The following is a 72089-nucleotide window of genomic DNA, read 5'->3' as shown; positions in this document are numbered from 1 at the left end:
AATCAAATTGCCGATACAACTTTGGCTCTGATGCGGCCGTTTCTCTGGCTGCAGTCACCACTCTGTGTACTCGAGCAATGTCCCGCCCACAGCGCTATCTGATAGGCTATTACTGAAGATTTTCCGGGCGGGAGCCAGCCAGAGAGGCGGGACCTTCTCAGATTACAGGCAGGTGCGAAAGAACGCAGACACAGACTGAAGCAAGCAGCAGCGCTGAGCGGCAGAGCCATACATGTGTTTAACCGAAGTTCAATAAACATCCCTATCCCCTATGCTGAAGTTGCAAAAACACCACGATCTTATGATCCAATTCTATCAGGGGGGGGGGCTGCGAGTGGAGCCTTGCAGTTTTTCAGGTTGATATGTGAAGCTCATTAGCTAGCCAACATGTATCTAGCAAATGTTTAGCAAAATATTAGAAGTGAGGCTACTAGACTAACGTTAGGTCTACTGTAATAGCCTCACTTTTAATAGTTTGCAAAACATTAGCTAGCACTAGTGTTTTGCAGTTGCAAGCAGTTTATTGGGATTTTATGCTAGATAGACAGATATAATAAATTAAGCATTATTGTTAGTTAAGCATGTCAGCCTGCAGCCCCACTTCTGGTCTCTCTCTCTAACTCATTGCAGATGACTGCACTAAAGAAAAGGGCACAGAGAGGAAACCAGTTGTAAGATGTTTAAAAGTTAATTAAACATAATATATGCTTAAATGCATTTCAAATAAGTTGTGTTGAGTTGTGTTGGAGTTTGTGTTATTCTACATTTTGACACCAAGATTTTCTGATTTTACTGAAAATGTATATCGGTTCCAAATATCGGTTATCGGTCTCCTTGATTACTAATAATCGGTATCGGCCTTCAAAAAGCCATATCGGTCGATCCCTAAGCGATACACAGTAAGGGGGCGGGGCGAGTGTCTGAGGATTTAATCGGAGGATGGTCTGATGGTTCCTCGGTTATCGCTCCTCCATTATCGATCCTCGGTCCTCCGGCAAAAATAAGGCCATTGGGACGCTACTCAAGATGGCGCCGACAAATCAACTTCCGGTGAGACCGAGACCGAGGAGTGAGGAAATGAAAAATAAGAGAAGTGAGAAGGGCCCTTATATATCTATGGTGACACCCATCACTAAAAAGGACTTCCTGAAACTTAAGGAAGTGGTCATAGCCACAAAGGAAGTGCCATCTCTTTCAAAGTACATTTCAAAATAAAAGCTGCCTTCTAACTGCTAATACATTCTTATTTGTGTTCCATGACAAAGTGTGTGTATTACGGCATTTAACATGCCTAACATTTTTATTTCAAAAATGTTCCATTGCCTGCTATATATTAAGCTGTCTGAATAGAAATCTGCATTCAAAATGTTTACTCTTTTCTAACTTTTCAGAAGATGATGTGAATAGAATTGTTATGTTCCTTGTCTGCACTTCTGTGTTTGCCTAATTCTGTGGCAACGAAATCATACGGTGCATCCGGAAGTCGAAGGAAAAGGAGCAGAACATTTGTTTCACTGCCTCTCTGCAGAGTAAATAGGCTTCATGCTGTGAATGCTGTGCTGTTGTCATTATGACTCATGCATGATTAGTAAAGATACATGGTTAGTGCACACTCACAGCATGCAAAATCTGAATAAATGTAACATTTGCTTAATTGTGTGAATTCAACTTAATACTGAATGTCTGCTGCTGGCAAAAACAAACAGTCGAGGAACATAGGAAAGTTAATCCAACAAGTATTACATTTCATTTTTTAAATAATTCTGCACTTGAAATTGATACAATATCACACAGACAGCAGGATTTGCTTTCTCCTTGTGCTGTATTGCTTTCAGAAAAACCCTTCCAGAGTGAAAAACCAATTACCACAGCTTCATGTCTATTCCCAGAAAAAGCATTAAGATTTCCCAATCGTAGACCATGTGTCACGGTTTGTGTAGGAAACAGGACCCAAATGCAGACTTTAAGTGACAAAAAGAATTCCTTTATTTCAAGGCTACAATATCTAGACACAAAACAGAACACTCACCGCAGAATTACTCAAAACACAAGACGAACCGACAAAGACAGACGGAAAAAACAGAACTTAAATACACCCAGGACTAATCAAACAAACACGAGACAGGTGAGGAGGTAGGAGAAAACACAGAGGCACCAGGTGAACACAATCGGGTAATCAGGGAGGGAAAACAGACAGAAAGCAACAGGCAGGAAACGGGGGTGAACACTTTACAAAATAAAACAGGAAACCCAAAGATAGAAAAAGACAAGACAAAACAACAACACAGACAGATCCTAACAGTACCCCCCCCCCCCTCAAGGGACGGATCCCAGACGTCCCAAAACAAAACTACAAAAGTCCAAAACCTTAAGCAGGGTGGGTGGAGGGGGTCCGGAGGAGGGACGCATCACTAAGCCACCAGGGTGGGTGGAGGGGGTCTGGAGGACGGGCTTGGGCTAACAGCCCAGGGGCACGGCAGAGGACCAGGAAGGGGTCTCGGGCGGACGGCCCGGGGGCAAGGCAGAGGACCAGGAAGGGGTCTCGGGCGGACGGCCCGGGGGCAAGGCAGAGGACCAGGAAGGGGTCTCGGGCGGACGGCCCGGGGGCAAGGCAGAGTCCAAAATGGGGACCATGGAGGGGCGAAGGCAGCGGCAGGAAGAGTCAGGGGGCCGAGCCCGAGGGCGAAGGCAACGGCAGGAAGAGTCAGTGGACCGGGCCCGAGGGCGAAGACCGCGGCTCTCAGGGGGCCGGGCTCGAGGGCGAAGACCGCGGCTCTCAGGGGGCCGGGCTCGAGGGCGAAGACCGCGGCTCTCAGAGGGCCGGGCTCGAGGGCGAAGACCGCGGCTCTCAGGGGGCCGGGCTCGAGGGTGAAGACCGCGGCTCTCAGGGGGCCGGGCTCGAGGGCGAAGACTGCGGCTCTCAGAGGACCGGGCTCGAGGGTGAAGACCAGACAGCTCCGGAGGCCGGGCAGGAAGGCGCTGACGGGACACTGCCGGAGACCGGGCAGGACCCGGTGTCGGAGCTGGTGGGAGAGGCCTCGGCAGGATCCCCCACGGAATAGGACCAGGACACGGGATTTGCAGGACCTCCGGCAGGAGAGCAGTCGGCGGGGTCTCCAACGGCACAGGACATAGGATTGGCAGGACCCCCGGCAGGAGAGTAGACGGCGGGACCTCCAACGAGACAGGACAAAGGGTTGGCAGGACCCCCGGCAGGAGAGTAGTCGGCGGGGCCTCCAACAGCACAGGACAAGGAGCTGGCAGGACCCCCGGCAGGAGAGTAGATGGCGGGACCTCCAAGGGGACAGGACAAAGGGTTGGCAGGACCCCCAGCAGGAGAGTAGTCGGCGGGGCCTCCAACGGCACAGGACAAAGGGTTGGCAGGACCCCCGGCAGGAGAGTAGACGGCGGGACCTCCAACGAGACAGGACAAAGGGTTGGCAGGACCCCCGGCAGGAGAGTAGACGGCGGGCCCTCCAACGGGACAGGACAAAGGGTTGGCAGGACCCCTGGCAGGAGAGTAGACGGCGGGACCTCCAACGGGACAGGACAAAGGGTTGGCAGGACCCCCGGCAGGAGAGTAGTCGGCGGGGCCTCCAACGGCACAGGACAAAGGGTTGGCAGGACCCCCGGCAGGAGAGTAGTCGGCGGGACCTCCAACGAGACAGGACAAAGGGTTGGCAGGACCCCCGGCAGGAGAGTAGACGGCGGGCCCTCCAACGGGACAGACATACGATTGGTAGGACCCCCGGCAGAGGAGTAGTCGACGGGGCCTCCAACGGGACAGGACATGGAGTTGGCAGGACCCCCAGCGGAACCTCCAATGGACCAGGACATTGGGTAGGGACTTGAGACGTGACTCGAGAGGGGACTCGAGAGGAGACTCGAGAGGGGAACCAACGGGGAACTCGAGATGTGACTCGAGAGGGGACTCGAGAGGAGACTCGAGAGGAGAACCAAGGGGGAACTCGAGAGGGGACTCGAGAGGGGACTCGAGAGGGGACTCGAGAGGGGAACTAGAGAGGGGTTTAGAGGAGGGACTAGAGGAGGAACTAGAAAAGGGAACTCGAGAGGGGACTCGCGAGGGAAACTAGAGAGGGGACTCGAGGAGGGACTAGAGCAGGGACTAGAGCAGGGACTAGAGCAGGGACTAGAGGAGGGACTAAAGGAGGGACTAGAGGAGGGAACTCGAGAGGGAACTCGAGAGGGGACTCGAGAGGGAACTGGAGAGGGGACTCGAGAAGGGATTTGAGAGGAGACCGGAGAGGAGACCGGAGAGGGGACCCGAGAGGGGACCCGAGAGGGAACTCGAGAGGGGACCCGAGAGGGAACTCGAGAGGGGACCCGAGAGGGAACTCGAGAGGGGACCCGAGAGGGAACTCGAGAGGGGACCCGAGAGGGAACTCGAGAGGGGACCCGAGAGGGAACTCGAGAGGGGACCCGAGAGGGAACTCGAGAGGGGACCCGAGAGGGAACACGAGAGGGGACCCGAGAGGGAACTCGAGAGGGGACTTGAGAGGGAACTCGAGAGGGGACTCGGGTAGGAACTGGAGAGGGGACTCGGGTAGGAACTGGAGAGCGGACTCGGGTAGGAACTTGAGAGGGGACTTGAGTCGGTCGGTACGCCGACAGGACACGGGGAGCTGGCGTCGTCTGGGGAGCCAGCAGGAGACGAGATTCTGGAGTCGGCCGGTACGCCGACAAGACTCGGGGAGCTGGCGTCGGCTGGGGAGCCAGCAGGAAACGAGGTGCTGGAGTCGGCCGGTACGCCGACAAGACTCGGGGAGCTGGCGTCTGCTGGGGAGCCAGCAGAATACGAGGTGCTGGAGTCGGCCGGTACGCCGACAAGACTCGGGGAGCTGGCGTCGGCTGGGGAGCCAGCCCTGTAGCCGAAACTGGAGTCGAGCCCATGGCTTCCGGGGCCGGTACTGAAGCCGGAACCATGGCTGCGGGGGTCGGAATTGAAGCCAGAATCATGGCTGTAAGGTCCGGTTCTGGAGCCGGAAACATGGCTGTAAGGTCCGGTTCTGGAGCCGGAAACATGGCTGTAAGGTCCGGTTCTGGAGCCGGAAACATGACTGAATGGGCCGGCTCTGGAGCCGGAATTGAAGCCAGAATCATGGCTGCTGGGTCCGGCGCGGAAGCCTGGACCCTGGCTGTGTAAGCCAGGTAATCCAGTATGGACGCAAAGCTGCGTGGGCCGGTACTGGAGCATGGAGGCATGGCTGCTAGCTTGGCTTTGCGCCTCCTTCTCTTAGCAGCCGCCGGAAAGCTCCGTGGACCTCCATAAGCCAGACGAGTTCCAGCATACTGGACAGGAGCAGGAACTGGGGCAGAAGCACTGGCTGACTCCAGACGGACCACACCGAAACGTTTGTAGTAGGGATGCCAGCGATTAATCAATTAATCGTTACAGTCTCCATAATCGATTATTATTTTTAAAAATCGATTATATATATATATATATTTTTTATTATTTAATTTTTTTTTTTTTTCTGGCTTAGTTTCAACCAAAATATAGACTAATGCTAATAATAGTAATAGTATTAATAATTGTAAATGGCCATTGGTCACACCACCAGTTTGTTTTACTGTAAACTTGGAAGAAGCCTGCGTGCAGAGCAGACGCTGCTGCAGCACGCGACACACCGACCCCGCCCCCCCTCTCCCTCACACGTGCGACTAAAGATGAATAAAGCGGCAGGTAAAAAGAGTTCCTCCTCGTGGAACTACTTCGAACTTACAAGTCCAAAGGAAGTTAAATGCAAGCTCTGCGAAAAGACGTTGGTCTATCACAGCTCAACCTCAACAATGCGTTCGCATTTGAGTGCGAAGCAAGCCAAAGAGGTTACAGAGAAAGACGCAGCACAGCCGGCCATTACCAACTTCACTTCAAGGCCACGTCGTTGTGATGACATGCGTGCAATGCATGTTTGTTGTTTGTACTGTTAAACATGTTCCAGTAAAGAAAACAACGGAATTTTTTTTTTTTAATGTTTTAAGGACTCGTGGATTTGGGAGTCTCAGAACTGCAGAAGACCAGGCTCTTTGTATAAAAACAAAACAAAACGTACCTTCTTATATATCGACTTTGTCCACTTCGATCAACTTTGTTCCCTCCGGCTTCAATTTCCATCACTCTTGTTTGTTCTCTCTATGTCTGGTCAGACATCAATCTGTTCCACGTAACGCGCCCCCTAGAGGCCTGGAGCACTGTGTTTTTGGGTTTGTATGTGTTTTTGACTTTGCATATCATTTTTGTATTTGCAGCGTTTTTCTGTTGCATTTATTTTCGGGGTTTGTGTGTTTTTCATTTCATTATTTGCAGCTGTTTCCTGCTTATTATGCGTTTTTGGCCGTTGTTCCGCGTTTGCACCTGCCGGTGTTCCGGATTAACTGGTTCCCCGATCAACTGGTTTACAGAGGTGGGGGGCGTGGCCTTCGACTGAAATACACATTTCGATCGCTTCTTCTGTCGTTTACATAAATCTGTGGGTATATTTGGCTCGGTAGGAAGACTTTGATGCACATTCAGTGCCAGTGTGTGAGGTTGTGGTTACGATGGAGATATCCGGACGCGAACAGCGGGGACTACAAAAAGAAAAGTTGAGTAAAGTTAGAACGATATTGGCAGATTCGGATTTTCACGGATGAACGTTATTCAGACACAAATGACGTCTCCTATGTACCGTGGTAAGGTTGACAATGAACTACAATCACATGTTGATAAAAAAAAAACAATATGCGCCGTCCTCCGAGCTGGACACATTAAATTGGTCTCTTTCAGCAGCCGGAGAAGAAACAAGTGCTCAGGGACCGTCTGCAAAGTGCAACTCCAAAAAAAGAAAATACAATAATATTCAATAACGTCACTATTATACAGTATATTTCTACCAAACTCACTACACACATCAATAGCCTCCTGGTGGTCAGACTACAGTAGAGAGTTTGGAAGAATTTGCTTTTGAATAATTTTGGTGAATATTTATAGTGTCAAATCTTCAATAAATATGTTATAATCTTCAATAGCGTCACTATTAACCAGTATATTTCTACCAAACTCACTACACACATCAATAGTCTCCTGGTGGTCGGACTACAGCAGAGAGTTTGGAAGAATGTGCTTTTGAATGATTTTGGTGAATATTTATAGTGTAAAATCTTCAATAAATATGGTATAATCTTCAATAGCGTCACTATTATACAGTATATTTCTACCAAACTCACTACACACATCAATAGTCTCCTGGTGGTCGGACTACAGCAGAGAGTTTGGAAGAATATGGTTTGGAATAATTTTGGGGAAGATTTATAATGTATTATAACATACTGTATACAATGTTACACATTGTATATACAGTATGTTATATATAAATTAAGACATGAAACAACTTTTTCATTAGCTATGAAACAGTAAAATGGTCACAATCTTATGAAGGACCCAAATGTAGCACTCGAGAAACCAAACCAAGGAGTATTGGTAATGAACTTTATTTGTAATAATACCAGAGCAGAGGGATAACAGAACAGTATCAGCCGGATGATGTGCAGGCAAACGAACCAGAGGACAGCGGGCAGAAGGTGAGTCAGGGTCGGGCAGAGGGTCAGGGAGCAGGCGAGGCGGTCAACGGAGGTACAGGCAGGGTCAGGGAGCAGGCAAGGCAGGATAGTCCAAGGACAGGCAGGATCAGGGATCAGGCAGATCGGGGACAGGCAGGGTCGGAACCGGGTAGGCAATCTAGTAACAAACGCGTGAAAGACTATGAAGGCAAAGTACGATCTGGCAACGGATGTGTGTCTGGATAATAACATAACATGATAATAACATAATAATTCAGTGTGCATCGACATGAAAATAACAAAAAAGTTCATGCTGGACTCAAACCCGAGTCCCAACAGCAAAATTCACGCAAGTCCTGCGCGTTATGAGTGCGCCACAACTCAACATGGCACCTTATGGAGAATCATACATTAAATAAGTGTGTTCAAAACACTCACGTCAATTACATTACATTCCATTTACCTGACGCTTTTATCCAAATGCCTACTATAATATGTATATTATAAGTGTAGATACATTTGCTCACATTATAAATGATGGTCGGGTTGCATCTTTGTGGAACTTTTTAACAAGGTTCATCCAAAAGATTAAAGTGTGGTGGTTTAATACTTTGTGTAGATCCGTGGCGCACCAGTAACGCGCATGGCCCGAGTTATTTTGCTGTTGGGACTCGGGTTTGAGTCCAGCATGAACTTTTTTGTTATTTTCATGTCGATGCACACTGAATTATTATGTTTGAATAGAGGATTCCTAATAATGTTTGCCGAGACCAACATTAATGACCCATCAGCATTTTAAAGTCCTGCACATGCAGCAATGACATTTCTGCTGCTATCTTTGCAAAACGAGTTAACAGTCACATCTTGAGTGCTGTAGAATACTGTTTATATAAAGGGATAAATGTGTGTGTAGTCTTTCATATTAAACATGATCGCTGGTAGATAGCCACAGAAGTTGTAACACAGTTTAAACTGAGCGGGTCCCATTTTTCCCTGGGCGGATGTTTACCTGAGACAGTTCACAGATGAAGACTTCTCCACGCTGCTTTCAAACTGTGAGTAAACAACGTGTGCTTCACTTGGAGGCTGTCTGAAGGTGTACACAGCTCTCAGATGGATTTGGTATCACATTAAGAACGATATTCAGTAATAAGTCTGGCAACAATAGCTGGTTTAAATGATTTATTGGAGCTTGCAACGTTTTGAACAGACATCCGCAGTCAACTCGTATTTCTTTTTGTAGCCCCCGCTGTTCGCGTCCGGATATCTCCATCGTAACCACAACCTCACACACTGGTACTGAATATGCATCAAAGTCTTCCTACCGAGCCAAATATACCAAAAGATGTATGTAAACGACAGAAGAAGCGATCGAAATATGTATTTCAGTCGAAGGCCACGCCCCCACCTCTGTAAACCAGTTGATCGGGGAACCAGTTAATCCGGAACACCGGCCAGGTTACAGATCAAAGGAGGAGAATATTCATTTTCTCATTGACTAATTTTTTTTCAACCGGTGGAGTCACCTCCTGCTGGCAGACTTTCACTTCCATGGTCACTTGGTTTGGCCAGAGGGTCACCGAGTTGTCTCCTCAACATGGTGCATTTCAGATACCCAGACTGACCTTTCACTGGTATCTCCAGTAACTACATTATGATAATGTAGTTATCCTCTACAGCAGATGGGGGATATATTTCTTAAGGTAAACAAAAGGGGCATGCACAGTAGTCTGCATCGGATGTGGTCTTCCTTATCAATGTCATGTTTTGAATCAATTTAGTTTATGTGCAATTGGGCATGATGTTTTCATAGTGATTTTCTGGAGATTGTCCAGTGGCCGACCGGGAACACATTTAATATGACCAGAATCAGGTCAACAGTAGGCTGTGAAGTCATAGCATTAAAGCACACGAGGCCTTGGAGTAAGTCACCCGAGCTAAATAGCCAACCTGATCTCACCAGAATGCGTGACTCCACCACGACTCCTTAACACCGCATTGCGTGGTGGAGTCACGAACTTTGTTACATTTACGTGTCTGCACCACGCAAAGAACCCCAATGTAAAGTGAATGAGGCTCTTTTGTCGTGGTGCACACACGCATTTCTACAACGTCCTGCAGTGAGCTTTTATTCTATAAAACATTTTTAAAATCTACTTTATAGCTTGTAGTAACTCACGGGAGGCTTCTTTTATTTTATTTGTATTCATAATAATTTTTATTTTTTGTCAGAATGTATTATGGTGCATTAGTTACGAATTTTTGTTCTCAAAAAACAGTGCATTGTGTGTAATACAACTGTGATTTTTATTAAATTAGTTAGTTTTTAAGGAAGGCTAGAGCTTCAGCTGTGTCCAATAGATTGTTCCCTTTTAGTTAACGTTTTTTAAAATAACATTATATTCCGATTTGATCATGTCCCCTTTATTGTATTACGGAGAGCAATGTGAGCATCCATTCCCATTGGATAACGGAGGATTTTACACACGGAAGTGAGTATTCTCCTTAATGTCGATTGATTTTACAGTGATGTCTGCTCTACTCATCAACTCAAAAACACCAGATTATCCTTGTTGATTACACAACATTGATTGGTTTAAATTGTGTACAATGCTTTTGTAATTGTCCCCTTTGATTCGGAGAAACAAATATTTGTTCAGTTTAGGATGGCCGAAGACACTACACTACCCAGAATCCTCAGCTATTGTTCCGCGTTGCCTCAAGCTCTGTGATTGGTTGACCTCCAACTGCATTCCATATGAAAAAAACGTTTCGTAAAAGATAAATCATACTTTATTCAGCAGTGCTTGCTTTACTCTTTGAAAGTCATCACATGAATGCATTGTAATATATGGTTTGGCTGCATTAAATATTACACATCTGTCGTAGTTCTTTATTTATCTACAGAGATCTGGCCTCAAAATAGACCGGAAACTATTCTTTTACCGTTCTGTTTTAACTTCACAATAAAGCTAGTAGTAATAATTTGTTTTGATATTATTGTTTTTTATTAACTACTAGACCGCTGGGTCATGTTAAGACCATCTTTTCTGTGTTGCTGTGGGGTTTTTCCATCGCTTTTGTGTTACAAATATCAAAACAATAACAGAATATATCCCTCGTAAACTAAACCGTAAACAGCAGTATATTTTATTTTGTTAACACTGTCAATTTCACAGCTTTTTAACCCATACCTCCTACTGGTTAAAGCACGTTATTACACGTTTAGAGTAATATTGAAATCTTGAAAAGGGATGTCCAAAATAGCAATTATATACAGTTTTTAATTAACTATTTGTAGAGAATAACGAGTAATGTATATACTTTATAGGGATCTGCAGATACATATTTAGTCTTCTCAAGCACCAACAATCATTACATTACATTGCATTTAGCTGACGCTTTTATCCAAAGCGACTTACAATACGTGCGTTCGACCAACAAAATACAAGCTTGAAGAAAACAGAATCATATAAGTACATCAGGTTTCATAGAGCCAAAACATTTCAAGTGCTACTCAACTGGCTTTAGATAAGCCAGTCCTCCAATCAAATATCTCTCCTCATTGTTGGCAATTGACAATCACCTTCCCTGAATTTTACTCAGGTGTAACTAAAGTCTGCTTTAAGGGTTGTTTATATTTCACATCATTAATCAGAATCTGTAAAGTAACTAAAATAAATGTAGTGGAGTAAAAATACCAGGTTAACCTTAAAGAAAGCCCTCAGGATTATAAAAGACCCCCATCACCCCAGCCAGGTGGGGGTAGGAGACGTTCGATTCTTGTTTTGAATAGTGTGCCGTCGATGGGTTTCATTCCATTTAAAAATGCTGTTTGTCGCTCAGCGTAAACTTTGCGCACTGCCACTCCAACATCCAATCACAGAGCTTGAGGACAAATCACGGGGTTTGTCAAGCAAAGCACATGGTGTAGTCCCAAACGATAGCTGAGGATTCTGGGTAGTGTAGTGTCTTCGGCCATCCTACACTGAACACATATTTGTTTCTCGGAATCGAAGGGGAAAAATACAAAAGCATTGCACACAATTTAAACCAATCAATGTTGTGTAATCAACAATAATAATCTGGTGTTTTTGAGTTGATGAGTAGTGCAGATATCACTGTAAAATCAATCGACAGTAAAGAAAATACTTACTTCCGGGTGTAAAACCCTCCGTTATCCAATGGGAATGGACGCTCACATTGCTCTCCGTAATACAATAAAGGGGACAGGATCAAATCGGAATATAATGTTCTTTTAAAAAACGTTAACTAAAAGGGAACAATCTATTGGACACAGCTGAAGCTCTAGCCTTCCTTAAAAACTAACTAATTTAATAAAAATCACAGTTGTATTACACACAATGTACTGTTTTTTGCACCATAATACATTCTGACGAAAAATAAAAATTATTATGAATACAAATAAAATAAAAGAAGCCTCCCGCGAGTTACTACAAGCTATAAAGTAGATTTTAAAAATGTTTTATAGAATAAAAGCTCACTGCGTGACGTTGTAGAAATGCGTATGTGCACCACGACAAAAGAGCCTCATTCACTTTACATTGGGGTTGTTTGCGTGGTGCCGACACGTAAATGTAACAAAGTTCGTGACTCCACCACGCAATGCGGTGTTAAGGAGTCGTGGTGAAGTCACGCATTCTGGTGAGATCAGGTTGAAATAGCCTACATATCAATACAAAACCATGGTCGCTTAACGTGTCAAATTGACTTGAATTTGTAAGATTGTTAGCATGCCTTGCCTTTGTTTCGTCAGCGTGTCACATCATGTATAAACCATCCGTTGACACTAAAGATTTTAAACTTTACCAACAGCCCAGTGCTTGTATAAAAATACAGATGGCAAAGACCAATGTATGTAAGGGTCAGCATTTGCTAATTTTATCTATAATTTCTTATTTTCTCTAAAACCTTAACTGGTGCCACCAGAATACCTTGAAAGTTGCTGTTTTTGCGCAGTTGCTTCAACATTGTGATTCATATCTGTGGTGAGGACTTGTGTGGGATAATTACGTTTACTTTCTTACTCAGCACACGAGCCAAAGTGTTTACAGCTGGGATGTTTCCTTGTGAAATGTTGCAGGTGTCAGCTGCTGACTTGCATCTCTTGTGCAATCATACAAAAACACTGCACCAACCCCCCAAATCTGATAGCAGCTAAACATATCACTGTCACTCTAGCACCCTTTATGTTCATATAATCTGTCAGACAGCATATGATTAACATCACTTAAAAGGTTTTCAGGTGAGCAGAAAAGTTAGACACATTACAAATTACATTTAGAATATCCCATTCTTTCATTAGCCGGGTCATTCTACAGAAAATGTGGAAGTACTGTCACTTACTTTTGCAGACACCAAAATACATGACGTTGATCTAATACTCACATTCATTATGTATGTTGAATAAATAGAGATTGTCTTTGCAATGGTACTAAATTAAAAAATTGAAAAAATTGTTTTATACATAAATTGCAATTTATTTAAAATGCCAAGTTCAAGGAACTGCCTTGTCACTTTGACCATACATGGAAGTGTATAGTTTATTTAAAATATATTTTTTTCAATAAATAAATCTCATTCATATTTACATAACATTACATACATTAAATATAACACTGAAATGGTAAAACAAAAAACGCAAATGATTACTAATAATATCCAATAAATGTCAGTCACCCAAAATGACGTCATTGGTGTTACTGCTACACAAAACGCTTTTATTTTTGAAATAATGTACTGTCTCTGAAATGCCTCCTGTAACAAGAGATCATTTGAGGCAGTGCAGTGGACAAAGACATAAGGAAAGTCAGATACTTCTTAAGGCCCTGACACACCAAGCAGTCACCAGAGGACTCGCCGACGCCGACGTCGGCTGTTGCGTCGTGGTGTTCTCCTGCGTCTTGGCCATGTGTCGCACGGGAACACACCGCAAAGACTTCAGTGCGTGAGTGGCAATAACTCTCCTTACCAGCAGGCGGCGGTAGTGTGTATTCGTCATTAAAAATAGGCAACAACCGGAAGACAGAGAAGAAGAACAGACTGCGTGATATAAACAACAACAAATAGCGTGTGCAAACCAAGCCCCCAGGAAGTGCGCCGGACTCAGATGAAAATATTCGTGCTGGCCAAACGGCGGTACTACACTTCCGTTTGGTTGCCAGGCCCGGAAACACTTTTTCCCATTGACTTACATGGGGAAAGAGTGGTCTGTAACTCGTTGGATAATTTTTTTTTAACTAAATAAACTACCCAGTATGAACAGCCCTTATTAAAAACATTCGTTCCTCAAGTTGTAAAAATTTGCTAATAACGTTATTCTGAGAGTTATTTCCCTCTGCATTATGAACGCGCATCTAACCCACGGGACCGCGCCGCCCGGCACGTTCATGTTACGTGTCCCGAGTCCCGACCAATCAGAGCACACTGTGCTCACAATGGAGGGTGGGGCTGGAGCTATTGGAGCTACAACGAGCCGTTAAAGGCAGAGAGTGAAATTCATTGAATACACGTAGTTTACAGAGATGCTGTATGAGAAACCAATGTGAGTTGCGTTTATCTTTACCCATGGATGCACAATAAGAACGGATCCATATCGTCTTACTGCCATCTCACGGAGCTGTAATAATGGATATATTGCACATGTTTGCTATAATTCATTATCATACTACATGGGCTGTATGATTAAATCTTGTACCGTAAATGTTGTATTAAATAAAGTTAATATTACCGACATTATTAACGTCCCTGTAGCTTCGTATTGCACTAAGAAGCTTATTGCACTGTATATAAATATATATATATATAGGCTACAGTGCAATAATTATTTCATGCTAAATGAAGCTCTGTTGGATATCACTAGATCCTGTTACAGCGTAATATAAGTACATAACGATTGATGTGTACATTAGCATCATTACTAGCTAGCCGCTAGCTAATATCTGCCGCCTCGTTAATATCAAATCCATGATAACAACAATCCATTACCATGCTGTCATGAACGCGCGGTGCTGTTACGTGTACGCAAATTGACGTGCTTGATGTGAACGAGCATTTTGGTTAAAGTTGCGCATGCTCTATGAGTGCACATACGGGTACTTCTCAGGCATGCTGGGTAATCTGTGACGTATCACTCTCTCAAAAGTTGAGCCATTTGATCATCATGCGCTAATGAGCAGCTCTCATAGGAATGAATGAGGCCCCGCCTCCCACGCTGTATCCAGTTCTTATTATACATCCATGGTGCAAACTCCAGCCTGGTTATGATCCACTGCTGTCTGCCAGTCCTTTGTGCTCCACAACTACCCGAAGGGGCAAGTGTCCTGTACCGGGTGTACTGGGTTCGCAGAGAATCCCATTTCTTCCTCAGCTCTTTCTCTGAAGCACACAAATAAACGATGTAACCATTGTGGCTAGTTAGCATGTCCAATTCATATCTATATGCAGTGCCAAACTGCACAGCTAGCAACAGCTAGCAACAAGATAACAACAAAACACAAGGTTGAAATAACAAATTACATTTCACGTTAACGTCACTGTACGCTGGCAAACAATAAAAAGCCAACAATATCTGCTAAAGAGCTCAATTGATGAAAAAGATAATCTTACCCGAGAAACCAAGTTGCGTTTCAATCTCTCGCCAGAGTCCGGTTTTCACTACTCGGTTCGAGTACCTTTTCTCTGTGATGTCGTACAGAGCTGGCCTCTCCTGGATCAATGTGGTGAGCAGGTCTTCGCTTGCGTCATTCCAGATCGCCATGATGAGATGAAAATGAATATCAGTCTGTGTGTGCCTTCTTAAATCGTTTGTTTACGTCCCTCACTTCCGTTTAGCTTCTCATGCACTGATTCGCTAGCTGAACAGCCAATCAGAGTGATTGTTTGATCCGACTGCCAGACCCGATGCATGGCCGATTCAACATGTTGAATCGGCCATGCATCGGGACAGGCAGTCCAAATAAGGCGTGTCACGGTCGACGGTGCGGGACACACCAAATTGAGTTTGGGCGACAGGACACGCTTCGTCTCCCGACTTACGAAAACAGCCGAAATCGGCCTGGTGTGTCAGGGCCTTTACTTTGTTTGTTAAAGGTGTCATTTTATCTTCAAATTTTACATGCGTCTTTCAAGTCTGTCATTAGTGTTACTCATTGCATAGCCCTAGGGGTGAACATTTGAATGGGAAAATGTATTGAAGAGTTAAACGATTTTGATATTGACTGAAGCCATATTTGGTCTGACACATGGCAGCCATTTTGTTAAAATGGTAGTGCTGGTGTTACTCTTCTTCCTGTAACACGTAACACCAGTGACGTTCCTATATAAATAAGCTTTGTATAATGTATAGAAATAATAGAAATAATAGAAATATTTAAGCTCTACTTGTTGTGGATTCATCAAGTTAAGTTAGTTATTGCTATTTAACAGGTTTTAGATATGTTTAGAAGGAATATATTTCAGCAGATTTGTATCACCCAGATTCCACCTTTTCTGTAGAATGACTTAGTTCACACCGCAGTACTTTTCTCACTTTAGTTCCGATATAGTTCCGAAACGTCACGTTCACACCAAAAAGAGCCGGAACTAAAATGAGTTAATCGGAACCTTTTTTACCCCCTTTTCCATCCCTGCTAGAGAGCAGGGACTTTCGTGGGAGAAAAAGGTTCCTATTTCTGATTGGCTGGGCGGATTGCAAACCACGCCCCGTAAAACTCCCAAAAGTTTTTGTGAAGCCGCCATTTTATTATCCTCGCATTAGCATTAGCCCAGCGCACAAACGTAGAGAGACTAACTTATGGCAACACAAAAGAAAACATGGTAGCGGTGGAGATGAGGAGGTGTCGGCGTTCTGGCGATTTACTCGGAAGGCTTCAGTAGAAGCTGCTGGGAGTCTCAGCAGCTTCTACTGAAGCCAGTCCCCAACTCCGGGGACTTCGGGTGGCAGTATACGCCGTGAAGTTGTTTGCGGCCTGCCAGTAAACCCAAAGCAGAAGAAAAAGAAGTGACGTCAGCGGCTTCATGAGAACTAAAGAGTTCTCATGAACTAAGTTCTCATTAACCTTTGTGGGAAAAGTACTGTGGTGTGAATGCGCCTATTCTCTAGCAAAAATGCTAATTAATATTGCTTGAAAAGTGCAGTATCTTTTAGAAAAACGAAAAGATATGTCCATTAGATGTTTAAAGGTGATATTCTTGATCCTCCTCGAATATACTGCTTCTAGGATAAATGACTGCTTTTGGAAAATTTGATTTTGGTTCAGGCAAACCAACAAAGCACAGATGTAACAATTAAACTGAAAAAAACATCTAACTGTGTGTTGCATTAATGATATTTCTGTTGAACAGGAGGTGATGATGTACAATAAATTGCACCAATTGCAGTTGCCAATCCTACGCTGGAGAATGTAGAAGTTTTGGTTACATCAACACCATATTTCCTTATGTACTGTATGCTCCAAATAACTACCCATGATTGCCAAGAAAAAAGACAAAAAACATTTGCCAATTAGAATATTTATAGAAAAATCAGTATCAACATGCATTCACTTTCATTCTGTTGAATTTTTCCAGCGAAGAGCAGCAATTCAAGGGTAACAGTTATTCCAGCATTATTACATTTGTTTAAGAGCATTAATTGAAATCCATATAGGAATATCAGTACTTAATCATAATAAAAATTAACAATTTTAAAAATTGAAATTAAAGAATAGCAGGTAATAAAAAATGACAAAATTGAACAATTGAAATATGTAACAATGAATAAAACAGTTCTTATATACAGAATAAAACAAGTAAAAACATGAAATGAGTCGTAGTGCAGCAGGACCCGTCCAGTCATCTGGAAGGAGGGCTTAGAAAGGACCGTTTGTAACATGAGAAATGTTTGATTTAGCCTTTCCTTCCTTTTTCTGAGATTAGGGTTTAGCATATGGATATCAAATGTTTTAAATGTAGTTGTACCATATTTTAAGCAATTTCATCACATTTTTCCTTATTTGTTTTGTAGTTATAAATGTTATGTCATCTATATTTCAATACAGCTTCTCAGTTATGCAACACCTCACATATGCTGCATTTCTTATCAATCCTGTGATATGTTTACTGACATTAAGTGACAAAGATAACAATTATAGATAATATTGGTCTTGGAGCTGCCTAGATTCAATATCACATAAACAGTCTTTATAAAAATGAAATGCTCTTTGCATTGCAAAGAGTCAATCAAATGAAATGACATCAGTTTGAAGGCCTATTCAAGAAATGATCTGAATATGAAACAGTACAAAATTATACATCAATAGAAATGCTTTGCGAGTATGATGCTCTTTGATCATTTACTTTTCGTAAACAAATTATTAAGAAATGCATTTCATTCAATCAAGATACAGCAAGGCCAATGTCATTCAATGCCATGCCTGCTTATGATATTTCTAATGTACAGTATTTTAGTAAATTATGTACCAATATACATTTGTTGAACAACTATGAGAGTTCATTTTAAGAAACACGAGTGGTTCTGTTAGTGCATTATCCTTTCCTATACTTTGTTCAAGTCATCTAGCAACAGTAAAAATGTATTATTTTAAAGGGTCAATTCAGACATTTAGGTGCTGTTTACACGGGAACGAAACGGGTTGTATCTGCTACTTTTCTCTTTCGTATAGCCCGTTCGTTCACACGAGGCCATAACGGAACCACGGAAATGGACCCCTAAAACGATAACGGGTCCCAAGGTGGATAGATCTGCAAACGGAACGCTCTGGGGGGCCAAACGGCTCAGTGTGTACGCCCTATACGATCATTTCCTGATAACGATGAAGCCATAGCCCCGCCTCTCCCCACCTCTGCTGCTCACTGCTGTGGCATGGTCAGTAGCTACTGTCAGTAGCTACTGACCATGCTACAGATGTTAGTGCAAAATCTACAGCTCCTCTACCACAACCATCAGCAACAAGTGGACATGGAGAACTACATGAACTACATGTTGCTAAATCCACCGCGGAGAATAAACAGAAGGGCAACCAGGCAACCATGGCAGCCATGCTCGGGGGTCTTCTTCGCTGCTTTTGGTGTATTTTGTGGTGGAAGTACAGCGCCACTTACAGGCACGGCGTATGTACTACAGCGTCTCCAGCGGTCTCGTGTGAAGGGACCCGTTTATTGAGCCGTATCCGTGTGAACGGAAGACTTTTTTGATATCGAATTCGGTTTGTTTGCGTTCCCGTGTAAATGCAGCCTCAGATAGTGCTAAGAGTAAAACAGTTAGGATGTCTTATTATTATTATAATTAAGTGTATTTGTGTGAACCAACCCTTTACAGTATTATCTTAGGTTAACAGTGCTACAGCCTAGTCCAGTTATTCTTTTTAAACATTATTTGTATGGCCAGAGTACCGTTACAGCCACAGTGTTCTCCTCATGACGCTGAGTTAGAGTTGTGTGTACAGCATGAGAGTAGATGTGTCAGCGGGGTTCCTCACGCTCTGAAGCTCCAGCTCCTCTGGAAGGGCTGGAAAGGTTTCCTGAGGAACATGAGGTGAGGTTTGAGTCGTGGGGCTTTCTCAGGCAGTGCAGCAGCTTTGCTTTCCTCCGTGGGAAATCGATAGTTATAGACGTCCGGGTACGACCTCTGGAACTGAAACGGAAAGGATATGCATCATTACAGTATAACTTCATAAAGGGCCTCTGAGATCTATATTTAATGACATTTCACTTTTAAAACATATTAGTCCAGCCCTACCTGTTTGAGGCGTTTCCTCTTGTCCTTGGCAGGGAGTTCTCTGTCTGCGATCAGGCCCTCCAGCAGCGCCTGCAGCGGGGTCTGCGTTCCTATCACCCTCTGCTCCTCCGACTCCACCCTGCGAATCTGTTTACAGAAAGCTGGGGAGGCGCTGAAGTCTGTGTCTGAACCCGCGTATTTGATCTGATGGAAGGCACAGAGGAAATGTTGGAGACATATTTAGTGATGCACCAACACAGCTGTCGCCCAAAGTACAATATTCTGGATATTTGCTCACTTGTTATTTTATGAAGAAATAAAGGTAAAGTGCATTTGAAATGTTCTTATTCACTGCATTATCGCCAGCAAATGATGTAAACCCACAACACTCAAGGTCAAAAGTTATAAAGTAAATAAGCAAAATATCTTCTAAAAACATACAGCCAGTTAAGCCCCTGTCACACTGTCCCGAAATTGACACCAGACGGACACACGATGAAGGAAATGTTCAAATGTGGCTCTGATCGTAACAACATCCGGCCATTCGTGAGGACATCTTAAAGGTCCCAGGTCATGGCCATTTCTACTGATCATAATTCCATTGTTGAGGTATACTAGAATGGATTTATATTGTGACATTTTCCAAACACACATTGGTTTCTCATACAGCATCTCTGTATAGTATGTGTATTCACTCTCTGTCCTACACGGCTTGTTGGAGCTTCTGCCCCCCTCCCCCTGCCTGATTGGTCAGCTCGCCCACTCTGTTCTGATGAGATCACCACCGTTACAGCGGAACATCAGTGATTATGTGTTACAATTAGGGTTGCAAAATTCCGGGAATTTTCAAAGATGGAAGCTTTCCATGGGAATTAACGGGAATAAACGGGAATTTCAAAATTGAAGGTTGGCTCTTCATAGGAAACTTAAATATAGTTGGGGAAAGTATATTTTAGCATAATTTTGACTAAAACAAACAGATGCCATTCAAGTACACTTGAATATCCATGCCATAGCACACTGCTTACTGCATGGCTATTGAGACCACAGAAAGGTCCGCAACAGGCTCACAAATGTGAGAGTGGAAAAACTGGTTGGCATCCGGGCAAACCTAAGGCTCTCTGAGCCATCCTCAACAAGGCTGGACAGTGACACTGAAGAGGAAGACTCAGAGTGTGATGTTGATGAGGCCCAGGAAGAGCCCATTGACTGAAAGGGTTTAGCAAAATTGCAGAGGATTGCTTGATGGAAGATTTGCATGTTTAATGGGACTTTTTGGAGGGAGAAGGGCTCTTTTCATTTAACATTTTGAATGGGACTTTGTGGGGATTTTTGGATGGGGGGTGCATTTTTCAATAAGTGAGGTTGGGGGGGGGGTGAGTAATATTTAACTCAACATTCCTGTTTTCGTTCTTCAATTAAACAAATTAGGGATGCTCCGATCGATCGGTCACCGATCGAGATCGGCCGATACTCACTCTCTACCGATCGATCGGTGCTCTCTAAACATGTTGATCGCGAGAGCCGATCGCATGACGTAAAATACATGACACTTTTCTCTGTGCGCGGCAAAACAAGCTCGCCAAAATAGCTTCACCGGTCTGGCATTATTTTAAGGTGTCCGAAAAAGACAGTAAAATAGCGGAATGCAACGTGTGTGAAGCAGAAATCCTGCAGCTCCGCCCGCCGGACAGGTGAGCGGAGCGAAACACACCCTAAGAGTTAGACCTAACACACTTAGCTATTTTATCTACCTTTGGAACAAGATAAACTAGTCATTATAAATATATGTATTCTTCACTGTCGGGTCACTCATTACTGGATCAGTGAGCTGCATGAGATACTGACAGGCTGTCAGGAGAGGGAGAGAGGGGGAGAGAGGGGGGAGAGAGAGAGGGAGAGAGGAAAAGAGAGCGCTTCCGCTAATTTCTCCCGTATTATTATCCAAAGTGAATGTAAACTTGAATAATGTACATCATTTGAATGTAATAATTAAGTTGATTGTTGTTTGTGGAAGCTCCAGTGAATGAGCCCCATTAACTGAGTTTTAAACATCACTTTAAAGTGGAAGATTTAAAGTGATGTTTAAATCTTCCATTTAGGCCCCGCCCACTCGATCGGATCGGCATCGGCCGATACTGATTGCGGCGATCGGCCCCGAAATTGGCGATCGGAGCATCCCTAAAACAAATAATGTTTCAATAAAATAATTAACACTTGTTCTTTTCTACTTAAAAAAAAAAATCTCTTGAAATTTCATGTTTTTTGTTTAAATTTGCATCGAATATTTCCAAAATTCCCCAGCTTAACTTCCCATGGAAACTTTCCGGAAATGTTCCGCCCCTTTGCAACCCTAGTTACAATGGCGTTAATATTCTGATATTGTACATTTCGGAGGCTGAATTCTGATTGGTTAGGATCTAGTCTCTTAATAATTGTCCCGTTACCCATACAGTGGCTAACTGGTTATATATGCTCCCCAGAACCATTTAAGTGTGACAATTAAGGGGGTCCTATTATGCATTCCTGTAGTGTGTTATATAGGTGTCTGTGCATGTAAAGGGTCTGCAAAGGCTAAAATCACAACATTCCCTCCAGAGGGAGTTTCTCTCCCACCATTTACAGCTTCTCATTGACAGCGGGGGAGTTTAAGCCTATGCTTCCACTGTTGGATGAAAAGATCAAATCAAGCATTTCCAAACAATGTTGACAGTCAATATAGACTGTGTTCTATTTTTTATGATCTGCCTGCCAAAATAAAACACATGCACACATCAAGATGAACTAAATGTGCACAGATGGCTAAAATAAAAGGAACAAGAGCCCTCTGACTACATAAAGGCGATCAACAGAAAGCACAAAACTCTCACTCGGCCTGTCTCAAGTTGAATGAAGTTGAGCTTAAATTCAATCCAGGAAAACTACCATCACCTTCAGTCACTCAATTCTGTGTGTGTGTGTCCGTGCGTGCGTGCGCACGTGTGTGTGTGTGTGTGTGGGAGAGAAACTCCATATAGAGGGAACTTGGGGACTTAAGCCTTTGCAGACCATTTACATGCACAGAAACCTATATAACACACTACAGCAGTGTTTCTCAAAGTGGGGGTCCCGTAGAGGCATGACAGGGGGAAAACATTTTATGATTTAAAAAAAAAACTGTTTGTGTCGTGTAGTTACACTTAGAAACCTATGAGGGCGCTGTAGGACACAGGTGTGTAATGTACATGATGAGGATGGAAGGTCAAGCCTGTAACCCTGCCAAACAGGCTCATTGCAGTCACTAATGCTGTGATAAGAAAGACACACTTTTTTGCCAAATATCAGCATTTTCTTTCTTTTCATTTTTTGAACAGATTGCAAAGTGGCAAAGTATTATAACTTATTGTTCTAGCAAAGGGAATGCACAATTGTATTATGTATTATTATTTTTGAGCACACAGTCCTATGTTTTATTATCACTGTTCTAGCAAAGTGATTTTTTTTAAAGGAATTCTCATGTTCATATTGATGTATTTAAAAAAATGTTAACTTGGCCCATTACGTGACTATTTGTGTTGGGGGGGGCCGACTTTTTTCCCCCCCCAACAGATAAAGTTGGAGAACCACTGCACTACAGTAAAGGGAGAACCCAAAAAAAGCACAATAGGGCCCATTTATTCAAAAATCTTTGAACTACGAACTAGCTTGTAAATGCGAAACGGTATTTGTTTACAGATCATGTAATTAATAATTTAGTCAAGCTTTTCAAATGAGACCAAAGCGAGGGGCAGAGAGAGCTGCCAAGAAACATACACAAACAGAACAGCAAAATACAAAAAAGTCCAGTGAATGTGTCACTAAAGATGCTGGAGACTAAACCATCAAGAGGAATACAGTTAATGCCTAAAATGTTTCCAACTCTTAATAACAGAGAGATCCATGGCTTTATGAGGCTAGGCTTTCATTAATATATTAATGTCTCCCCACTTCGTGCTTGGCAAGAGGATGGAACCATCCGGCACATTGAGGCACAAATAAGGCTTCGTCACACAGTCATTAATGAATTGAAGGCTTAGAGAGTGAACTGACTTGAGCTCTCTTCAGGTGGGACAGGTGCTCCTGGACCTGGCTACGCAGCTTTGCAGGGACTTGGAAGATGGTGTTGTGGTGCTCCATCATGAAGGTCACCAGTTTGGTGGAGAGCAGCTCGTCCAGGTCCATCTCATCCACAGAGCCCAGGACGCAGTGGGAGAACATCTGCACCATCTGGACCAGAACACAACGAGAGAAGAGTTAACAACACTTTTGCAAAACTTTTAATATCTCAGTTTTGTATGCATGAAGTGTTACAGATTGGGCATGTTTTGAGCTTTCCAGTTTTATCTAGACAACAAATGTTAACTTTATATATTCTGAATTGCTGATAAAACATCCGATCAGATATGCCTGTTTTGAATTCAGTGAAAGGACACTCATTTCAGATCTCATGATTCCATACTGCTGGTAGCAGATAGCATCTAGGGCTGTATTGTATGTATCTTTTTTTGTAAGATCTTTTTTTATTAATATAAAGTCCATGCCTATTTTTGTGCACAAACGGAAAGAGCTTTTTAACCGCAGTGTTTTTTTTAAAGGCTAAACACTAAGAAATAAGGATTGAAACATAATTACGAAAATGTTGACTTTTGAAATTGACATTCCACGTGTAGTCTGAAATGTTTGCGAAAATAATAATTATAATAAAGCCATTACTTGAATGCAGTTTTAAAAATAGTGTAGGAGCCACATATGAAGCCATTTCTGTGTTTGTTACGATACATGTTTTTTTGAGTCATTATAGGTGGTGGGCGTGTCATTGGATTTGTGTGGTGACGTTTGTGCTTATATCCGGTTGCTTTTACCTGCGCACTTTGTAATAGATGGGGGAGTGAGCTAGAGAAGGACAATTTTTGTTGACCGCACGCATACAAGGATATACGTATATGGATATGGAATATTGCATTTTTGCTTTGGAAATAAAAAGTCAAACGCATACTGTGTTGGAAAGACTGAGTTTTTGCGCGTCCAGTGTTTTTTCTCTTGTTTAGTCCCTCGCGGCACTTTGTTTAAGATTACTGCCGCAATATTAAGTCAACAAAAAAGACTTGTACCACAGCGTGGATCTATGGAAATCGAGGCTACGGAGATTCCTAGGATTGATCTGTGACGCTGTGGAATTAAAAGGAAACATTGAAACGCCGTGTTCGCCGCTGTATTGGAGAGCGGCTTAAGGAAATGTCAGCGTACTGCCGGTAGGATAAAGAAAGAATGACGGACAATCCACACAGCATCAGGAGCGAGCGGTATGTAACTTCTTCATTCATGCTGTGTAAATGTTTGTTAGAACACAGTGTGAATAAGTTACTGCTGCGGGTCCATTGGGGACTGACTTGTTGCTTGCGTGTGTTGGTTTTTGCCGCTAGAGGTTGTATGGATTGGAGCATTTGTTGTTCATTCATTAAAACATTAAAAGGATATGTCAATAAGTGGATCAAATTCAGATGTCAATGTGGCAAAAATGGATGAACAAAAGAGAGAGTCGATACTCACTGCCAAGGCTTTGGCAAATAAAATGGAAAAGCTCCAAAAGGAACATCAATCAAAGGTTCACAAAATGAAAAGTGTGATTAAAACAATGAAGGATCTCATGCAAAGGGATGACAACGCCTCACAAATACAAACTCAACTTGAACATGTAATTCAACTAGTTAAAGAAACCATCCTGTTACACAAGTCTGTAATTCCTCTTCTTCCTGCAGACGAACAGGAAAACATTTTTTTATGATTTGCCAAGACACTGAAATACAATAATGGATTTATCGACGATGTCAGGCAATGGCTTTCTGAAACTAGGAGACAACCGAGCAGCACCATTGCACATGTTCCCTCAATTGAGATATCTGATGAACACCAGCAAAGTATGTCTCATGTTGCAAAACACTCTTGGAAAATGTTGAAACTTCCGAAGCACAAGATGAAATAAAACCAAGCGACAGTGTTTCAAACATAGGAAGCATTGGGTCTTGCAAGCGGAGCTCTGCTGGAACCAGGTCCAGTGTTTCAACTACATCATCATGCATCAAAGCTGAGGCTGACATGGCCGCTCTCATGGCACGACAAATGTTATTAAAAGACAAGCATGCATTGGATGAACAAAAGGAAGAGCTCAGGAAAAAGAAGGAAGAGCTCAGGAAACAGAGGGAGCAACTGGAAATGGAAGTGGAAATAGCCGCATCAAGGGCTAAAATGAATGTGCTAAGACGCTCTGGAAGGTCTCGTGCTGCAAGTAACACATCTGTGAGTCCCAATGGCATGCATTCTTATTTGGAAAGGGGACGAAAGGAAGCCACACTCAGTGCTGGAGCAAAAACATTTGTGCCTGACACAAACAGGCCCACAGGTGGCCAGTCTGACGCACAGTTTTCTCACAGAGAACATGAAGTAGAATATGGACATCTGCAACATCAAGCCACAAGAAACTCAGAGGCCAATATACATCAAAGTTCAACACAATCACATCCACAGTTACAGCACCAAAGCAATCACCCAGCAGCACTGGCACTAGGGTTGGGAACCGAAACTCGGTTCCAGATGAGAACCGATAAGAAAATGCCGGGTACCGGGTACCCATACAAAATACACAATTTCGGTTCTGCTTAACGGTTCCTAAACACGGTAGACCCTGTATTCCAGCGGGTCCGTCTGCACCGCGGTGCTGCGGTGACCCGGTGGAATACAGGGCGGACCTGGAGAATCACAGAACGGCCGGTCGTCAGCGTGCCGTTGACGGCCGGCTCGGTACGCTGACGGCCGGCACCGCCCTTCATTTTTTTAAACGGCATCATATAAATTGCGCTGACAGGCGACAGAGGTCCACAGTTGCCCCGCAGCGATGCTCCGCCGCCCTCCCGTAGACATTTCACGAGCTCAGTCACTTCATAACACCAAAGATAGGTCGCGGTAAACACTCTGAAGTGAGGCTCCACTACACTAAAAAATAAAAATAAAAGGCAAAGTGTAATGCCTGTTAATAGTTTGCCACAGGCATAGCTCAGTTAAAATAAAGCACAGCTATTGTGCAATACATTTGTATTGCATGTATATTTTTTAGTAACAATTTCAGTTAAAGCTTTTAAGAATAAATATATTTTTGTTATCTAAACGTTTGACCTCTTTATTTTACAATTTTGGAATCGAAACGGGGAATCGATAAGAACCGGAATCGATAAGCAGAACCGGAATCGAAATCGGAATCGATAAATTTCAAACGATACCCATCCCTAACTGGCACCAAGCAGCAGTGCTCAGAATCCTTTAATTAATGTCTTAGAAAGACAAAATGAAATAACATCCATGTTGGTTCAGCAACAGTCTCTTTCTTTGCTGCCTAAAAGAGAAATTCAGATTTTTGATGGCTCTCCGTTTCAATATCAAGCATTCATAAGAGCTTTTGAGCACAGCATTGAGGAGAAGACTCACAATCCGAAAGACTGCCTGTATTTTCTCGAACAGTACACCAGGGGGCAGCCTTTGGAGCTTGTCAGAAGCTGTCAGCATATGGCCCATGACAGAGGATATGCCAAAGCAAAGGCTTTGCTACAGGAGCATTTTGGTAATGCACAGAAAATTGTTTCAGCTTACATGGAAAAGGCTCTTTCATGTCAGCCAATAAGAGTAGAAGATGTGTGAGCTCTGCAAGCTTACGGTCTCTTTCTGAGAGGATGCTGCAACGTCATAGAAGAGTTTGAATACATGTGTGAGTTGAACATGCCTAGCAATATGCTAGCCATCATAAAAAAGTTGCCCTACAAATATAGGGACAAATGGAGAACTCTGGCCTATGACTTACAGAAAAGGCAAGGCCGGAGAGCTACATTCATGGATATTGTTAACTTCATTGAAAGACAGATGGATATTGTGAGCGATCCACTGTTTGGAGATATACAGGATACTCCACCAACAGCCAACAAAGATGTGAGGAAAGCTAAGTTTGAACCTCGTTCAAGGATGAGGGGAAGCAGCTTTGCTACTACTATTACGACAGCGGAAAAGAAAGTGGAACCTGGAATAAGAATGAAGGAGAGAGGCTCACTAAATACAAGTGTTTGCCTGTTTTGTGGAGGTGGACATACACTGGATCTGTGTTTTCAACTGGAAAGAAAGGCTCATAGTGAGAAAATCGCTTTCTTGAGGGAACATGGTGTGTGTTTTAGATGCTCGTGTATTGGGCACATGAGTAAAGACTGCAGGAAATGCCTCTCGTGCAAAGTATGCAGTCTGAAGCACCCAAGCATACTTCATATCTATCAGAAAGAGAAAGAAACTGACACAATGCAAGCTAAAGGAAAAGCTATAAGCAGTGCTCTGATCTCCGTTCAGTCCAGTGGTCTTACAGGGGCCGGTGAGCCAGATTGTACTCTCTCCATAGTGCCTATTCAAGTAAAGTCTAAGAAGGGACATGAAACAATCATAACATATGCCTTCCTGGATCCTGGGAGCTCAGCATCATTCTGCACGGAGCGGCTGATGAACAAACTGAATCTCAGGGGAAGAAGAACAGACATTCTCCTTCGGACAATGGGTCAGGAGAAAATAGTTGGAAGTCACATTGTTTCTGACCTGCATGTGGCTGGATTAGACAGCAGTCATTATTGTGAGCTGCCTGACACCTACACCCAGAAAACTATGCCAGTTCATCGAGGCAACATTCCTCGGCAGAAAGACCTTCAGAGATGGCCACACCTGAAACATGTAATGATTACTAAGATTGATTCAGATGTGGACCTGTTGATTGGGACTAATGTTCCTGAGGCACTGGAGCCATGGGAAGTTATTCGGAGTGTAGACGGGGGCCCATATGCAGTTGGACTGTCAATGGACCTGTGTTGGACTGTCAATGGACCTCTCAGAGGAGACAGGAGTAGTGAAATTACTTGTGGACAGCCAGATGTCACTGTCAATAAGTTGATGGATGGCCATTACTGTATTGGCTTACCTTTAAGGAAAAGGGATGTTAGTATGCCAAACAACAGGAGAGTAGCAGAACAACGTACACTGAGCCTCAAGAGAAGGTTTGATAAAGATGTTTAATTCATGCTGATTACACCGCTTTCATGAATGACATCCTTTCAAAGGGCTATGCAGAGAAAGTACCAGTTGTGGATCTGGAACGCAGTGACGGCAGGGTATGGTATATACCACACCATGGTGTATACCACCCAAAGAAGGAAAAGATCAGGGTCATATTTGACTGTGCAGCTACATTCCAGGGAACATCGCTGAATGCGCAGCTCCTACAGGGACCAGATCTTACCAGCACACTGGTTGGAGTCATGACAAGATTCAGAAACGAACCTGTTGTACTCATGGCAGACATTGAAGCCATGTTCCATCAGGTTCGAGTACCAGCTGAGGATTCGGATCTGTTGAGGTTTCTCTGGTGGCCAAATGGAGATCATCATCAGAACTTAGAAGAGCACAGAATGGTTGCACATCTGTTTGGCGCTACATCGTCGCCAAGTTGTGCTAGTTTTGCCCTCAGAAAGTGTGCAGAGGACCATCGGGAGCAGTTCAGTCCCAAAGTAATCACTGTCCTGCACAATTTCTATGTTGATGATTGTCTAACATCAGTGGTTTCAGAGGAGGAGGCAGTGGCACTCTATCATGACCTTTGTGCACTTTGTGCTCAAGGGGGCTTTCATCTCACAAAGTGGATTAGCAACAGACGTATCGTGCTTGCTGCTATACCTTCGATGGAGAGAGCGAAAGAAGTTAAGGATCTGGACTTGGATAATGACACACTCCCTGTGGAAAGAGCATTGGGCGTACAGTGGTGTGTTGAGTCAGATGTCTTTAAGTTCAAGATCATGATCAAGGACAAACCCATAACCAGAAGAGGGATCCTTTCCATGGTCAGCTCAATATTTGACCCATTAGGAATATTGGCACCTGTGGTCCGATCAGCCAAGATGATTCTTCAAGACTTGTGCAGAAGAGAACTTGGTCGGGATGATATTGTACCAGCCTCAGCTGCACAAGAGTGGAAAAATTGGCTGAAGGAGCTCTGCAATCTCGAAGAGTTTAAAGTTGACAGATGCCTAAAACCGGTGGATTTTGGGGAAGTGACCTCTGCTCAGCTACACCACTTCGCAGATGCAAGCGAAGACGGCTATGGAACAGTGACTTACCTGTTATTACATAACATCAAAGGACAAGTGCACTGTGTCTTCATTATGGGAAAAGCTAGAGTGGCCCCATTGAAACCAATAACCATCCCTCGAATGGAATTGACGGCTGCCGTGGTTGCAAGTCGTATGGACAAGATGTGTAGGAAGGAGCTGCAAATGCAACTTAAAGACTCCATCTTTTGGACTGATAGTACTTCCGTACTGAAGTACATCAGTAATGAGACCTTAAGGTTTCGAACCTTCGTCGCAAACAGGGTTTCAAAAATACGCAGCGTATCAAATCCATCTCAGTGGAGATATGTTCCCACCGCAAGCAATCCTGCCGACTGGGCTTCCAGGGGAGTCAAAGTGGAAAGTTAACGCTCCTGAAAGATGACACATGGGTGTCTGGACCTCAGTTTCTCACTGGACCTGAAGAACAGTGGCCTGGGAACCCTGATGGCTCTGAAATGACACCAGAAGACCCTGAGGTCAAGATAAGTCTGAATGTGAACGCTGTGCAGGTTGAAAAAGAGATGGATGCTGTAACCCGATTGATCAATCACTTCTCTTCTTGGATCCACCTGAAGAAGACAGTTGGTTGGATCCTTAGGTTGAAAAACCTGCTGCTGTGCCTTAGTCGGAAGAGGAAGCAATTGAGTCCGACTCTTGCTCAGTCTGGTTTGAATAAGGAACAACAAGACCGAGAGATGAAAAAGGAAATGCAGACTATTAAGGCTCAGGTGGTCTCTGGTTTTCATTCTATTGAGGACCTCCGAAAAGCTGAGAAAGAAATTATCTGCTTTTGCCAAAGAAAAAGGTTTCCTGATGAAATCAAAGGCTTGCAAAAGGGAGAAGGTGTGAAAAGGACTAGTCACATCTACAAGCTCAACCCAGTACTTGAAGATGGTGTTCTGAGAGTGGGAGGACGTCTCAGTAGAGCAGCAATGCCTGAATAATCTAAACATCCTGCTATATTGTCAAAAGATCTTCACATTTCTGACATCATTCTACGGCAAGTACACCAAGATGTGGGACACGGTGGTCATAACCACATGCTATCTAGCCTGCGACAAAGATACTGGATTCCTGGTGCTAGTGTGGCTATAAGGAAAACCCTGTCAAAATGTGTTGTTTGTCGGCGACTAAATGGAGCTCCAGGAATGCAGCATATGGAAGATTTACCTCGAGACAGAGTTTCTCCAGATGAACCTCCATTCACTCGTGTTGGAGTTGACTATTTTGGACCTTTTGAGGTCAAGCGAGGAAGGAGTACTGTTAAAAAGTATGGTGTTCTCTTCACATGCTTAACAGTAAGAGCCATCCACATTGAAGTAGCTTCATCCTTGGATACAGATTCCTTTGTTAATGCTCTTCGACGCTTCATCGCAAGACGTGGACAAGTATTGGAATTACGCTCAGATAATGGAACCAACTTCGTCGGAGCTGAGCGTGAATTGAGAGAGGCAATAGAAAGGTTGAATATTGCTAAAATCAACAACACCCTCCTTCAGAAAGGAATAAAGTGGACTTTCAATCCCCCTACTGGATCCCATCATGGAGGAGTATGGGAAAGGTTGATCAGATCTGTGAGGAAGGTTCTGAATTCCAGCCTGAAGGCACAGAACCTTGATGAAGAGTGTCTTCACACGGTTCTTTGTGAAGCCGAATCCATCATCAACAGCCGTCCCATAACGAGAGCATCCACAGATCCCAATGACTTGGAAGCACTAACCCCTAACCATCTTTTGCTGCTAAAAACCAAGCCATCTTTTCCACCTGGACTGTTTCATAAAGAGGACATATATGCTCGTCGAAGATGGAAACAAGTTCAGTACATCTCAGACTTGTTTTGGAAACGATGGATTAAGGAGTACTTGCCTCTACTCCAGGAACGACAGAAGTGGTCAAATGTCAAGCGCAACTTCATACCAGGAGATATTGTGCTCATAGTCGATGACTCAGCACCTCGCAATTCATGGCTTACAGGAAGGATTGTACAAACCATCCCAGACAGAAGAGGACTTGTACGTCAGGTGCGAGTGAAGACAAAAACTAGCTATCTGGACAGGCCTATCACAAAGGTCTGCCTTCTACAGGAAGCAGAAGAGCCGTGAGGAAATTAGTGAACTTCATAGACCTTGACATTGACGTTTTTTCTGACTTTTTACTAAGTGATAGTAAAGATCACTCCTTCATAGGCTAACAAACTATATTTTTTTGCCTAAAGAAGAAAAGGACACTTTAACAAAAGACGTTTTTATCCTTAAAAGTTGTTTCCTTGATTGTCTCCTACATCATTTTTCAGTTGTGTAATTATTATGTTGATATAATTAGGGGCCGGAATGTAGGAGCCACATATGAAGCCATTTCTGTGTTTGTTACGATACATGTTTTTTGAGTCACTATAGGTGGTGGGCGTGTCATTGGATTTGTGTGGTGACGTTTGTGCTTATATCCGGTTGCTTTTACCTGCGCACTTTGTAATAGATGGGGGAGTGAGCTAGAGAAGGACAATTTTTGTTGACCGCACGCACGCACACAAGGATATAAGCACAAACGTCACCACACAAAGTCTATAATACAAACTAGAAAATGCAGAGAAATGTTGACTGTGTGACTGAAACTTGGGTGCCGATGCTAACATTACCCCCGCTTTGTAAGTATTAATAGTCAGGGGTGCACATAACTGGTACGCAGGTATGCATGCGCAGTACAAATCTGAATTGCGTAACGTCACTTGTGTCACTACGCGCCTTTGCGTACTTCAAAACAAAAACACATATTTCGGGAGCTGGCCGAGCCGCGCAGGACATAACCAACGGACCTGTGAAGCTTTACAGGAGGCAGAGGCTTAGATCACTGGACGACAGAGTTGTTCACCATGTGCACAGACAGGGTTAATGTCGGTATGAACAACAGAATTGTGCCAAAACTCCGCCAACTGGCTGCAGTGGGAGACTCCCCTGCGCACACTCTGCGCCCCGCGCACACACTGGAGAACTGCGCAAAATCAGCTGATCACAACGTTCACGCTCTGTGGTCAAGCTGCTGCAGTTTTATTTACAACAAAGTGGAGTAAAACACACAGTTGCAAACTTACTCAGGGTGTTAATGGAAGAGTTTGAAATCAGACAGAGGTCGAAGAAGTACTCAGATCTTGTGTAGGAATACTCTGTTACAGTAAAAGTCCTGCATTCAAAATGTTACTCAAGTAAAAGTAGAAAAGTATTAGCATCAACATATAGTTAAAGTACCAAAAGTAAAAGTAGTGATTGTGGAGATTGGTCCATTTCAGAATAATATGATATGTTTTATAATGATTGATCATTAAAGTGTTGAATGACTTTGTATACTGCAGGGTAGCTTGTGGATTTACTACAGGTGGAACTAAAGTCTGATTTAACACTTGATTAGATTACACATCATTCATCCATATCTGCAAAGTAACTAAAGGTATTCAATACATGTAATGGAGTAAAAGTACACCATTTACCTCTGAACTGTAGTGGAGTAGAAGTACACAGTAGCATCAAAGTCAAGTAAAGTACAAATATCTCAAAATTGTACTTAAGTACAGTACTTGAATAAGTGTACTTAGTAACTTCCCACATCCGGATCCTCACTATTGCGGTAAGCGTGTTGTCACTTCCGGGCTATCCTGTGTGCTTGCTCTGCTGCTGATAGCTTATATTATCTTAAATTAAATAGATCGTTTTTACAATTCTTGATCAGAATAACGCCATCACTAACGTAAGCTACCTGACGTTAGTGATGGCGAGATGAAGCCTTATGAAGCTTTGAAGCTTTCCAGCCAATTGGTTCGCAAAAGGGTTCATCTCATGAGGCTTCATCGTGGGCTTCATTTGAACAAAGTGTCAAAGTACAGTGTGCTCTATTTCATACCGAGTTCCCAATGAGTAAAGCCTTAGAATAACTCTAAACAACGAACATAAAATCATATTTTCATGTTAACAATATTGTTTTTATTCCACTTTAATTATTGTGATTGAAAAGCCTAAGTAGGCTGGTAATCATTGCAAAGAGGGATTTGTATTCCTTAATAATATTCATAAGCTTAACCATGTTGTAGCCTGAGAAAGGCTAAACCATATCAAAGAATACATATATTAACTACATTATCTCATTTAGCTGTAGCTTTTATAAACAAAAAAAAAGACGTATTGTTCAGTCGTTGAACCAGGGACTCTGCGGTTGAGAGTCAACTGCTTTCCAGCTGAGCCACAGCATGTACACTAAACCTTTCTGAAAACACTGACATATATTTAGTCCTGTATTTATTCATTTTTTTATTCCTACATTTATTTATACTTTTATTTATTTATACTTTTGACATGTTCCGACCTCTATATAAGTGAGGGTCTGAGCTCTCTTAATTACATCGTGTCAGCACCGGGCCCGGGTACAGGAGGGGTAATATCGTTCTTATTATACATCCATGGGTAATATGAGCGTTGTGGTTCAACGGTTCAACTGATCTGAATCGCTTTCTGAAGCAGTCACGTGGTATCGACAGGCAGCGAGGCTTCGTTTGTCATCGGTAACGTCACTGGCCCAAAACGATACAAGCCTCGATACAAGGTTCACAAAAAGCTTTGGGGATTACTCGACACACGCTTCGAAGCCTCGGCGCAATACGTAACTTCACTACGTTATAAGCACACGTTACTACAGCTTAAGCACTCACAACTCTCCTTCTCTTAGCGACTGTAACTCCACAGTTGCTTACACTTCTTTCGGTTTTGCTAACGGTAGCTACTTTAGCTTGATAGCTAACCATGGCTCTTTCCCCACCCTCGGGTGCTATTTCCTGCTCTATCTGTCTTATTTCCCTTCCTCCTTTACTGGTACCGATAGGCCTGCATGTGTTAAATGTAGTACAGTTGCTAGGTTGGAGGCGGGAATCATAGCCATAGAAGCCCGGCTCCGCATTTTAGAAAGTAACTCAGCTACATTAAAACCCATGGTAGCCGGTATATAGACCGGCAAGAGGTAGCTTGTACTAGCCGTCCCCCGGCAACTCCCGAGCAGCTAGGAGACTGGGTGACTGCTCAGAAGGGGCATAAAGCGAGACTCGCAGGTCCCCACCAACCCGTTCACGTATCTAACAGATATTCCCCACTCAGCGGAACACCCGCTGAGAAGCCAATTCTGGTTATTGGTAGCTCTATTATGAGACACGTACATTAATGGCGCGTTTCCACTGCAGGCTCGGCCTCGCTCGGTTTGGTTAGGCCTTATTAGGCCCGGCTCACTTTAATGCTGCGTTTCCATTACAGTTTAGGAACTGGGGCAGTTACTATAGTAACGCAGTGTAGGCGGAGCCGTGACGTCATCTTCAATGAGAGCCCCAGAAAAACAACACAGCCGTTAGCTCTTAGCACTCAGAGCTTACAGCTCTTCATATCTGTTCAGAAACTTGACAAAAGTGAAACAAGTACAAACCACAGACTGCCTGTGTCATGGCGAATACAGTCGCTGGTTTATTTATGTCTGTATAGGCCGTTGTTGTGAGTGTGGACGGTCGGAGCATATATAACGTTAGCTTAGCCAAGCTACATTTAGAAAACACGCATTTTAAAAGGGTTTTTCGCCTGCCGTCTGTCTGCAGACTTGTCAAAGCATTAATTCATGGTTTTTACTAACCGGTATCAGTATGTTGTTACTTCGGCATCATTTTGAAACGTGAATTACAATTAATTCACGGTCAAATATGTTCATCTTGTCCCCTTGCCAGCAATTCTCTCTCTAGTTTAGCATACTCAGCCCGACTCAGCCTGGTTGTTACTGGCCCTAGAACCACGATTTAGTCGGGCCAGAAAAAAGGTGAAAAAGTAGCCCCGGGCCAAAACTAGGCCAAGTGGAAACGCAACCAAAAACGGGCCCCGCACGGCTTGGCACGCTTAAAGCGAGCTACCCGCTGCAGTGGAAACGCGCCATTAAAGACCAAAGCCTCCACAGTCACATGCATTCCGGGGGCCAGAGCGGGTGACGTTAAGGCTCATCTTAAACTGCTGGCTAAGAATACACGTAAATACAGTAAGATTGTTATTCACGTCGGTGGTAATGATGTTCGTTTACGCCAATCAGAATGCACCAAACTTAATGTAGCGTCGGTGTGTAGATATGCTAAAACAATATCGGACAGCGTAATTTTCTCTGGTCCCCTCCCCAATCTGATCAATGATGACATGTATAGCCGCATGTCATCATTTCAGCGCTGGTTGTCTTGGTGGTGCCCAGCAAATAATGTGGGCTTCGTAAATAATTGGACAGCCTTCTGAGGAAAACCTGGTCTGATTAAGAGAGACGGCATTCATCCTACTTTGGAAGGTGCAGATCTCATTTCAGCAAACATTTCAGAGCTTTGTGGACGTAATCCATGACAAAGTGGAGTTGAGACCAGGAGGAGGAGTCGCAGTTTTATATGTTTCTCTGCGCTCTCTCCAATAAAATACCCAATATTAACGGTGTGTGTGTCTGCCCAAGGACAATTTAAAGTAAAACCTAATAGAGGTGTCACACATAATAACTTAATAAAAGTAAATGTAACAACTACTACAGTGCAACAAAACAGGAAGATTAAATGTGGACTCTTAAACATAAGATCTTTAGCATCTAAAGCAATATTGATAAATGATTTAATATCAGATTATAATATTGATATATGCTGTCTCACTGAAACTTGGTTGAGACATGAAGAATATGTCAGCATAAATGAGGCCACTCCACCCAGCCATATCAATACTCATATTGCCCGAGGCACAGGCCGAGGAGGTGGAGTTGCAGCCATCTTTGACTCAAATTTACTTATCAATACTAAACCAAAATTAAATTATACCTCCTTTGAAAGTCTTGTTTTTAGTCTTACGCATCCGACCTGGAAAACTGTGCAGCCAATCTTATTTGTTACAGTGTACCGTGCACCAGGTCCTTATTCAGAATTCTTATCAGAATTCTCTGAGTTTTTATCAACTTTGGTTCTTAAAACAGATAAAGTAATTATCGTAGGTGACTTTAATATTCATGTTGACGATGATAAAAATAGCCTTACTGTTGCATTTAACTCTATATTAGATTCTGTTGGTTTTCGTCAGAGTGTAAATAAACCAACCCACTGCTATAATCACACTCTCGACCTTGTTCTGACTTATGGTTTTGAAATTGAGCAACTATTAGTCGAACCGCATAATCCTGCTTTATCCGACCATTTCTTAGTAACTTTTGAAGTACTGTTACTAGACTACAAAGCATTAGTCAAAAGCTCCTGCAGCAGAAACCTATCTGTTAGTGCTATAGCCAAATTTAAGGAAGAGATTCCACCAATACTTAACTCGATGTCTGCATGTAGGGGAGGAAACGTATACAAAATGTACACCACCCCAAATTGATCATGTTGTTGATAGTGCTACAGATGCGCTGTGAATAAAATTAGACTCTGTTGCTCCTTTGAAAAAGAAGAAAATAAAACAACATAGATTAGCTCCATGGCATAATGCCGAAACCCGCAAAATAAAGCAAAAGTCGAGACAACTTGAAAGGATATGGCGTTCCACTAAACTTGAAGAATCTCGTTTAATTTGGCATATTACTCTCAATGAATATAAGAAAGCACTGCGTAAAGCAAAAGCGGCCTACTACTCTTCATTAATAGATGAGAATAAGAATAATGCAAGATTTCTTTTCAGCACTGTAGCCAGGCTGAAAGAGAGCCACAGCTCTATTGAGCCTTCTATTCCCATAGCACTCAGTAGTAATGATTTTATGTGCTTTTTTAACGATAAAATTGTTACTCTTAGAAACAAAATCAATGACCTCTTGCCTTTGACCAGTATAGTGTTATCAACAGCTCCTGGAAACCTAAGTTCTAATGTTACACTAGATAGTAAACTAGAATGCTTTTCAGCCATAAACCAATTAAATTCAATGATTCTTTCTTCTAAACCATCAACGTGTATGTTAGACCCAATTCCAACTAAGCTGTTAAAAGAAGTTTTTCCATTAATTAGCACTTCTTTATTAAATATTATGAATATGTCTTTATTATCAGGCTATGTTCCACAATCATTTAAAGTTGTAGTAATAAAACCTCTTCTTAAAAAGCACAACCTCGATCCAGAGGTTTTAGCCAATTATAGACTTATTTCTAATCTCCCATTCCTCTCAAAAATTCTTGAGAAAGCGGTCGCAAAACAGTTGTGTGATTACTTAAAAAACAATGATTTATTTGAAGATTTTCAGTCTGGCTTTAGAACACATCATAGCACAGAGACAGCTCTGGTTAAAGTCACAAATGACATTCTAATAGCCTCTGACAAGGGACTTGTCTCTATTCTTGTTTTGCTCGATCTCAGTGCTGCATTTGATACTATCGATCATGATATCTTATTGCAAAGACTAGAGCACTTAGTTGGCATACAGGGAACTGCTTTAGGTTGGTTTAGGTCCTATCTATCTGAACACTCTCAGTTTGTACGTGTCAACGATGAATCCTCCATGCAAACCAAAGTTAGCCATGGAGTGCCACAGGGCTCAGTGCTTGGACCTATTTTGTTCACACTATATATGCTTCTGCTAGGCAATATTATAAGGAATCATTCTGTCAATTTCCACTGTTATGCGAATGATACTCAACTATATTTATCCATCAAGCCTGATGAAACCAATCACCTAAATAAAATTCAAGACTGCCTCAAGGACTTAAAAACGTGGATGACCTTAAACTTTTTGATGTTAAACACGACCAAAACTGAAGTTATTGTACTCGGCCCAAAGAATCTACGAAACAAACTATCTAAAGATATACTAGTTATGGATGGCATTCATTTGGCCTCCAGTGAGACTGTAAGGAATCTTGGTGTTATATTTGATCAGGATTTATCCTTTAACGCCCCCATAAAATCAATCTCAAGGACCGCCTACTTCCATCTACGTAACATTGCCAAAATTAGGCATATCTTGCCTTAAAACGATGCAGAGAAACTAGTCCATGCATTTGTTACTTCTAGGCTGGATTATTGCAACTCTTTATTATCAGGGTGTACCAAGAAGTCAGTCAAGTCGCTTCAGCTGATTCAAAATGCTGCAGCTCGTGTACTAACCAGAGTTAGGAAAAGGGACCACATTACTCCTGTTCTGGCTGCCTTACACTGGCTCCCTATAGAACACAGGATAGAATTTAAAATTCTTCTTCTCGCCTACAAAGCCCTTAATGGGCAGGCGCCATCTTACCTTAAAGAACTCATTATACCCTACTGTCCTACTAGGGCATTGCGTTCCAAGAATGCAGGGTTGTTGGTTGTTCCTAGAGTCTCTAAAAGTACAACATAGCCAGAGCCTTTTCTTATCAAGCTCCACATTTGTGGAATCAGATTCCAGTTTGTGTTCGGGCGGCAGACAGCCTATCCGTTTTTAAGAGTGCGCTTAAGACCTTCCTTTTTGATAAAGCTTATAGTGATAAAATAAAATAATCTAATAAGAGTGCATTGACGTAGATACGTTGTGTCTCTTCACCTATACATTTTAGTTCTTACTCTTTCACTTAAATCCTAAAAACTTAGATCTTATATTTAAAACTTTATCCAAACCTTTCCCCTCTCTGACCTCTCGAGGTTCTAATAGAGGGTAACAGGTTGCAGAGAAGGCCTAGCCCGGCCCGGGAGTGTGGAACGTAGCCACAGACCTACTCCTTACCTCTAACCAATTCAGGTTCCAGTGGGGACCTTTCTCCCTGTGTGCCTCTCCACCTGTTTCCTACTTCTTACTTGCTACCATTTTCCCTCAACCTATCCTAAGGGAGTGCATGCATGTAGACACGTTAGTTTAGCTGCTATAGGCTTGGACTGTTGGGGGGGGCATCTTACTCCGTCCTTCTGGCTGTTTGTACCTGTGTACTCTCATGTTCCGATTAACCCAGTTTCGCCCCAAATCTTTTTTTTGTGTCCATATATACGCCGGGATCCTGAGTCGAGGCTAATCCTGTTGCTGTGGTCGTGTGTCCTGGATCCTCTATCCTGAGCACTGGATCTGAGTCCTGGACTTCGAGTCGTGGCTGAACCTGTTTCTGCGGTCCTGCCAGACTCTCACCATACTACTTCCCTGATGGCTCCTACAAGATTGCTGACATCCTCGTGGATTCATCTTCTTATTATAGACACATGCATTTCCAAACATTTGGACTACCTATGTTGTAAATGTATTATCTTTTCAATTTACACACGGCATCTATTGCACGTCTGTCCGTCCTGGGAGAGGGATCCTTCCTCTGTTGCTCTCCCTGAGGTTTCTCCCATTTTCCCCTTTAAACTGTGGGGTTTTCTCTGGAAGTTTTTCCTTGTACGATGTGAGGGTCTGTTACGGTTGCTGTTTGTCTGCTCCTTAATCTGCCTGTGAGTGTTTTCAGCTGTGTGTGTGTTTATGTAAATGAGCTGTGTAGTTGCGCCAACATCATTGGCTGCCCATCTCCTGGTCCGTCTCTGAAGATGGTGATTGGATTGACGTCGTCCAATCGCAGCGCACAGCCGGCGCACACCTGCTGGGGAGGAGTACAAAGGCCGCGGACTATCACCACTCTGGAGGCTCTGTATTATGGGAGACAGACGCCTCAAGCCTCTCGCTATACTACCGCCATACTCTGTGATTCGTTAGACTGCTTAGCAGTGTGTTCAGTAGGGTCCTGTGTTAGCTACACTGAGTAGCAGTGTGTTGTAGTAGTTCTGTGTTTAGCATTTGTGTGTATATTGCTTAGATCCAGGTGCTTAGCACCTGTAGACCAGCATTTGTGTGTATATTACTTAGACCCAGGTGATTAGCACCTGTAGACCAGTATTTGTGTGTATATTGCTTAGACCCAGGTGATTAGCATCTGTTGATCAGCACCAGCTCTGTTCTCCCACAGCCTCGTTTGGTTTATTGTTTTGTTCCACTTTAGAAGTGAGGTATTTTCTTTCCTTTTTGTATATGGGCAACTCTCTTTTGGAGACCCTTTTGTTAGATAGTAACAGTTTGACCCGTTGTTGGGCCAAACTGTTTGTGTATATCATTTTACTCATTTGCAGTTACAAGTAAACCGCTTGTAACACATACCAATTCTACTCTGGTCGTGTCGTTTCCCTTTTGTTCCCCTAGCCAATAGGGAACGTAACACGTGGGGGCTCTCGTCCGGGATATTAACTACTTTCCTGGGGTTATAAGTGGTTTTGTACAGCTAAAAACAATTTGGTAAGGTTGTGTGCAGTTTTAGCTGAGTATGGCAACTAGGGCTGCACGATTTTGGGAAAAAAATCTAATTGCGATTTTTCTGACAAATATTGCGATTGCGATTTGCGATATTTATTTTTAAGCGACCCAACGGAAGTTTATTGTAAAATGCGGCCATAACTCCGGCTAGGAAGGTCGTATCAACGTACTCCCGTAGCACCCCCGCAGCCCGAGCTACGAGTGAAAGAATTAAACTTACATGAAACTTCCGTTGGGTTGCTTAAAGTCAAGCTTCAGTTAAAGATTCACCCTTTTAGATGTAGAACATGTGATGGAGCATTACTAACCTGACTCAGATGGTTTGTTTCACCAAACTATCTAGGAAAGCTCCATTGGAAGCCATTTGGAAAGGGCAGGCACTTTCAAAAGCACTTGGCAGGTGATTGGATCAATCTGTCTATCACCTTCTATCATGGGCCACTTCTGATTGATTAACAATGGCTGGTACATGTGGAGCACAGGACTTCTGATTGGTGTGGATGACTTGACACACAAGAAGAACAAAAAAAAAGTAAAAGAAAATCGCAGGCTTTGCGATTTGATAATCGCATCATCTCGAATCGCGATTTCGATTTAAAATCGATTAATCGTTCAGCCCTAATGGCAACTTTCGATTTTGAGTCGTTTTTGGTCTGTCCTTCTTATGAGCAGCTAGACCGGTGTGGTAAAGATGATTTACATGAGCTAGCGCAACATTTCAGTCTCTCACTGACTAGGCAAACATTAAAAAAAGAGTTAAAGGCTCTGGTGGTGGATGAGTTGGTGGAAAAGGGTTTTCTGGTGTTGCCTGCTCAAGCTGAGCTCACTGTGCCGAATGTCCTTGCTAAGGGAGAGGGTAGTGACAGCAAGGGGAGCGAGCAGTGTAAAGCACCGTCCGCGCCGCCTCGCTATAGTCCACCGTCTCCTGGTAGTCTAGATTCCCGGGAAGGGAGTAGACTCAAGGTCCGTCTAGCACGACTTCAGTTAGAGGCAAAAGACAAGGGGCAAGACAGGCAGTATCAGTTTCAGTTGGAACTAAGAAAGCTGGAAATCAACAAGGAAGTCAGAATGCGTCAGCTGGAGCTAGACTCTGAGCTGCGCGCATCCGATGCTGTTGGCCATGCCGGAGGAAGCCTATCATCTCCTTCTCATTCACCTGCCTTTGATGAGAGTAAAAACATTTAGCTAGTGCCAATCTTCACTGAGACTGAGGTGGATGCCTATTTTAGCGCATTCGAGCGCATTGCTACAGCGTTGCGGTGGCCGGCTAAAGTTTGGGCTCTGATGGTCACGTGCAAACTATTTGGAAAAGCTCAAGGAGCAGTTGCGGCTCTTACGTTGGAGGACAGTCTAGATTATGCCTTGGTGAAGGTTGCCATTCTCAGAGTATACGAACTCGTTCCCGAAGCTTACCGGCAAAAGTTTAGACACCTTAGGAAGGGTCCTCACCAAACTCATGTGGAGTTGGCCAGAGTAAAAGGGATGTGGTTTGATAAGTGGATTGCCTCATGTAAAGCTACTGATTATTCTTCTCTGAGGGAATTGATTATGTTGGAGGAATTCAAGAAATGTTTGCCTGACCGCATTGCTGAGTACGTAAATGAACAAAAGGTAAACTCTCTCTCTGCTGCTGCTGCGTTAGCTGATGAGTATGTGCTGACGCATAAATCTGTGTTTTCCCCGGTCTCTACTGAGAGAGCGCGCCGTGTAACAGCCGCACCATCTACTGAGCCGTTGAATGTGTATAGCGTAGCAAGAGAGGAAAGAGAGTGCTACTATTGCCATCAGTTTGGACATGTCATCGCCAACTGCGCAGCTCTGAAGCGTAAAGAGCAGCGGCAGAATATGTCCCCGCCAAACGGTATTGGCCTGATCACCCATACCCGTGCACAGGCGAGTAAAAGTGTTCCTGATGTCTCATTATCTGAGCCTGTGATTGTGCCTGTGTTTTCCGATGAAGCTGTGTCCGGGGAGAAGCCAGAAATTGTGGCTCCCCCTCCTCCTCGTGAGGATGTCGCGAGACCGGCGCAACACGCCGGCTCAGACAAGCCTCTAGACTTCTCGACACTCCCGGTAACCCGAGAGCGTCAGCTAGTTCATCGAATCCTGGTGTTGGTGTTAGCTCTACAACATGTTAAGGTTCATGTTGGACCCAGTCTTTGGCCAATTGTGATGTTTACATGTTACGATTCATTTATATTCTGCCCCAGCGTGTCCAAGCACAATCAGCGTCTCCTGCACTGGGCTCTGATTGTGCGGGACTACCACAGTAGACACCCGTCAATAAAGGGTTCAGAGAATGTGTTGGCCGATGCTTGTCCAGGTTGAGTTGAGATGTTAGTATGTGTTATTAGGAGTTTGTTAGTGTGTTAGGTTCACAAAACTGTGGGTTTGTGTCTTAAGGGGGGGGGGGGTGTTACGGTTGCTGTTTGTCTGCTCCTTAATCTGCCTGTGAATGTTTTCAGCTGTGTGTGTGTTTATGTAAATGAGCTGTGTGGTTGCGCCAACATCATTGGCTGCCCATCTCCTGGTCCGTCTCTGAAGATGGTGATTGGATTGACGTCGTCCAATCGCAGCGCACAGCCGGTGCACACCTGCTGGGGAGGAGTACAAAGGCCGCGGACTATCACCACTCTGGAGGCTCTGTATTATGGGACAGACGCCTCAAGCCTCTCGCTATACTACCGCCATACTCTGTGATTCGTTAGACTGCTTAGCAGTGTGTTCAGTAGGGTCCTGTGTTAGCTACACTGAGTAGCAGTGTGTTGTAGTAGTTCTGTGTTTAGCATTTGTGTGTATATTGCTTAGATCCAGGTGATTAGCACCTGTAGACCAGCATTTGTGTGTATATTACTTAGACCCAGGTGATTAGCACCTGTAGACCAGTATTTGTGTGTATATTGCTTAGACCCAGGTGATTAGCACCTGTTGATCAGCACCAGCTCTGTTCTCCCACAGCCTTGTTTGGTTTATTGTTTTGTTCCACTTTAGAAGTGAGGTATTTTCTTTCCTTTTTGTATAGTAGTGGGCAACTCTCTTTTGGAGACCCTTTTGTTAGATAGTAATAGTTGTTGGGCCAAACTGTTTGTGTATATCATTTTACTCATTTGCAGTTACAAGTAAACCGCTTGTAACCAGTGTTGGGACTAACGCGTTACAAAGTAACGCGTTACTGTAACGCGTTACAAAGTAACGCGTTACTGTAACGCCGTTATTTTTGGCAGTAACTAGTACTCTAACGCATTACTTTTTAAATTCAGTAACTCAGTTACCGTTACTACATGGTGCGTTACTCCGTTCGTTTTTTTTATATAGTCAACAGCCAGGCGAACAGAGATGAGAACTGTACTTAAGTACAGTACTTGAGTAAATGTACTTAGATACTTCCTGTGTCACATGCGGAGACGGGCTGTGGGCGTGTTTGTGTTGTTTACTAACAAGACTATCATGGCGGCGGCGAAGCTCAAGTCTAGTTTCTCCACCTGGAGATATTCTCACTATTTCACTTTTTTCGAGCACAAAGAAAAGAACATTTTAGTTAAATGTAAGTTGTGTCTTGGCAGGTCAAAGATCCTATCTACTGCCCAAACCAGTAATTCAAATCTCTTAAAACATCTGCAAAAACAACATGCTGGGACGAAGCTAGTAGCTAAGACCACAGAGACTCAGCCGATGCCACTCCACCTCCACCTAAGCAACAGCGGCTGGATTTTAACCAAGGGACTGCTGGCCAGGGAAAAGTCGATAAAGCCATTGCACGGTATGTTGTAGAACACATGCAGGCTATTGCTACAGTGGAGTCACCCGCTTTCAGGGAGCTAGTTAGCATGATAGCATGTCCGGGCGGCACACGGCATATGGGACGGAAAACTTTTTCCAACTACCTGGAGAAAGAATATACAAAAATGGAAAGCCAGCTAATATCGATGCAATCCAGATTGCATATAATGCATGTCAAGTTGATCAACAGATTGTATTATTCTCTAATGCAATAACAGTACTGAAATGAAGGCTATAAGGGCATTAATGGGAGCCCTTTGTGTAAGTAACTAAAACGTTACTTTTCACAGTAACGCATTACTTTTTTGTGTAAGTAACTAGTAAAGTAACTGAGTTACTTTTGAAATGAAGTAACTAGTAATGGTAACTAGTTACTGGTTTTCAGTGACTAGCACAACACTGCTTGTAACACATACCAATTCTACTCTGGTCGTGTAGTTCCCCTTTTGTTCCCCTAGCCAATAGGGAACGTAACAGGGTGTCGTATTGTCATACTGATATTTTGTACAAACTGTGAAGACCACTGAGCAGAGGTTGCGCTAGACTTTTTCGCTGCCCGTCATTTTGACGGACAGGATCGTAAAACTTCCGTCAAAATCCAGAATTACCCGTCGGCCTTTACACAACTCTGTTGGGGGGGGGAAGCATGCTCGTGAACTGTCAACAGGGGGGGACAGTTCACATGCGCCGTGTTATGCATGGCTGCTGCACCTCGCGGGAGCGTGCACAGCGTAAAGCCAAAACTCACAGACATTTCAATGATTTGTACGGCACAGTTAGGTTTGTAAACGGTATAAATTCCTTTTTGGAGGGCATGCATAACACGGCATAACACCGGAGCCTCGGTGCGGGGAAACTTTAGCGCTGTTTTCCGAGTTTGTTCTAATCTGTCAAAATGACGGACTGCTTTCAGATGTGTCCGTCATTGTTAAAAAAAATCCGTCATAGATGGAAAATATTCGGTTAACGCGACCTCTGCCACTGAGACAAATGTAACATTTGTGATATTGGGCTATATAAATAAACATTCATTGATTGATTGATTGACATCTGAAATCAGATGTGACTTCAAGTCATGTGATAATTTCTTAGTATTTGATCCTTCAACTTGGCCTCAGGAAATGCAAGGACTTCACAGTTTTGGAGAAAGCAAATCGGAGGCTTAAAAAGAGACAGGGAGGTGCATCTTCATCATCTAGCATGCAAGAAGTATAAATAGAGGATAGTGAAGGAGACACTGAGGAGGACCACACTTCGTGTGGGGTGAGTACCAAACGCTGTCTCCTGGTACACATCTGAGTAACTCACTAAAAAAAGTTATGTGCACCCCTGTTAATAGCATTAGTTGTATTATTGAGGTACAACAAAGAATATCCATTCATTTTAGCTGACTATTTGTATTATTATTTTAACTGTTTATCCATTACATTTTTGGATTCTTGTACCACATTCCTGCATCGTTTCTGAACATCTTTAGATTACCACTGGATTTAGTTAACGACCGACAGGTGTGTTCAAAGCGTTTCCACGGCAACGCCCTGCCAGTGAATGAGAGACAGCCTGTCAGGGAATGTATTGACAATATTGTGCTGCATTATTGCTTCCAAGTAAAAAACTGTAACTCCAATCAGCTAAATATCCTACCCGAGTATTCAGGATACCAGATGAACACCGATGACTCTGTGTTTGCTATATGTAAGTCCATTTGATTAAATTAGCATATTGGTGCGGCCGTGACAAATTTCCCTACATTATGATCACCAAATTATGTATGAAGAGTGAAGATTGTGGCCAGCTGAGCAATAATTGGGAAACAACTCTTCAGATTTTCCAGCTCCTCTCCCCTCTAGCCGTGATGTCACCCACTCTAAGTCTTAACTCTCACACACATTATAAAAATGGGAAACAGTGTGAAATGTTCACAAAACGTAAGCTGCGACTACGTGAGAACCGTACTAGCTAATATCCAATTAGTCTAATGAAGTCCATAGTCTCGAGAACCGTTTAAACATGTAATTTCTGTTCTATGTTGAAGTATGCGGAATCTGTATGGGGTCGAATTGGGGTGAATCTTTTTAGCTCTGTTCAAATGGATTTCCCATTCATTCCTATGGGGAAATGATCGCAGAAAAAGCAACCCGATCCCAGTCATTCCGCACGTTTTGATGTGTTTTTTGTGTTTCGTGTCAGCATTGCCGGATGAGTAGCATGACAACATTTGTGGCGGAAGAAGGAGAATAAGATGAGATAAGTATGTCGAATAATAGACTGTGTGTGGCTTCGCCAGTCACACAAAATTATATTAGTGTAGCTCCTTGTTATCTGCCACTGTGCAGAAATGCCGGCTTTAAACAGAATGAATAGACATGCAAAAAAATAAAACAGCTTGGCATTTAAATGTTATGAATAAAGCTTCAAATGTAATTTGAATGCAATAGAGCTGCAATAAACATCATCTTTGCACTCTAATCCTAGGAATTTCTTTCTATATCGTCTACAGATCCCGACTGCTTTGTATTCCAATTCACATTTTTTTTTAAAAATTGCCCACTTTCCGTTTTCACAGGTACCATGATATGATTCTGAACAAACAATATTCCTCTGTGCCCAGAAGCTAGAATGTGTGTGTCCTTGCTCCCCTTCCATACTGTGTTAGAGTTCTCGATAGGTTTTTTTTAATTAAATACAAATATACAACGACTATAGCAAACAAAACCTCTTCTATGCAAAGTTTTACAAAAGGTAATGGGGACTTAAAGTGTTTGTTACAGTGTCCTTGAAAAGTCACAGAAACAGAATGTTAAAACTTTGGATACGTGTACCAGTGTGCGGGTGGCGATGGCGTCATTGAGGGGGGGCAGGTGGGGATTCTGGCACGCACGCGCCATGAGCCGCAGGAGAAGCTGGAGGCGTCTTCTGTTGGGGGGGGGCAGTAGGAGGGTGCTGAGCTGCAGAGCTTCAGTAGCCACCCTCCTGCTGCTGCTGCAGACCTGCAGAGACATGAGGAAGAAGAGAGTCAAACACACACTGTTCACACACATATCAGTAGATGCATGTGGTGAAGCACTCACTGAGAATGTTGACAAAGACTTCGTAGAGATGGTAAGTCAGCAGTGGTTCTTTGAGCCTCTGGAAGTAATCCGCTACTGTTTTCAGAACATCCCTCTCAAAACCAGGATACGCCGGCTGTTTGCTTCCATTGCCATTCGGCCCTGAGAAAGCACACAGAATGCAAGACAATAGCAAATATACAGTTATCCCTGTTATAGCAATGTATCCAGATTTATTGTAATTTCACCTCAACTGCATTACATGTAAGTGATATATTCCTTGAGCTTTAATGATGTGACTGCAATGAACTTTCACTATGGGGCCTCTTTGCTAGCTTTGAACCATGCCTATGAAAGTGCTGTTGGCATGGGAAGATTCACAGGGAAGAATGTGCGTACAATCCCTGCTTCTTTTTCAGCACCGTGTGTGTGTTTAAAAATGGTGTGTTCTGTATTGTTCAGGATCAGTTCCAGGCATCTCTTATTAACACATTATTTGTCCGTCTCTCACTTTAAGGACATTCACATTGAATGTCGACGACAAACCCCAGTTAATGTGATCGTGCAGATCAAAATGCAAACCAGCTACTTAGGTTTTTATGGTTTATGTGTGCGGAATCACTCACATTATGTAAACAGTTAAACTCAAAGTAAGATATCTACCATCTGGAACCTACTTTTTCAAAATGATCATTAGTGAAGTAACTGTAGCATAAGCTCTCAGGTTTAAGATTGTACTTATGTCCTTGAGGTGGAAGACTCACTGCAGTCCTGAAGCAGATGGTGAGTTTTTTCAAAAGTGAGTATAAAATGTACACTTACAATTGGCGAGGCATTTCATTGCTGATACCACCCAATATGGCATGTCCTCTGGAGATGCAAAAGAAGATAGGGGAGTTGTAATATATGTTGCAACAAAACACATTTTCTTTTTTTATTGTGAAGCAAAGCATCATACCTGCTTTGTTCTCCAGTACGACTATGCCCGTCTTATTAACGCTGAACACGTTGTGAACGATGTGCTTGCCGTTCACATGCGTAGGGTTTAAAACGCCATCCAGTGAATTTAGGCCCAACACTCTCTGTAAACTGAAACAAAAGAGTTGCCATTAATTATCTAGAGTGGTGAACATTGTAAACATCCCTATCTGCATGGTATTGCATATATGTGTGATCTGGCTCTCATCTCAACATTAACACAACACCAGAAACCTTAACATGTTAATATTAAATATAAGCCAATTTAAAAGAAAAAAGTAAGTATGTGTCATGGTAGAAAATATGTTAGGGAACCACTGATTTGGAGCAAATGTTAAAAACAACATGAACAGATGAAGTGTTTACGAAAGGTTCTGGATAGGTTACATACTGCTCAGCTGTCATTGATTTCCAGATGTGGTCCACTTGCTTCGTAGTTATCTCCTTCCTTCGTATGAGCTTGCATTCATTCACATCCCCAATAGCAACACTGTGCCTCTTATTCCACAGATCTGAGGTCTGATTAAAAAAGAAATGGATACATGAATGAGAAAAGGTTACTTTTGACTTAGATTACGAGGGCAGAACAAAATGTAGGCAGTGTGTAACTGCCTAAAGTACAATACAAAGGCACAAAAACAAACAGCATTCATTTCATTTCTGTCAATGTTTGAATCACATGTTAACATTAATCAGGGTTTTTTTCAAACTGTAGTTTTTGTTGTCGTTCCACAGTATTGTATTGCACTGTTGGTGTATAGATTTCCGCAGTTTTTTTCTCCATAAATGCAAATATAGTGAACAAAGTATTAGAAAAGCCCTTCAATATAATGCTATTAAACACACATCCATAAAGCTGCACCATAAAATGAAGTTCAACAAATAAACTTCAGCTGCAGTAAGTACAAATATAGGCCTCTTGTACTGCATTACCTCTCAATGCACTTTGCTTTAAAAGTGCAGAATGACTGATTACAGCTGTAACTGCATCAGAGTAGAGACTTGAAATCATCTCCTCTTGCCATTTGCTCTCCATGAATACGCTTAAGCACATTAAGCCCTGCGTGAGTCTAGGCAAGGCAGTGGAGCAGCTGACACATCTTTGTCTTCCTCTCACCATGACAGAAGACTTCAGTGGTGCTATGTTTTCCCGCTGAGGTAATTCTTCGTAGTCATCCCAACGAATGAGTCTGGGAAGGTCACCGCAGTCTCTAAACAGAGGCTTTGTTGGGAAGGATTTCAGGGGAGACAGTGGGGGGAACCTGAAGAGAGAGACAACAGCACTGGGTTTAGCTGAAAAAGATGAAGGGGCCAACTCTGTAGAAGCAACAACAACACGTTTATTTTCACTTAAATCGACTACCCAGTACGAACACCTGATAACCCATATTTGAATCATTGTTTCATAAGATCATGTCAAATGCTCAAAAAGCCTAACCCATACTTATTTTCCCTCATTTGACTGAGCTAAGAACGTGATGCTGCTGTGAGGTGTAGGATTGGAAGAGGGACTTAAGGTAAGAGCAAGAGCAAAAGCAAAAGCGCTCTATAGAGTGGTGCAGGAATGAGTCCTAGAACCCGGAAAGGAGTGAGCATTTGACCACGTCTGGTTCCCTCCCTTGAAGTCAAAGGTTTATTGAACTCGTTTGTTGTTCAATGCCTGTTGTGAGGTCTGTTGAACTTAGAATATGTCAGTAAAAACTCAACCATTAATGTCTGAAGCTTTTCCTTGTCTTAAAAATGATGGTTGCTAACAAGTTACTAAGATTAGAGTACTAAATGTCATCTCGCTGATCACAAGTTTGTTAGCTTAGCGGTGGTGACATGAACCTATGCGACATTGATGTCATTGGTTTATAGCCTAACGTTAGCTTTCTACTTCTGCCAATTGCATTTACTCTTCAACCACAACAACATTTGTGGTCAAATGTTTAGATTATTCTGCTGAATAAAACATGTTGTATCATAAACATGTTCGCCACAGATCTTATCTTCCTTCAATATTGTGAAATCTAATGGAATAATCCCATTACTTTATGTCGAGGGAGCATTTGCGATGCTTCCCTGTCAGTCTTAAAACATACGACATTAATGCACCACTCGTGCGACACTAGTGTGTCAAATACCATGAACAGTACAGGATGACAATTAAGTACCTGTACAGATGGCCATTGTCTTCAAAGTCCTCTGTCCCGTGGCGTCCTTTGATGTCTTCGATTACATGAGCCTTGAGGAACTTCCTGAGCAGCTGCAGAGTCTGGTAGCGAGTCACTTCGGGCCCAAAGTTGTAATTGCGCCTCAGCAGATCGTGCAGATAATCGACAGCCTCAGCTCCTGTGAAACTGCAATCATAGGAGCGGAAGTTCGCCCAGTGCCTTCTCAGCGGCAAGCCTCCACGGAACAGTTTAATGGTTTCATTCCACTGCAGAGGTGGGGGACACATGTGACAGAGGGAGGGAGACAATGTGGTGAGACAAATGCTGAGAAAACTTCTGCTACAGACAGTGAATTCAGATGTGTTTGTTTGCAATCTAGTGTAATACTGTAACCCCTAGATTCCACCGGATCCGTCTGCGGCCCGTTACGGCTGCGCCGCGGTTTTGGCCCGGCCTCCTCCGGCGTCATACCCTACCGGGCGCGTTTCAGAAGCATTTCAGAAGCGGAGCGTCTTGCCTGCCGGCTCGCAGTTTTTGTTGATTTGGGCATATTTCCTGGACAGGCTAATTTGTACAGACAAAGTTCATAATAATTGTAATATCCCAGTTATAAACGACATGAATCAAAGATGTGTTGCTGTATTTTAGTGGTAAAAAAATGCATTCATCATCATAATTATTCTATATATATAATTTACACAATGCCTGTAAACCGGAGGAGAACGCTGGCATTTCTCTTCCTACTTGAAAGACTACGGAGGGATAGGGTCTGCAAAATTAGTTTGTGTGTGTGTGTGTATATATATATATATATATGCTATATATATATATATGCTCCGACCGTTCCACTTCCTGCCTGCCCGACCTTATGTTACGGCTGCGCCGCGTAAAAAATAGGATTCATCCTCATTTTAGAGGAGCCCTGCGCCGAGGCACTTCTGGGACGCTTCTGAGCCGTAACGCGCCGCGTGTGGTGGAATAGCACCCATTGACTAGAGTGGCCGCGATCCTTGCGGACGCCATGGCGCAGCCGTAACATGGCCGTAACGCGGCCGTAACGCGCCGCAGACGGACCCGGTGGAATCTAGGGGTGAGATATGACATGTAAATATGTCACTTAGGCTGCTTCTATGATAGACAGTGTTGCCAGATCAGATGGATAGTTGCAAGCCTCACTCAGTAAAAAATTACCTTAAATCATAACCCACCAGAAACTACATTAAACCTTCACATATGCAATAGAAGGGTAAAAAGATCACAATCATATAAAGCTTAATGTTTGAATCAAATAACCAAAGATAAGGGTGCAGTCAGTCAACGATAACTACATACAATCATACATTGATTTATTTGTGGCAGGCCGCCACAATTAAATATCATCCGCTACAAATGGATCTCATAAAAAAAGAAAAAAAAGAATGTTGGTGGTCTAATGCAGTGCTTCTCAAACTTTTTTCAGTAATGTACCCCCTTTGAAACATTTTCTCAGCCAAGTACCCCCTGACCGATCCCGAACATTTTTGATCGAAAAAGCCTATATAAATAATTACAATATAGTGATGTTCCCTCAGTGTGTGATGTATTAACTCCTTCGTGGTATGCATTACAACAAACTAAGGATATTTTCATTTTATGCATGAAAAAAAATAACATAACACTTTTATAAAACAGATTTTTCTAAGGAGTTTTTCAATTTAAGTCAGTATTGTGAAAAACTATAAAATACAATACACACATTTGACATGTTTATATGAGGACCCCCTTGGTGGTTCTAGGAATGTTTTATATACAATTGTGTTTTCTATTTAACTTATTTTACTAAGATTATTTTTTTAAATAACCTTTTTTGTTGTTGTTGTAAATCTCACGTACCCCCTGCAGAACCCAAACATACCCCCAGGGGTCCGCGTACCCCCATTTGAGAATCACTGGTCTAATGGATAGTGAGGTGGGCTGATGATCTGAAGGTTGCGAGTTCAAATCCCGCCTGGAACACCAATACTAATGTGCGGTGCGGTGCCCCCACAAATAGAATCAAATTCTGTGGGAAACACTTGGTCATTAGCTATCAGTTAAGATTAATTAAATTGTACAACTTGTAAAAATCAACTATTTATAAATGAGTGAATAATATGAGTGAGTGAACACAATTGGCTCGACCATAAAATGACAGGACTGTTTGGTAATATTGTTTCCACAATATGTTCAAAAACCAACAAAATGTTGACAAAAGCATTCCAAATTTCATTTACCAGCCCAACGCAATTTTCCCCGTCCAACTTAATGAAACAAGCCCATTTGGGAGGAAACCAACTACATCTAGCAACACTGCTGATAGAGCCCAGATAGCAGCATTTGATACATTCACTGAGTTCCTGTTTTTAATGTTATTGAGGCTTTGTTACACTGTTCTAGTAACTGGGAAAACAGACACACATATAGAGCTTGTTGTAGTAAAAAACTGTGCATGTTACTAATTTTATTCATACAATATTATGTTGCAGCAGTAAATATGTGCACATAACTAGTCTCTGAATAGCGATTACAATTAGGGATGTCCCGATCTCATTTTTTAGCTTCCGATCCGATTCCGATATTTTCATATAGGTTCCGATCCGATCTCGATATTTCCCGATACCGGTTTTCCGATACCGATTTCCGATATCACTTTTTGTGTTGGCAAACAGCATTTAATTTCGTATACATTAAGAAATAGACAGGCACCCAAATAATGTATTAGACGACAAAAACCGGAGTTTTCCACAAGTGAAATTGGCTGGTCGTCCCCTGCTATGCACTCCACAATCAGCTCAGTAATCTTGCGAAATCTCTCGGAGTCTCGAGGAAGTAAAGCCTTTCGTTTCAAGCTGTCCCGCAGTGTTTGTTGATGGAGTCCATCAGTCGCAGACGCTGTCGCTTTACAGTAGGCGGCGTGTTCGTCGGGGTGGTGCTTTTTAAGATGTTTTATTAGGTTTGTGGTGTTGAAGGAGACCCTGTTAGCACCACCTCGTGAGACTTCCACACCACAGACTTTGCATGTCGCAGTCGGCGACTCACTTGTAGTTATTTTAAAAATGATGCCAAACTGCAGACATTTTAACTAGCCAACGATATGTGTCCGTTCCACTTTTCCAACTCGATAATGGCGGCTGATGCAATAGAACAACAACGACAAACAACGTAACAACGTAACAATGGAATCATGGGAAATATTAACTATGGATCGGCCATGACTTTTAATTGGATCTGCCGATCCCGATCCACCTTAAAACCCAGTATCGGGGGCCGATCCGATCCGGAGATCGGGATCGGGACATCTCTAATTACAATCACACGCAGTATCCAGACTACACTCATCTAGTCACCAGAAGTAGTAGTAGATAAAAAAAGAAGAAGATGGAAGTAGAGGGATGGAGCAGGACATTTTGGTTTTACAAGGTCATTACAACCCAGGAGATTATCACACTGTTGTTTGAAGCAAATTACTGCCCACTTCTGTTGGTCGAATTTTGAAAATAAATAAACGTCAAATGTGAAAAATTGAAAAACTTGAGACATTTAAAAGCCAACAAGTAAGTCTGGAGCCAATTGGGGGAAGAGGCAGAAGTATTCTTTCATTAATAAAGAAAATCTCTCGGCATGTCTCTCCAGCTCATCGGTATTTTTTGGGGAAGTGGAATGTGTGTCTCCTGAGAAAAACGGGCATTGGGGGAAAATAAATATGTTTTTACAAGGTACTAACTTTAGTTTGTTAAGAACACTTCAATAAACTGTATTTCAACATGCTCCATGCTGTATGAGACCTAACTCTAGCTGAATAAACTAGGCAGAAAACAATCAGGTAAATGTAAAAATATTTTGGTACACCATTTTTGCCACAGTACACTGTAAAATGGACCATCTTAGAGAACCTGTCCACTACAGTACACTGTCAAACTTCATCTCATTATTATTGACCAAGCAGAGGGCTTTTCTAAAGAGATTGTCCTGACATGGTAACAAAGACATGTTGACATTGTCACAGAAAGAAAGGCAGAGGTTCAAATAATAAAATGGACAATGGCTGAATTCCATTAAGCTGCTTTTGTTTCAGGACCCTGCTATTGTGCATGCTGGAGGCTTAAGTGGAACATAGCGCTCGTTAAATATATAAGGAACACCTGTGCTTTTAGTATTTAAGAATTAAGTGAGTGCTATCAAAAAGGCTTATGGGGAACCATGTGGTTTGTAAATAACTCACTGGGATTCAAATGTGCATCTAAAAAAATAAAATACCAGCCTGTTGTTAATGTGGTATGCTCACTATTGCGTAACAACATATAGATTATGTGTGTGGGTGTTGCATTAATGTAAACCATGCAGTGATTGAATGGTGTTGAAAGGGGTTAAATATTCAAAAAAGCCAGAAACAATATTGCATGTTGTGTTTTTCTTTATCATGTAATTAAATAGCTGATAGTGACTGCCAAGGATGCATGTTGCATTAGCACAGAGAACACATTAGCACACCATTAACCTGGTAGATACAACAATGTCCCTTTACGTAAACACTTGGGAATACTTATGTAAATTGAGTGATTATAAATGCTAAACAACACTTACTAAATAGTTCTGATAAAGTCAGGTCAACCACAGAAAAGCAGAGCTGAACTTTTTCATAACAAGTTGCTTTGGTTGAACATACATTTCGAGCCCTTTTAGTAAATGTCCTATTATTTGGTGCCGACTATTTAAAACGCGTAAACTCAGTCACGTTACCAGAGCAAAAGTAAAACAACTGTTAGCTTAAAACGTAATGAAATGAAAGCTGGAAAGAACGTTATGTAACGCTTCCAACATGAAACAACAGACTCACCAGCTTGGTTGCCCGGTATGGACCCGTTCCAATAACTTTACCATTCATTCTTATAGTGAAATCCCGATTCCCTCGTATGAAAACATGGAGATAAATAACTTTTAGAAGCTTTTAAAAAGCTTCAGCTGCCGGTGAAAATGCTGCAGGCCAAACCTCTTAGCAGAGACGTTGCTGCCGACTTTGAATTTCCTGCGTCACTCCATTTGAACGATGTGATTAGACAGCGGGCTGGTCACGTGACCAAGAGGAATGCAGCATTTGTCAATAGAGATAGAGAAAGACAATACAGAAAGCGACATTCAACCAACTGCTGCTTCTTTAGTGCTGCTTCCACTACTAATTACTAATAGGCTACAATGCTGCTACTACTTCTATTATAATATAAACTTTGCATATAGAGAAAAGTATTCAAAAACTGTTAACAGAGGGATCCCGAAACAGAGGAAACCACATATGTATATTTGAAATGCAGTTTTACAACAAATATCCATATTATAAACGTTAAATATATAGGCTATATCATTATGGTTACAGAGCATACACAACAACATTAAAAACTGTTGAAACTATGTTATATAAAACAACATGATCCATATATAGGTTGAAGTTAACAGATCAGAATGCCTTTATTTCGTCCCACAGAGGGAAAAAAAAGATGACACATTATTATATAAATTCTCAAAAACCTTTATTTTCTAATTTACCATTTTTAAATGTTTTGGTCAGAAAACCAGGGCACCAGGGAGGTTTTTCAGATAACTCAGTAAACTTTTAAAAACATGACCTTGCTTTCATAATGAAAACACTGAGATCAAATCAAGTTTTATTTATATAGCACATTTATAAACGATTTTTGGTCGAGCCAAAGTGCTGTACATATAATAAAAATAGCCTACAGTAGAGACACTTTACAGCAAATACAACAGCACAGATTGTTCAGAATATCAGTATGAGAAAAATGACACCCTCAAACGACACCCTCAATGACCCTCACATCGTACAAGGAAAAACTTCCAGAGAAAACCCACAGTTTAAGGGGAAAAATGGGAGAATCCTCAGGGAGAGCAAACAGAGGAGGGATCCCTCTCCCAGGACGGACAGACGTGCAATAGATGCCGTGTGTACATCGAAGAGATAATACATTTTACAGCATATAGACCGAATGTTAAGAAATGCATGTGTCTGTAATAAGAAGATGAATCCACGAGGATGTCAGCTACAATCCTATGGAAGCCATCAGGGAAGCAGCATGACGAGACCCAAGGCAGATAAAACATCCGCTTTGTGTATTTATTTTTCATTTTCAACGCTTTGAGGAAAATGTTATTCATCCAGCTTCCATGCGTGTTAGGCTGCTGGAGAGCAACTTTTCCCCATTTTATTTTTACAAAGATATGCCACTTGTTTACAGGGATTGAGAACTTGTCCATTAGAGCTGCAGATATGCCATGAGGTGTTTGACGTCCCCCTAAAGCATTTGCTGTGATACCCAGAGCACTTTTGTTTATTGTGTGGATGCTATGACAACAAGGCACAGCTTTTATCTAACAGGCAACAATATGACTTCCCTCTTTTTCCCATTCTGTGGGCTGAAAGACTGGGTCAGAGACAGACATTTGATTGGTAGGGTCAAGCCAGAGTTGCTTTAGCACCCACACATCGGACTGATTTACCAAGAGCTGAGTGGCACCTTGAAACAAACCCAAACATTGAAAGCAGGTGACCTCCAACTCCCGAAGAATCTTGCTAAAGTAGCTTGGATAAAGATGCTGCAATGAGATTCCGCCCTTTTCATTTAAATATAACAAAGTACCTTTTATAACTTTCACTAAGGAGGATATGTTTTTGGTTTGTTTAGTTGTGTTGAGCACAACTTCTGAACCAATTTTAATAAAACTTTGTGGAAAGGGCAAAGTAAAAACCCATTAAATAGGGAGCAGATCCATGAGTTTTTCAATTATGGAGACAGCCTTGGCGGAGGTCTGCGCCCACTGGGTGCCCTTTTAGTTGTTTTTATAAACATTTGTATAGTACATCTGAAATCAGATGTAGGCGTTGCTTGATTGCAGCCTAGTCAATAAACGGCTCAATATAAAATGAAAGCAGAAGTCTGGGTATACTTGAAAGCTAAAGGTCAACAACCACGACTGTCAGAGATATTAAAAAAGCGTTGATAGCTGCCCTCGTTTGCTCAGTCATCGGGAATACATTTAGAACTACATTCGTTTGAGATCCGGGGCCTTGGTATAACGACTTTAGCTGTCTGTGGATTTACGAATGCCTGAGCCTTCTGGTTGCGTCAAGAGCTAATTTACTGAGACATCTCTGACAAAGGGTACCCGCTTTAATAAACCCAGTGACAGCCCCGTCCTCTATACATTCAAACATGGTTGCACATTCCATTTGATAAAATGGATGAGCTATGAGGTAACGTTGCCTCTTAGCTCATCCTAGACTCTTCAGTGAAATGTCACGGCAATAACAAGGAGATGATGTTAGGGCTGTACAAGGGCGTGGAATCAAATGCACGATGCAGAGACAAACAAAGTATCAAATTAAAGTGTTTTAATGTAGACAGGTCATAACACACTGAATACATAAAGCAACAAAACAAAAACTACTAATACACTAATCTAACTCTATGGACGATAACTCTATGGACAATGACAAAATGATCTTACGCTGGAAGGCTTGGAACACACAAGACAATCTGGCAACGAGACAGGGGAAGACGAGAACTATATATACTAGACAGACAACACCAGGTGAAGACAATTAGACAATCACAACAGCGGGAAAACAGACAAGGCAGGAAACGTACTTTAGACACATGAGGGTAGACAAGACTATCAAAATAAAACAGGAACCTATCTAAACACATAACATGAAACCTAAACTAGGGAACAATCTTAGCAGAGCTGTCTACGCACAACAGTACCCTCCCCTCTAGGGACGACACGTGACGGCCGCCCTCCCAATCAACCAGAAATTGACGACCTCGGCCTCGATTTCTCACTGACAGGAGACTTTGACAGAGTACACCGGACCACCATCAACAACACGGGGGGGGGGGGGGGGGGGGTTGGGGGGGGGGTTGGAGGGTGGAACCAGGGGACTGTCCAGAACCGGCTTGATTCGGCTGACGTGGAACGTTGGATGAACCCGTAGTGACCTGGGCAGACGAAGACGGACAGATACAGGATTGATTATTTTAGTGACAGGAAATGGACCCACAAACCTTGGAGCGAGCTTCTTTGACAAGACCCTGAGTGGCAGATCCTTTTTGGACAACCACACCCGCTGCCCCGGTCTGTATGTAGGTGCCGCCCGCCGCCGTTGATCCACCACCGTCTTCATCCGAGCCGAATTCCTCAGGAGGACCCGACGAGCTGCAGCCCAGACACGGTGGCATCTTCTGACTAAGGCGTGAGCAGATGGCACCACCACCTCCTTCTCAGTTTCTAAGAATAGAGGAGGCTGATAGCCAAAGACACAGTGAAAGGGAGACAGACCGGTAGCAGAGGTGGGCAAAGAGTTCCGTGCATACTCCACCCATGTCAGATGCTCGCTCCAGGTTGCAGGGTTCTGAGAAACCAGGCAGCGCAGGCACGTCTCCAGCTCCTGATTCAGCCGTTCCGTCTGTCCGTTGGACTGGGGATGATAACCTGAGGTGAGGCTGACGGACGTTCCCAGGAGGGTGCAAAACTCCTTCCAGAACCTGGAGGAAAACTGAGGACCTCGATCCGACACAATGTATCTGGGAATACCATGAATACGGACAACATGAGTCAATAACGCCCAAGCAGTCTCTTTAGCTGACGGCAACTTTGGCATGGCAATAAAATGGACCATCTTAGAGAACCTGTCCACTACAGTGAGGACTTGGTGTTACCCTTGGATGGAGGAAGACCTGTGACAAAATCCAACGAAATGTCAGACCAGGGCCTGCTGGGAACGGGGAGAGGCTGCAGCAGTCCCATCTGTGATTTTGATGACGTCTTATTCCTGGCACAAACTACACAGGCAGCCACATATTCGGAGACATCCTTAACCAAGGAAGGCCACCAAAACCTCTGTCGAACGACGAATACGGTCCGCTTGACCCCTGGATGACAAGTGAGCAGTAATGTGTGAGACCAATGAATAACCTGTGACCGCATGGATTCAGGCACGAATAGCCTGTCCAATGGACAGCCACTAGGTTTCGGCCCCTCACCATTGACACGTTTCACCTGATCTACTATAGGCCATGTCACCACCCCAACCACACGGGAGAGTGGAAAGATTGGCTCTGGATCCTTGGCTATGGGCTCTGGGTCATGGAGGCGTGAGAGGACGTCAGGTTTGCCATTCTTGGACCCAGGTCTGAAAGACAATGTAAAGTCAAAACGGTTGAAAAAAAGTTGGCGCCTGGCATGAGTTCAACCTCTTAGCTTTGCGGATGTATTGAAGGTTCTTGTGGTCGGTCCAAACCAAGAACGGCTGTGGTGCCCCCTCAAGCCAGTGCCTCTACTCCTCCAGAGCCATCTTGACTGCCAACAGCTCTCGGTTTCCGACGTCGTACTTTCTCTCTGCGGAAGATAGTTTGCGAGACAAAAAGGCACAAGGATGCATCTTATGATCCCCAGCCGCTCTCTGTGAGAGAATGGCCCCCACCCCATCATTGGAGGCATCCACCTCCACAACAAACTGTCGTTGAGGATCAGGAACAGTCAGTATGGGAGCTGTGGTAAACCTTCTTTTTAATTCATTAAAAGCCTCCTCGGCCCTGAGGCCCCACACAAAGTAAACCCCTGGTGAGGTCAGTGCATGAAGGGGAGCAGCAACAGAGCTAAAGTTCCTAATAAATCGTCTGTAGAAGTTAGCAAACCCCAAAAACTGCTGTACCTTCTTCCTATTGGTGGGGGTGGCCCAGTCTGCCACTGCACTGACCTTTGCAGGGTCCATCAGGATTTGTCCAGGAGAAATGATGAACCCCAGGAATGAGACAGTTGATGCATGGAACTCACAGTTCTCTGCTTTTACGAACAGGTGATTATCCAGTAGGCGCTGTAGTACTTGGTGGACATGAGTCTTCTTATCAGGAGAGAAGATTAAAATGTCATCCAAATACACAAAGACAAACGCGTTCAAAAACTCCCTGAGTACATCATTGACCAGCGCTTGGAAAACTGCTGGGGCGTTAGTTAACCCGAAAGGCATTACGAGGTACTCGTAATGTCCTGTTAGGGTATTAAATCCAGTTTTCCACTCATCCCCCTCCCTTATTCTTACCAGATGATAAGCGTTGCGTAAATCCAGTTTTGTGAACACTTTAGCATCCTGCAATAGGTCAAAAGCAGAGTCAATGAGAGGGAGGGGGTATCTGTTTTTTACCGTGATGTCATTCAGTGGACTGTAATCGATGCAGGGACGGAAAGAACCATCTTTTTTCTTCACAAAGAAGAAGCCCGCTCCGGCAGGAGAGGAAGACGGTCGGACGAGTCCTGCCTTGAGTGAGGTGTCGATGTAATCCTTCATGGACCCCTTTTCTGGAGCTGACAGGGAGTACAGACGGCCCTTGGGAATCGTGGATCCTGGCAACAAGTCTATAGCACAATCATAAGGCAGATGGGGTGGTAGTGCACGCGCCCTAGCTTTACTAAAGACTTCCTTTAGATCATGATAACATGTGGGGACCTTTGATAAATCAGGGTAATAAGAAAAATAGTCAGAAAGAGGTTCGTTGTGACAGTCTGCTTTAGAAGTGGAGATTTTCCTCAGTATCAACTTACTCTGATCGTGTACACACTTCTGTTTACACAACATTCCCCAATCTTGTACTTTCCCTGACCGCCAATCAATGACAGGATTGTGCAAAAGTAACCAAGGGTAACCTAAAATGATCAGGTGTTGAGCTGATTTAAACACATTAAAAACTATGTTCTCAACATGAGTGTCATTGATTGTCATTCTTACAGGTGTGGTGCAATGAGTCACTGTGAATAATAGGCGCCCATCTAACGCGTTCGCTTTTAACGGCGAAGGTAATGGCGTCAACGTCAGGTTAAGCCTAAGAGCTAGCTCTTTATCCAAAAAACTCTCATCGGCTCCAGAATCTACAAGTGCCCCCTGTTCAATAACCTGATTACCTTCACATAGCATAACTTGAGTTAATGTGCGTGGAGGGAAGTCAAAAAAGTCAGATTGGCTCACCAGTGTCTTCCCTTTCACCGGCGAGCCTGTTCTTTTACTGGACACATGGCTTGTTGATGACCCTGTTGACCGCAGTAGAAACATCTTGCCTCCACTAGGCGGCGACGTCGTTCCTCCGGTGAGATTCTGGCCCTGCCGAGCTGCATCGGCTCCTCCGAGTCAATGGGGGGCGCTGTGGCCTCTGAAGCAGGTGACGAGCCGAATTATGTCCTCCGGACCAAGCCCCCAGGAGGTGCGCCGGAGTCTGATGAGAATATTCGTGCTGGTCAAACGGCGGTACTACACCTCCTTTAGGTTGCTGGGCCCGGAAACACTTTTTCCCATTGACTTACATGGGGAAAGAGTGGTCTGTAACTCGTTGGATAATTTTTTTAAAACTAAATAAACTAACCAGTATGAACGTTTGTATAGCCCTTATTAAAAACATTCGTTCCTCAAGTTGTAAAAATGTGCTAATAACGTTATTCTGAGAGTTATTTCCCTCTGCATTATGAACGCGCATCTAACCCACGGGACCGCGCCGCCCGGCACGTTCATGTTACGTGTTCAATACTACATGAGTTTCTCTTTACCCATGGATGCACAATAACAACGGACCATATCGCCTTACTGCCATCCCACGGAGCTGTAATAATGGATATATTGCACATGTTTGCTGTAATTCATCATTTGTAAAATATTATACTACATGGGCTGTATGATGTAAATCTTGTACCGTAAATGTTGTATTAAATAAAGTTAATATTACCGACGTAGATTAACGTTCCTGTAGCTTCTTATTGCACTTGCAATTGTTTTAGTTACTTTTGGGCTACTTAACATGAATAATCACAGTTACTATCCTTTTACTCCATCACATTTCAAAAAGAAATAGGCTATTGTTATTTTAACTCCACCACAGTAATCCATCATCAGCTTTACTTTTTAGATAAAGTTTTAACTCACAATTGATCATAACAGGCTTCAACATATACATTTTTATATATTACCAAGTGGTTTCATGTACAACCCACACAAGTATCATGCTAAATGAAGCTCTGTTGCTTGGATATCACTAGATCCTGATGTCAGCGTAATATAAAAGTACATAACGATTGATGTGTAATTTAGCATAATTTACTATAGCCGCTAGCTGCTAACTGCCGCCTCGTTAATATAAATCCAGTACCATGCTGTCACGCGGTTACGTGTACGCAAATTCACGTGCTTAATGTGAACGAGCCTTTTGGGCGGCGTGGTTAAAGTTGCACATACGGGTACTTCTCAGGCTCTCTCAAAAGTTGGGCCATTTTGTCATCATGCGCTAATGAGCAACTCTCATAGGAATGAATGAGGCCCCGCCTCCCACGCTGTATCCAGTTCTTATTATACATCCATGCTCCGGACAGGATGAAAAGCTGTTGAGAACCCTCTGGTTCCGCTGGACGAAACGGTCTTCTTTCTTTCTCTATCTCTCTCTCTCTCACAGATGCGATTGTCAATCTTAATAGCAGCCGCTACCATACTTTCTAAGTCTGTGGGAGGATCCATAAGCAATAAATGATCCTTAATTTTCTCTGATAGTCCGTTCCGAAATATGTCCCTTAACGCTGAATCATTCCAATCGCAATCAATAGCCATAGTGCGGAACTCAATTGCATAATCCGCCACTCGGCGTTGATTTTGCTGAATGTATGTCAAATTCTGTGCGCTCTCTACAGCTGGTGTGTGATGTGCAAATACTCTTTTAAACGAGTGGATGAACTGAGAGACAGAGTTGCAAGTTGCAGAATTTTTCTCCCACTCCGCCGTAGCCCATGCAGCCGCACGGCCGGACAGATGAGACATGATAAATGCAATCTGAGCATAATCAGAGCTATATATGTAGGGCATTAACTTAAAGTGTAGATCGCACTGAGTCAGAAAGGATCTACAGTCATTGGAATCTCCGGAAAACTTATCTGGAGGGGCCAAGCGAGGCAACGGGACAGCATGAGATCCAGGAAGCGGCGCCGCTGTAGTAGGAGGGGCTGCCAGCTGTTGAAGATGAGCCGCAGCATCAGGTAATGCCGGAGCAGTGGCACCGGCGTCCAGGCGTGCCAGCACATGATGCACCGCCTCCGCCATGTCGCTGATTTGGGTGTTGACAGAGGCTTGGAGTCCATGTTGCTGCTTCGCCAGGTCCCTCACTGCCTGGTGTATGACAGAGAACTTCTCCTCTACACGAGTCTACACCATCATGAGGAGAAGTTCTACACTGTAGACGTTCGCCCTGAAGTCGTATCGCTGTTTTAACTGGTTCTGCATCTGCTAATTCCATGTTTTGGCCAGATTGTACTGTTAGGGCTGTACAATGGCGTGGAATCAAATGCACGATGCAGAGACAAACAAAGTATCAAAAATAAAGTGTTTTAATGTAGACAGGTCATAACACACTGAATACATAAAGCAACAAAACAAAAACTACTAATACACTAATCTAACTCTATGGACGATAACTCTATGGACAATGATCTTACGCTGGAAGGCTTGGAACACACAAGACAATCTGGCAACGAGACAGGGGAAGACGAGAACTATATATACTAGACAGACAACACCAGGTGAAAACAATTAGACAATCACAACCGTGGGAAAACAGACAAGGCAGGAAACGTACTTTAGACACATGAGGGTAGACAAGACTATCAAAATAAAACAGGAACCTATCTAAACACATAACATGAAACCTAAACTAGGGAACAATCTTAGCAGAGCCGTCTACGCACAACAGATGATAAGGGTAATGAAATGACGGCTTCGCTAACGAGATGAAGGATCAAGGCAACAATCGATAAAGGGAAGAAGAAATTGTGTGCATTGGGAACAGAAGGACATGGGCGATAACTCAAACATCATCCGATCAAGATTATATAGGTTATATATGATGCTTATCATGCTTATATTTGGTGCTATCAGCTTATAACGTATTTGGCACATCATCATTTTGATTTTATTGTATTCAACCTCACCTTGGATGTTTTATTATCTCACAACATTTAATCAAGTACTTTAATTTAATGTTGCTATTGGCTACTCAACACAAATACAACAAATCTCTATAGTGATCCAAATACAAATTCAATTCAATATACTATTTGTAATATCCAACCCCTGTGTAAAAGCAGCTTTGGCAGTGTGTTGAAAGCTCTGATGCTCATATAGGCCCTTAATTTGACTTGGATTGTCAAATAGTGCAGTCTTTTTGTCCCTGTATTGATCGAAAAGTTTAACTTCAAGTCAGCAACAAGACAACCAGTGACAGGGACGTGTAACACTCAGAAGCAGTAACATAATGATCAGAAAAGTAGAGGTGAGATAAAAGACAGCTTCAATGTGTTGATTGAATGTGACAGGGATGTGTTGAACTTGTGAACTACCACCACCCTTATAATCACAGGGAGCTGATAAGGATCATTTTTAACATTGAGGGGACACCTGTTTCATGTTGTTAGGCCTATTCCAGATGTGAGGAGGTATGAAGGTGCATTGACACTTACTGTGACAACTTGGAAATTCTTGATAGTGGCAGGTTGTTTCTGGACAACATGTCAATGACAAGCCAAAGGGAACGAGGAATAATTGATTTGTACCAAACAGAGCAGGCCCTGTGATGTTATACTGTAGGTGGTGAGTGTTGCTGCATTTCCGATGGATCTATGGATTGATAATGGAATGCTGTATGTCCTTTGTTACAGTGGTTCTCAAAGTGGGGTACGATTGCAAGGGTGTATCTAAAACGTGTTATAAATTATAAAATGTTGCTGTATCAATATAAAAGTGTATCTATTGGGGACCATTTGCAAGATAAAAAAAATGGATGGCTACAAGAGATGAAAATGGGTAACTTGTATTCAGGTGCTAGTACAAAAAATACAGTACCTTGAATCCAGCCACGCTGAAATTACATTTAATAACCAAGCCAAAACACAAGAGCAAAACTATGGCTTTTCAGGGCCTTAGATATTCCAAAAAGATATTCCAAAAAGTTATTTAAAAACATAAAAAAAACCATCTATTTTGTATTTAGTTATATTTTTCATTAGTTTGACCAAAATAACTTGATTTAATTGTATTTAAAATAACATTTCCAAATAAATAAATCCTTCGAATCTGCCTATTCAGTTTCTGTTGGAATATGAAGGGTTAAATGAAAGAAGCTCCTTTGGCCGTCTCTGCGAGTTACTGTGAAGATAGAAGGTCCAGCTATAAATTCACACAGGGCCCGCTATAGAGAGGCTGTCACTACCCGATCCGATCGGGCAGGGGGACGGATCGGGTAGTGACAGAGGCTAAGTCCCTCCCTTTCCGGTGGAACTTCATGCAGGCCCGGTTCCAGAACAAAATAGCCTCATCCCAATACCCCTCCTCGACTCTTCCTTTCCCTCACTCGCGTCCCTTCCTTGCATCTTAGCTCCGCCTCCGTAAGATGCGAGCGAGGGACACGAGGACAGAGGAGTCCTCAGGTATTAATTGGGATGTCCTCGTTCACACAAACGTCACTCTTAAACGACGTCTGTTAATGATGACATGTGCACAGCTGTATCTCCTCTCATCGGGCTTAACTGAATATAACCCCTTAGAAAAGGCCCATTTCTGGTTAAATATTTATTTAAATTAATGAATCTTTCTCTTGTTAGTCAAGGAATGCAATGTATGATGGTTGGTCCTGCTTTTGTGTTCCGTTTTGGTTTAAAAGCCTACATTTAAATAAAAATATAATTACAGTAATGTGAAAGCCTTTTAGAAATGAATTGCACATAATAATTCCCACGGAGCTGTGAGCACTTATACATTTATGTGACGCTTTTCCACTCATCTTCCAGTTGTCGGTTTTCCTCTGTTGAAATGGACCAGCTGTGAAGGTGGGGGCGGGGCTTTTATACGCGAGTAGTGAAAACACTTCAGCGTAGTCTGCTCGCGTGTATCCTCCCTTTCGTCTCCTCCCGCACCCCTCCTCCCTCACCCCTCCGTGTGCATTTCAGCTATTGGGATGTCCTTCAAAATGGCGTGTCTTAATCGATTTCCGGGTCAAGTCCCGGAGGAGGGGAAGAGAGGAGTCGAGGAGGGGTATTGGGATGAGGCTAATGACTGAGGGTGCATCTGAGATTAGAGAGGGTGTAGTAGTAAAGTGCTATTTTTATAAGTGGGGAGTGGACCTAACACCCTCTAGGGCAGGGGTGCCCAACCAGTCGATCGGTCGATCGCGGGGAGATTCCCAGTCGATCGCGAGATGTGTCTAAAAATAGAACAACAATATTCCGTTTTTATCGTTAATGTCCTATAACATAATCTTCCTGTGCCAGAATAATGCACTTGAACGCATCAAAGCTTTGTGATTGGCCGGCGTGACCCCATGTGTCGGGGCGTGGCTGGTTGGCAGTGGGCACTATTTCGCTGACATTAGCCTCATCCCAATACCCCTCCTCGACTCCTCTCTTCCCCTCCTCCGGGACTTGACCCGGAAATCGATCAAGACACGCCATTTTGAAGGACGTCCCAATAGCTGAAATGCACACGGAGGAGTCGAGGAGGGGTGAGGGAAGAGGGGTGCGGGAGGAGACGAAAGGGAGGAGACGAAAGGGAGGATACACGCGAGCAGACTACGCGGAAGTGTTTTCACCACTCGCATATAAAAGCCCCGCCCCCGCCTTCACAGCTGGTCCATTTCAACAGAGGAAAACCGACAACTGGAAGATGAGTGGAAAAGCGTCACATAAATGCATAAGTGCTCACAGCTCCGTGGGAATTATTATGTGCAATTCATTTCTAAAAGGCTTCACATTACTTTAATTCTATTTTTATTTAAATATTAATTTTTTCATTTATTTACATTTGACACCAAAACGGAACACAAAAGCAGGACCAACCATCATACATTGCATTCCTTGACTAACAAGAGAAAGATTCATTAATTTAAATAAATATTTAACCAGAAATGGGCCGGTTTTAAGGGGTTATTCAGATAAGCCCGATGAGAGGGGATACAGCTGTGCACATGTCATCCTTAACAGACGTCGTTTAAGAGTGACGTTTGAGTTAACGAGGACATCCCAATTAATACCTGAGGACTCCTCTGTCCTCGCGTCACCTCCTCATGCCCCTCGCTCGCATCTTAAGGAGGCGGAGCTAAGATGCAAGGAAGGGACGCGAGTGAGGGAAAGGAGGAGTCGAGGAGGGGTATTGGGATGAGGCTAATGTCCGTGTCAACACTAGAGCCTCATCCCAATACCCCTCCTTTCCACCGACCAAATAATTGCAGCAGACAATGTTATTTAACCACAATTACAATTTATTTTATTTCAACTATATTCTTCTTCTTATTATTACTACTACTATTATTATTATATATGTAATATTTTTCACTTTTAATTACATTTATTTTTTTTCACTTTTAATTTTTCAAATGAGGGTGCATAACGACTCAACTGAGGGTGCAATGCACCCTTATGCACCCCCGTAGAACCGGGCCTGACTCCATGGGACCTTATTTCGGAAAAATGATGTATTGAAGTCCATGGCGAGAGAAAGATTATCTTTCGATCCCGTTTGAATTGTGCCACGAATTACACATATGATGTTTGTCAATTTAAAAGATAATTTTGTCGTAAAACTGTGAAGTAACACTTTTTTTGTGGGATCACCTTTCACGTGTAAGATATGACAATATTATGACTAAAATTAGGATAATCGTTAATTACTTAGTGGATGTATGTACATTACAAGTCCTGCTACACAGGATCAGTGGGGCTATGTGAGATAATAGTATTGCAAGATTGTTGTTGACCCAGCCTCTTTAGAATATGTTGTTACCATTTCTTTACACAATTATTTAATGTTTATTTTGGACACCTTTTTTATTACTCTTAGTGTGGTTGTCTTATTCTTAAAGTAGGCTATACATACATGCATACATACCAAAAATATGATAATTTCGGTGTGTATTTTTGTCCTTACCCTTAATGTTAAAGGAAAGAAGGGAGGAAAATGTTGACAATAATTTATATATCTGGCCACCTTTCTCATGTTTTTAAGGTTTCCCAAAACCGAAGAGAGGAGGAGGCAGTGGGAACTCGCCCTAAGAAGGGACGGTTTTGTTTCCTGTGACAGGACAGTAACAGTTTGACCCGTTGTTGGGCCAAGCTGTTTTGTGCATATCATTTTACTTACTTGCAGTTACAAATAAACCGCTGGTAACACATACCAATTCTACTCTGGTCGTGTCGTTTCCCTTTGTACCCCTCGCCAAGAGGGAACGTAACAACATGTGTTACGTGCCGTAGTGGGTGCTTTTGTGTCTCCCTCTCTTTCCCCCTGATGTTTCTTCTTCTTCTTTGTTTAATGGCGAATCGCTACCACTAGGAGCATATATTGCCACCTACTATGTATTTATTAAATCTTCATGTTCCATGAGACGCAGCACTATGTTCCCCACATATGTTTATGTTTGCTCAGTCTAATAAACCCATAACATGGTTGTGAAAGAATACCAAAGCTGAGGCTGGACGATGATTGATTGTTGGTGTGCCATGTGTCACCGTGTGTCTTATTGGTTTTGTGTTATACTGTATTTTATTGTGTGCAGCTGGTCCTTATCTCCAAGACACATTTAAAACAAATAACCTTGAACCTTGAAGCCCCATCTCTCCCCACCTGCTCCTGCTTCCTACATCCCCTCCACACCACACCAAGTTGTTCTTCTTAATAATAATAATAATACATTTATGTTGGGGGGCCGCCTTTCCGAAGGACCCAAGGACACCTTATAGGGGCATAGGGGCAATATAGGGAACCATTTAAACAGTGGATTTTGTGATATATCAGCCGGGGTGAGACAAGACAAACCACAAATGGACTACAGAAGGACACAAAAGGACACATGGTACAGTTTATATTATTCTTGGTCTTTTTTCAATAACATATTTCAACGGTTCTGGATTTGTTTACAAATCTAGAAACTAAATACAAAACTAGTATAGTAATATGAAGATCTCATGTCAAAAATAATTGTGATAAATTAGACAGAACTGGCCTGTCTGTGAGCACATTTTATGTTGGTTTGGTTCTTCTGATAAAGGTGTGAATATCTAAATAATATACCAACATATGCTATTGTCATTAGTTGTGTCCCTGTTCTTAAAGCTAAGGCATTGCTAAATTAACAACTCTTGGCTTACAGAGTGGTAACATGAGACCGATTTTTATATATAAAATATAAATGTATTTTAATTTTATAATTTATTTTAAATATTAACAATATAATAAAAATAAATGGAAATATTTAATATAAATACCTTGTGTGTGTGTGTATAGCTAAGCTATTGCTTTATCTGATTAATGTTATTTTCATATGAAAGTCCATGATTATAAGTATGCAGTATCATAACTACATCTTTGATGTTTATAAAAAACAAACCGTTTGAAAATTGGTTGAAAATTGAGCAAGCTATGGTTATTTAAATAGTAAACCATAATGTTATGAATGAGAGAACTCCCTGTAGCAAGATGGCAGCCAAGTGGCAACGTCGGTCTCCATTGGCCAGCAGCGCGGGTGAGTCATCTAGTGTTTATATATATCTATGGGTTGAAGGCTTGCCGTAGATTGAAGCCCTGTTCGCGGGGACGCGCAAAGGTGACGTCATCCCGTCTATTGAGCGTTCGTCTAGTTTTCTAAGCTTTTTTCTCTCTTTTGAATGATATATTTCCCATCAGATTAGCAAACGACTGAATAAATAATGTGCATATAATTGCAAGGTGGCTCGTTTTAAGGACACAATCTTCGTATTGGAACAAACTTCCGTTTTTAAGTGTAGTCCCACTCTGTTATGTTCCTCCTTCCTACAGAATAGACAATGAAAGGATAAGATGTCATTTGTCAGTATAGTCCTATTTCTTAAAACCTTCTCTGTTGTTTAAGTGTCTGATACTTAATAACCACGAATAGTAAGCAATGATATAACAGTAATGATATAACATATATGATAATGTCAGACACTGTGTTATTTTCTATCAGGCCTAAAAGGTCATTTGTTCAAACTGGCTTCACCCGCTTTGCTCCTTTGAATGTAATGTTCCTCTGTTGTTTCCTACTCAACACATTTTTGTATTGTAATGTCACTCATATTTAATTTTTTATTTTAAAGTGACATTGAATGTTTTGTATTATTCATCTTATAAAGTGTATTATTGATCTTATCTTGTGGCTGCCGGATTTGGAACCCCCTATATATTTGTCCAGGATAGTCACAACGTCACCAAAATCACACTGGTGTTTGCTGTTCCCCTTTAGTTTGTGCTCACAAAAGCATTTTACTCTGGGCCCAGCAGGTACAAAACTAAAGAGGGGCTTCCATATCCGGCAGAGCAGGTGTTGTAGCTGCCGGATTTGGAAGCCCCCCTATATCTTTGTCCAGGATAGTCACAACTTCCCCAAACTAGAGTACAATACGGTGGCGCGGGTGGGGCAGTGGTCTGTGCATCCGATCATCAGATCAAGGGGGAGTGCTGGGGAACTCCAGTTCGAAACCCGCTCCTGCCGCCACTGCGTCAGGCCGTTGTGTCCTTGGGCAAGACACTTCACCCGGATTTGCTCCTGTGGGTATTGTCCACAGTACATGTATAATACCAATGTGTACCTGTAAAAGCGCCTCGATGTCTTCGAGGCGTGAAGATGGACGGTGTGGCGCAGTGCGCTGTGCAATGATCATCAGATCAAGGGGTGAAACCCGCCGCTGCTGCGTCTGTAAAGCCGGTGTGTCCTTGGGCAAGACACTTCACCTGAACTTGCTCCTGTGGTCCACAGTATCTGACCATTGCATGTATCATATATGTGTAATATGTGTAATGTGTGTATATGTAAAGCGCTTTGAGTCATTGATAAAGCGCTATAATAAATGTAAGGAATTATTATTATTATTAATACAAATAATACAATTATATATAACGTGCTTTAACCACTAGGTGTCCCTTTCTATCAGCTGTGCACCTTTATGGTGTAAATACAGCCTATCTACCAATTGGATCAAATATAAAAGTCAGCCGAATTAGTGTTGATACTGCAAGGAGACGTATTGTGTGAAAAGAAATGTAAGATGTTGTTTAATTGCTGATATATTTATGATCCACGTCACATTTTCAGTTTTGGCGGCAGTTCCTCATGTTTGTCTAGAAGTCTTCTCATCAGGGCTCTATAAATAGAGAACTACGGCAGATATGTAATATTTAATGCAGCCGAACCGTGTATTACAATGCCGTTATGTGATGACTTTCAAAGACAAAAGCAAGCACACTCGGAATAAAGTATTATTTTATTTA

At 42.8% G+C, this 72089-nt stretch overlaps 1 protein-coding gene across 1 annotated transcript; it reads right to left on the bottom strand.

The window, feature by feature from the left end:
- Positions 1 to 17078: 17078 nt before the first annotated feature.
- depdc1b (DEP domain containing 1B) lies at positions 17079 to 55741 on the bottom strand. The gene is made up of 11 exons (XM_034229720.1): positions 55563 to 55741; positions 50708 to 50973; positions 49669 to 49813; positions 48943 to 49070; positions 48532 to 48662; positions 48396 to 48443; positions 47591 to 47735; positions 47346 to 47499; positions 23369 to 23545; positions 19322 to 19504; positions 17079 to 19216 (listed from the first exon to the last, which is right to left on the bottom strand). Exons 1-11 carry the CDS (start codon positions 55608 to 55610, stop codon positions 19058 to 19060), a joined length of 1584 nt encoding a protein of 527 aa, XP_034085611.1. The 5' UTR covers positions 55611 to 55741; the 3' UTR covers positions 17079 to 19057.
- Positions 55742 to 72089: the final 16348 nt, after the last annotated feature.

This window comes from Gymnodraco acuticeps, unplaced genomic scaffold (genome assembly GCF_902827175.1).
Source record: "Gymnodraco acuticeps unplaced genomic scaffold, fGymAcu1.1, whole genome shotgun sequence".
NCBI lineage: Eukaryota > Metazoa > Chordata > Actinopteri > Perciformes > Bathydraconidae > Gymnodraco > Gymnodraco acuticeps.
Note: the sequence above shows the minus strand (reverse complement) of the source record. Positions and strands in the feature narration are given on the sequence as shown.

Excerpts from the sequence above, each read along its gene's own strand:
- depdc1b (XM_034229720.1), bottom strand. The coding sequence starts at position 55,610 with ATGAATGGTAAAGTTATTGGAACGGGTCCATACCGGGCAACCAAGCTG. Across the intron at positions 48,444-48,531 it reads CGTACTGGAGAACAAAGCAG|AGGACATGCCATATTGGGTG; the intron begins GTATGATGCTTT and ends TTGCATCTCCAG. Across the intron at positions 23,546-47,345 it reads CCATCGCCACCCGCACACTG|ATGGTGCAGATGTTCTCCCA; the intron begins GTACACGTATCC and ends GTTCTGGTCCAG.